General features: G+C 41.2%; 1 protein-coding gene across 1 annotated transcript; it reads right to left on the reverse strand.

The window, feature by feature from the left end:
• Nucleotides 1-1,463: 1,463 nt before the first annotated feature.
• On the reverse strand, nt 1,464-57,036 carry TFAP2D (transcription factor AP-2 delta). Its single transcript, XM_067755822.1, has 8 exons — nt 56,998-57,036; nt 55,501-55,998; nt 51,961-52,021; nt 41,451-41,616; nt 41,155-41,273; nt 27,188-27,329; nt 21,280-21,393; nt 1,464-2,100 (listed from the first exon to the last, which is right to left on the reverse strand). Exons 1-8 carry the CDS (start codon nt 57,034-57,036, stop codon nt 1,881-1,883), a joined length of 1,359 nt encoding a protein of 452 aa, XP_067611923.1. The 3' UTR covers nt 1,464-1,880.
• Nucleotides 57,037-72,089: the final 15,053 nt, after the last annotated feature.

Consider the following 72,089-nt stretch of genomic DNA (forward strand, 5'->3'; position numbering starts at 1 on the left):
ACTGCAGCAGAATCTCAGCTTTATTCTATTTTATTTCAAAAAAATTTAAAGCCATGAATAACGGTAAAATTTAAAAAATGGAACTAGATAAACTCATGAAGTCACAATTCATTACTTTTACATTTTCTTTATTTTAAATTCTTCTACTGTGTAACTATAAAACCCCTTTATTATAGAATTCCTTACTAGTGTGTTTTGTTAACTGAATTTAGTCTAGAAAATTTAGATATTCATTGATTATGTTCCTCTTTTCTGTGTAAGATTGAAGATAAAAGTCGAATGATTTTAAGAATTATTGTTAGGTAAAAATATTTTCTGTGATCTCTTGATGAAAATTCTTAAGCAATTTTCTCTCAATTAAAAAAATAATAACATTCCTCATCGGGTTATAGTGTGGCAGAGACATTCTGAAAGTAATTGATATATGTTAACGAGAGGAGAATATTTTCATGCTAAACGATGTCTGGAGTCCACATATTTTTTAAATGATTTTTTTCATAGACGATGACCTACATCTTTATTTGCTTAGAACTTTGAAAACTGTTAACAGTAGAAAGGTTAGTACTATGTGGTACCAGTCAGGTTTCTTGACACATTCAAGTTTTAATGGTCTGAACTTTCATTCAATTAGCCCTTGGCCTTTGCAGCCAGGAACCTCTTGTTTTCAGTATTATAACTACAGGACAATAAAGCTTAAGAACAAGCTATGAAAAAAGGAAGCATCTTAAAAGCAAAAGCCTTCTCTGATCATTCTGTTTTTGTTTTCTTTATTGAACACAGACCTGAATGCTTCTGTGCCTCTAACGGTTTAGAACACAGCTATCGGGCAGGTAGCAGAATCACAAAAGTAGAAAAAGAATAACGGCTGTCATTTTAACCATACAATCATTGGCCACTAACACTTTGAGGGGCCTCCACTAGTTCCCTGGGCTCTTCTTCTGTCTCTGAGGGGCAGGGCTTCCTGGAAAGATCGCTGTTCCTATTCCCTTGCTTTTCCAGGCAAGACAATACCACAGCTTTCCGTCAGGACCCCAAGTGGCAAAGCTACCCTTTCCTATATCCAGCCTGCCCTGACCCAGTATATGCAGTCTGTTTCCTTGAACAGTTAGGCTGGGGAAGTGAGGAGAATGGATAGGAGAGGTCATCTTTTTTCTCTTCAATATTCTGCTGAGTCTCTTCTTTAAAAAATGGACCTAGGGTGGGGTGGAATAGTCACACAAAGAGGGGACAGAGTTTTCTGGAATTTTTAAATACCACCAAGGCACTGGTAGTTAAGTGGGTTAGCGGTGACCGAAATTTTTAAATTGCTGTCAGTTCACAGGACAAAGATTCATGACTGCCCTTTTCAGTTCCCAGAGCATTTATTGATGGATTGATTGCCAGATTGGTCTATTTAATGGAAAGAGGCACTGTTTTGTTATAGGGAATTAAGTCAAGAAAGACTGGCGCTGTATGCGCTGGTGGTGGAGTCCAGTTTGGTCATGCTTTCTGATCCCTAACTACAGAGCTGGATAAGAAAGTGCAACAGTTAGATGTGAAAAAGCATGTGCTGCCTCTCCAAAGTCCAGAAGTGCTTAAAAACTGTGATGTATATAATTCGGAACAATAAATTACGTGCACAAAAGGAGTTTATCATAACATAAAATTAAAAAGGGACAATTTCATCACACAGTTACACTGCTCTTTTCCTTTTTTTTTGTCTTTTTTTTTTTTGGTTTTGTCCTTTTTTGTTTCATTTTTCATTTCCATTTTTGTTTTTTACGGAGGGTTGGGGGAGGGCAGAGATTTGGTCCACTGAAGATTAATCACCCTCAATGATATATATATTAGAAAAAATATCAGCAGCAAGACTCTCTGGAAATAGATTCTGTTTGATGTAGCTAGTCTGTCTTTTCTGTTTTGCCCTCTTTCACAGCAGCCTCTGAAGTTTTCCGCAGGGGGGCTTTCTCCGAGGTGCCATGGCCTTGGCCAGAATCCGCCGCTCCGCCATTTTTGTGAGTAGTGTGTTTTTCCAAGTAGTTTAGCATTTCACTGAGGACTGTTTGGAAAGTGCTTAGGGCTGCGCATATTGCTGGGGTCCCAAAGCCATGAGTGATCAAACTGGAAATGAGAAGCGGTAGGAAAAAGAGATGAGCAATTTGCAGTATGATACGGGGCAACAGATCCCCCCATTTAATCCAGAACAGTCCATTAAACAGGCATTTACTGTGATCCGAAACGGCGCCAAGCATTGGGGAAGGTAGACGCAAGTCAATGTATTGCTCTGAACAATAAGAAATTCAGGGACTATCTGGAAGAAAACGTCACTGATAGACTTGATAGGCACTAATTATTAGCAGCTCTGAGTGTTTAACGCACGACTTGACTCTGAGTCTCGATCTCATTAAGAAAGCCAGAAAATACAACTTTCTATTGTGTGGGAATCATCTCGTTTTTAAGAATGGCACGTATGCTTATATAAGCATATATCACCCGAGAAGAGATCAAAATTGGCTGAGTGTGCCTGGGGTTTAGCTGCTCCTCTAACTTCATTCTTCTCTTCTTCAAGGTTATGGAGTTCTATCTGGGCACAAGGCCATCCCGCTGGAGACAACATTCCCAAGCTTTCCTTGCCGCTAAGTTTAGACACAGAGCTAATCCTTCCACTATAGACCACAGCGGAAGTGATGTTTGCAATTCCCACCTGCTTAAAAGGAAAGGGTGTGCCTTCTATTTCCTCTCAAAATAGCTATGGAGCTGTGCAGCTGAGGACAAAACAAGACGGCAGGAACCTACTCACCTCCAGTCTCCTAAATGAGAGAAAAATAAAATTCTATCTAATGCAAGCCACTCTTTTTGGGGGTTTCCGCAGCTGACTAATTCATTAATAATCATAACTAGTGAGCCAGCATAGGGAGGGGTGGAGCAACTTCAGCGTCGGTAGCCCTTCCAACCACAACAAATAGCATCTCTAGCTGAACAAATACATAAGTGTAGATTCATTCTTTCTGTGAACAAAACCCACCCAGATGGTTCATTTGCGTCCATTGTTTCTGAAGTGACACTGCCAGGTTCTCCCCATAACTCATATCTTGTAAAATATAGAAAAACATGACTGACATATATCATGCATATATTATATCTATCTATAAATAGCATGGCATATATACTGTATATTCAATATATGAAGCCATTAATTGCTTACAAGCCCTAGGTTGTTCAGTTATTGTGATATTAGCAGTTTTTAAAATTAATTAATTAATTAATTTTTATTTATTTATTTTGGCTGCGTTGAGTCTTTGTTGCTGCGTGCGGGCTTTCTCTAGCTGTGGCAAGCAGGGGCTACTCTTTGTTGCGGTGCATGGGCTTCTCATTGTGGTGGCTTCTCTTGCTGTGGATCACGGGCTCTAGGCAAGCAGGCTTCAGTAGTTGTGGCACTTGGGTTCTAGGGGGAGTGGGCTCAGTAGTTGTGGCGCACAGGCTTAGTTGCTCCGCAGCATGTGGGATCTTCCCGGACCAGGGATCAAACCCGTGTTCCCTGCATTGGCAGGCAGATTCTTGACCACTGCGCCACCAGGAAAGTCCCAATAGCAGTTTTAAAATCAAATAGTACCATCCTTCACAATCTGTTAACTAGCTAATTATCCTTCTTAGGGTATGTAATCTTTTTTTTTTTTTTTTTGCGGTACGCAGGCCTCTCACTGTTGTGGCCTATCCCGTTGCGGAGCACAGGCTCCGGACACGCAGGCTCAGCGGCCATGGCTCACGGGCCCAGCCGCTCCGCGGCATGTGGGATCTTCCCGGACCGGGACATGAACCTGCGTCCCCTGCATTGGCAGGCAGACTCTCAACCATTGCGCCACCAGGGAAGCCCAGGGTATGTAATCTTTAGGGGCAAAAATTACAAGATCTTAAAATATTGCAGATGAGGGATTTAGGATCTCAGGCAGCCTATTGATATGCCTCAGTGGTGATAATAATAAGATTAGCACATGGAGTTGTTGCTCTGTTAATACACACATAAGACTCAAGACGATGTCAGACTTTTAGGAAGTGCTCCAATAAATGGTAGCTATTGTTGGCTGTGGAACGTTCACGCTGAGAGTAAACTTTTCTGCATGTCCTTTATATTTTATAGGTTGCCACCATCTTTCATCCAGACATTTTACAAAGCCTGCCCTATGCCTAAGTCATAATTAACATATGTTAAAAAGAAAAAAAGATTTCAGTCTCCAATTATTTAGAAAACAAGACTGGTCAATGTTTTGCCAACTAGGTATACCAAAGTTTGTAATATAAGGCATCATCATAGTTCAAGCGTATGCATACGTCACATTGCTGAGCAGGAAAACTGACTTCAGCTCTATTTCTCCAATGATATAAGTAGAGGGGAATCCAAATGTTTTAGGACTTAATCAGGGAGGAAGGACATAAATGGAATTAACTGAAGTGCTAGAAGAACTAATCATGGCGGCACTTGCAAAAAAGAACCAAATGAAGCCATCTATTAGTGTCTAGATGCTTGGCCCTGGGCAAAACCTGCCTCTTTTCTCTTGTTTTACTCCTGTTCAGGGCTCCTCGTACCATTAGATAATTTGTTTTTCCTCTCTATTGCCGTGTTCTCTCAGTTGTGACTCCCCTTTTCATCTAGGCTGAATATAGAGAATTTAGTTCCACTTGGGTAAACATTAAGGTTAATAGCCAATATTTGAGTCCTGACCACATGCCAGGCCCTGTTCTAACTGCTTTATTCTGTACCCCCTCACAAAATCCTGTCAACAACTGTAAGAAGTAAGTATTATTATTTCCATTTTACAGGTGAAGAAACTGATATCCAGAAATGTTAAATAATCTGCCTGAGAAATTCCGTACTGCCTCTGTGCTTATCTATGTTCCACTCAGGCTGTGGGTGCGTTTTACACCTTCTCTGTGAGAAATCGCATTCTGTTGGCAGTTTTAGCTCAGCTTCTCTAACTTAACTTTGTTCTATGGGCAGACTTGTAGACCTGGAAGATCATTCCTCCTCACTTTCCTGTCTAAGACCAGGGTTCTAAAAGGCCAGATACAAAGTAGATGTGTCTGTATAAATGTTTTACTTTTCCATGTTGAGAAGAGTGGTTGCCATAATGAAAAATTCTCAGGCTGGCATCCCTTCTTGACTGATGGCCTTCCTTACTTCTAAAATATGTACCTGGTCTTTAGTAAACTGCACTGTCACCTTTGCACTGGATTGAGACCTCCTTGCACAGAGTTCTTCACACTGCCTTCAACCTTGGGCACTGTGTGATTTGTGGGAAGTTATGTAGCCTTGTAAGACGACAACAGTCTGACGAAAACATCTGCAAGTTTCTTTCCAGCACTAAGCTTCAATTCACTGGTATAATGCTTAGGGCACACTTCTTAAAACCAAGGACATGACAGAAGGTTATAGATGTTGAAAAAGCACTTATCTCAACAGATAAGTCTCAAACTGTGAAACAGTCAACATAAGAAAAGTAAGGACTTGGGCTTCCCTGGTGGCGCAGTGGTTGAGAGTCCGCCTGCCGATGCAGGGGACACGGGTTCGTGCCCCGGTCCGGGAAGATCCCACGTGCCGCGGAGCGGCTGGGCCCGTGAGCCATGGCCGCTGAGCCTGCGCGTCCGGAGCCTGTGCTCCGCAACGGTAGAGACCACAACAGTGAGAGGCCCGCATACCGCAAAAAAAAAAAAAAAAAAAGTAAGGACTCGAAGTGTTATCATTCTGCATAAAAAAATTATGTAAATGTTGTTAATGTCCTTGATTTCACATTACCTGCACATCAAAATTATGCATGGAACACTACATAGGATGATGCTAAAAGCAAGGTATAGCCTCTGTTCTAGCAGTTTTCGGTAAGGTTTATGAATCTAAATAATTAATCTAATATTATATGAGAACAGCACAGAACAAAATGTGAAATCACAGAACGATTAAAAGAATTTCTGGGAACGTCATGTTTTTCTTTTAGCCCCAGCCCTTCCAGAAAAATAGGTATATATCTCATTCACAGTGACATACAAAAAGGAGAAAAGGGATAACGTAGAGTCTACAGAAAAATAAGAGAAAAACAGGAAGAAGATTTTCAGTCCTAGACAGAAAATAAACTAAGGTCATCTGTCTGTAAGGTAACACACTGTAGTCAAATCTCTAAAATCTTTGGCAAGGTCATTTTTTTGCCCTTAGAAAATATTTTTTAGCCACAGATTTAATCTTTAAGTTATATTTGGCATTTGCATCTATTTTCATCAGATTAATATCAGAGAGCATTTCACAAGTAAATATTACCTGGGCTAAACAGCAGCCATGATGGTTTGAAGTAGGTTGTCAAAATATGGAAGTCCTTCTAAATTTAACTTCATCTAAAAGTTTGTCCTCAAGTAGACAAGCCAGAGAGACAATCAGCATTGTTCTAGGTGTATCATCTTCATGCCACATTTAAAACATTTTGCTGAACAGTGGCAGACAATACAAATGTTGTATCAGATTTCTTAGTGTATTTGCATTTTCCAGCTCTCCTTCCTTCACCCTTTATAATCATATGTTCTATTATTTTATTTTTGAAAGGCTTATCTCTTCTCTATCCTCAAACCTACGATGGGCATTCCTGCTTGTGTACCTTTGTTTGTCCTCCCTCTTTTTTTTTTTTTCAGCCAATCTAAAAATCACTCAACCTTCAAAGTATCTTGGATGATACTGGAAAAAACAGAGTTAGTTTCCTGTTCCCTTGATTAAGATATTGAAAAAGATGTGCTCCTGCCAAAGGATAGAAACTTGCCAAAGTGATGAGAAAACTTAAATAGAATTCTGAGGAGAAAGGAGTAACATTCCCCACCAAAAGTGTAAAACTAGAGCCCAGAGAAGACAATGGGAAGAAAATAAGTGAGGGCAAGATCTCATCATCAAAGTGGGAGCTATATGCAGCCATGTCACTTAGAGCATAAGTGATCATCGAAGTATCCTAGATTTTAACATAAGTGGCAAATAAGATGTTATATGTATCTCCAACAATCTGTGGCTTGAGTTCTTACCATAAACTGGTAATCAAATGTAAGGGTCTTGGACTTCCCTGGTGGTGCAAAGGTTAAGAATCCGCCTGCCAATGCAGGGGACACGGGTTTGATCCCTGGTCTGGGAAGATCCCACATGCCATGGAGCAACTAAGCCCGTGCACCACAACTACTGAGCCCACGCACCCTAGAGCCCAAGTGCCACAACTACTGAGCCCGTGTGCTACAACTACTGAAGCCCGTGTGTCTGGAGCCCATGATCCACAACAAGAGAAGCCACCGCAGTGAGAAGCCGGCACACCGCATCAAAGAACAGCCCCCACTCGCCACAACTAGAGAAAAGCCCACGCGCAGCAACGAAGACCCAACACAGGCAAAAATAAAATATAAATAAATGAAATGAAATTTTAAAAGAAAGTTAGAGTCTAATCTTAAGAAAAGAAAAATACGAAGGGTTGTTACAAAATAAAACCAAACCACCAGGCAACAGCAACAACTAAAACAAACAGGACTGAGGTAGAGCGCTCCTATTGTCAACCTACACTCTACCTGACATCGTCTGCTGCCAGCATCTGGGCATTTATCATTTCCAGGAGGCAGCAGCCTTGAGGATGAAGAGGTGGGACTCCCGTGTATGGAATAATTGACTTAGCAAAGACTAAAGTTTCCTCGGTTTCATTCAGGAGACTCTGTTGCCCAGGCCTATAGGATTTAGTCTGAAGTTCTGTTCCAAGAATGAGGAAGAGGAACAATGCAGAGAGAGGCCTGGGGGAGAGAGTGCTACGTTAGCAAGTGAAAGATTCAATGGTAATTAAGAAACTTCGCTTTCTTTTCAAAGAGTTTAATCTTTAAAACTGGCAATGGTATTAATGGAACTGCAACTTTTTTTTTCAAGTATAGGAAACTCCTATTTCAGGATAAAGAAAACAGAGGCATGTGTTTCTGAAACACTTGAGTGGTTAGGTAACCTTTGAAAACTCATGGAAAATGGGGAGGAAGTAGTGAAATGGAACAGAGTAACGTGCCTTAATAATTAAAGCAGGAGAAAAGAGACAGATTTTAGAAATTCTAGGTTATTAAATTACATTTAATTAGTCCTTAACGAATTTCTTAAAATGGGATATATTAAAAAATCAGGTATACCGACTTTAAATTTACATACGATAATATTAGCCCTTTTAGGTATATAGTTCGTTGAATTTTGACAAACCCATACAGTTGTGTAATGACCACCATTACCCAAAACATTTTCTCGTGATCCCTTTCGGTCAATGCACTTTCCCCACCCCCAGATCTTGGGAATCAGTGTTCTAATTTCTATCTCTATAGTTTTTACTTTTTCCCCCGAATGTCGTATAAATTGAATCATGAAGTCTATAGACTTTTATGACGGTCTGTTTTCACTTTGCCTAATAATTTTGAGATTCATCCATGTTTTGGTGTTTATCAATAGATTATTTCTTTTTATTGCTGGTAGGTATTCCATTGAATGGGATTATTGCAATTTGTTCATGTAATGGGTTATTACTAATTTAAGGGCTAATATTTAAGAAATAGAAGTGATCGCTGAAATGCTGCATGGCTTCAGTAATAATTGAGTTAACAAGGGCTAAAGGGGCCTCAGTTTCCAGTGGAGTGCTGCAAGACTTTCCCATTAATCCCACTCTCCTCCCCATCTTAATTGACAACGTGATTGACAGCGTCATGGATTTGTAACTTAATGGCTGGTATTAAAACAGAGAGAAACATTCCTGCACTGGTTAGCAGAACCAAAGTGCTGAAATACCTTCACGTGGTAAAAAGCTTAGTTGGTGGGCTAAATCAATGATGTGAAATTTAGGAAAGATTAAGGAAAACATATCTGTTTGCAGTATGTTGAGAGAGGGAGAGAGTTGACTCAAGCAATTCTTAGGGAAAAGGCACACCAAATCAGTAAGTCTACACCATAAAGGGAGGATCAAAATGTGAGCTTCAGATCATAGCTAGTCAGGCTTAGAACTCCATTTACCTTGAACTATTCTCTCTCTGTCTAAGCAGATTCCAGCTCATTGATTTAATTTTCCTATTTCACCCTGAGGAGCAGGGTTCTGACAGACACCTGCTGAGAAAATCCAGACTGTTGAAGTTTACGCACCCGATGTTCTAGAAAATGTAACTTATATTTAACAGTCATCTTCTTAATTTTATTCGTGGTTTTAAAAACTCCTATTTTGCTAGACTTCCTAATTAACATTCTTCAGAGCATCTTTCTTCCACATAAACCATCTCTTCAAATTGCCTGTTTGCTGGATCCAGAGGTGAAGCTCTACTTTTGACTTTCCCCCTAAGTGTTAAAGTGTGTTCACATCTCAGCAGCTGGAGAGATACCACAGGGTAGAACCACCCTTTCTAGGGAGATGGTGTTTGTTTGAGTGTGCGTGCACATGTACATGTTGTTGACTTAACACTGTTTTTATTAACCTGGATACGTCCTATAGATATAGATTTTAACTTTTTAAAGGAAAATATACTGCAACAGTTCAAAATGTATTCTCTATCAGTGGGATTAAAAATGAAGAAATTGAGACAGAAATGAAACAGGAAATAGAGGATGGTAGAAAAGAGATTGCTATTTGAAAAAGAATAAATTATAATCCTTTCTCCTTTTTCCCTGTGTAATTTTGCTAATAAGGTGTTATTAACAACCCATCTTTAACTCCAGCAGTATTTATTTATTTATTTATTTATTTATTTATTTATTTATTTATTTATTTTTTGCGGTACGCAGGCCTCTCACTGTTGTGGCCTCTCCCGTTGCGGAGCACAGGCTCTGGACACGCAGGCCCAGCGGCCATGACTCACGGGCCCAGCTGCTCTGCAGCATGTGGGATCTTCCTGGACCGGGGCATGAACCCGTATCCCCTGCATCGGCAGGCGGACTCTCAACCACTGCGCCACCAGGGAAGCCCCTCTAACAGTATTTATACTTACAAACTATTTGACATTAATGATGAGGAATTATAATAGAAATTTCACAAACTCCCTGTGACCTCTGGCTAAATGAATTTCTTTTGCTTGTGGACAAGGCCTTACGTATTTATCTTTAGACTCTCCAAAGCTTCAGTGCTTACTTGGAATATAGGTTAATATAGGATTCTGAATGAACATATACCAGAGGAACAAGAGCTGCTTAACTTTCCTTAATCTAAGTAAATATGGTTTACATTTCACCAGCTCTCTTGTCCGCTAGAGACGTGGTACAAAGCTGTTTCCATATTGCTCTAATTGTCCTTTGGAAATGTTTTATCATTACTTTAATTGATTTGTCTAAACGAATTCAAATTAAACCACTCAGGCAATTTTCTAAAACATAGCCTAAAGCAAATTCCTATGGAATCTTCCCCTGAATTCTTCCTATCTTGGCAAGAGTTGGGCCTGGCACATGAAAAGATGCTCAACATTGCTAATTATTAGAGCAATTCAAATCAAAACAACAATGAGACATCACCCCACACCTGTCAGAATGGCTATCATCAAAAAGTCTGCAAATAACAAATGCTGGTGATGATGTGGAGAAAAGGAAACCCTTATACACTATTGATGGGAATGTAAATTGGTGGAAAACCATATGGAGGTTTCTCAAAAAACTAAAAATAGAGCTATCAGTATGATCCAGCAATTCCACTCCTGGGTATATATCCAGAAAAAAAAAAAATGAGAGCACTGGTGCAAAAAGATACATGTACCCCAATGTTCATAGCATCATTATTTATAATTGCCAACATATGGAAGCAACCCAACTGTCCATCAACAGACAAATGGACCAAGAAGATGTGGTATGTATTAGCCACACATACAAAATTAAAACCTCCCATTTGCAGCAATGTGGATGAACCTAGAGAATATCATGCTTAGTGAAATAAATTAGACAGAGAAAGACAAATACTGTATGAAATCACTTATATGTGGAATCTAAAAAATAATACAAACGGATGACTATAGCAAAACAGAAACAGACTCACAGATACAGAAAACAAACTAGTGGTTACCAGAGGGTACAGGGAAGGGGGGAGGGGCAAGTTAGGGTTATAGGATTAAGAGATAAAACTACTTTGTATAAAATAGATAAGCAACAAGGATATACTGTAGAGCACAGGGAATTACAGTCATTATCTTATAATAACATTTAATAAAGTATAATCTGTAAAAATACTGAATCACTGTGCTATACACGTGAAACTAATATAATATTGTTAGTCAACTGTACTTGAATTTAAAAAGAAGAGTTGGGCCTGGGCTCAAACACATCCTTTCCACCTACTAAGGGAACACTGATTTAACAGGATTAAAAGGAAAATAAAAGTCTCATTCCTATTTGCCACTGAGGACTGCCTCACTCAGTTGTGTCTGACAACTAAGGACGGATTCTTCTAGCTTTCTTTTGGGATACAAAAAGCTGGAAGTAGTAGATACTATTATACTACAAGCTAGAAGACTGAAAATCAAGAGAAAATACTCTACCATCATCATTTAGATAATTAAAGCAAAAGCTGATTTTTCTTTGTCAAATTTCAACTTTCTATCTGGAGAAGTTTTTGGTGTGTGTAAAGGTTGAAATAGTTTGGGCTATTGTTCCTATTATTTTGTTATGTTGCATCATTCCAGTGGGTGTTTGGTCTCACGTACCTTTGATTTTCCGAATAGCATAGAGATGCCACTGTTATCAACCTCAGTTCTGCTTTCCGGCCTCTGAGAGGCATGCAGGCAGCAAGATTTAAAGGGAAGACAAGCCTCCTTTTCCTTCTCTCCTGGATTATTCAGAGACTGCAGGTTTAGGTCCAACTGTAGCCTGAGGCTCAGTCTGTACTCCTCACTACTCTTTTAGGTGGCAGATGGAAAAATGCCTTCTTCCACTCATGAGAACAGCCATGAGGGCAGGAGGCTGGGAGACAGACCCTGGAGAACACCAGCAAAGGATTGTTGGGCTTCTCTGCAAAACCTTAGTTCTTTTCAGAACCATGAGGGGAAGATGCTTCATCTCTCTGAAGTGGCACAACTCCTGAATATAGGTCATGGGAAGAGACCTCCGCCTGAGGAAAGCAGCTGGGTCTTAAGCACCCAGAACTTGATGGCATCTATCCTTTCTAGCCAAACTGGTTGAGGAAGCAGAGAAAAAGGAAACTGACTGATTGCGCTTATTTCCTACATAAATTATATTATCCCCTAGCCCCCAGGGCTTTTAAAATGGAGTTTAATTGAGGTGCATAATTAAGGTATATGGTTCTCTGGTAGTGAGTAGCAACCCACTTGTTAGCAAGGCCTTGTCAGCACCCACAAATGTTCTATGGTTTCTTTAGCTGGTGGTTCTCAACCCTAGATACATGCAAGAATCACCCAGGGAGTTTATTTAAAAAAATGCCAACGTGCGGGTCCCACCCCGGAGATCCTGATTTAATTGGTTTGGGATGGGTCCAAAACATCAGTATTTTAGAAACAGTACTGAATAGTTTAAATGTAGCTAGGGAGTTAGGCATGTTCCCTTAGAGCCAAGAAATGACACCTAAATACCGGGTTGGCTAACCTCCCTGGGTAAAAGAGGAAGCTGAACTTTTCCAGCATTTCCCCCAAGAACTTCTGCAGAGCCTTAGTTCCATGGAATGTTAATAGGTATTCTGAGAAAAAAACAGTTTCTGTGATCAAGTTTTGGAGACAGGAAGCTAAGCATTCCTTCCACTCAAAAACAGTTTTGGGAGCTTATAATATGCCAACTGCGTTGGCGTACCTCTAGAGGAGTATGGTAGTCAGGGTTTCTTGAGCCCAAAAAAACACTTGACCATGACACACTTTCAAGGAGCAGCTCATGGGACTGTGAAACTCACTTTCGAGAAGTGCATTTATGACTGTCCTGAACCTCTGCCAGGTTGGGAGACGTGATTGCCTATCCATCACTCTAAGGTCACGTTTCTCCTGTTTTTCTCAGCCACTTACTCTGAGGTCCCAAAGGGATTGAGTCCTTGTGATTCCATTTTACTTCACTCCATCTCATTAGCAAAGGAAGCTAAGGGTATAATCATTGCACACACATTAGGAGAGACCAAAGTCAATCACATCCAAGTCAATTTTTTGAAGGTAAAGACATTTTTTTTGATATCTCCACCCTATTTTTTACATATGGAAATAGAGCTTTTGGGGATAAATTAACCATGTCCTTATATTTCTCCCTATCAGACAATTCGTATTTTCTTTGTAGAATAGGGGAAGGAAAATGCTAAGCTGAGGACTCGTGCTCTCTTAGATGAATTTAGTCAACTGTTGACTTCTGGGGAAATTTTTTTATTGAAGTAACCTTGGTTTATAACATTATGTAAGTTTCATGTGCACATAATATTTCTACTTCTGTATATACAACAGTGTGCTCACCACCAAATATATAGTTTCCATCAGCTGTTGACTTTTTTAAATGAACAAGTTGCTAAAACACATAGAGAGGAAGTGAGATCACATGGAAACACAGCATAAATGATTGACTGAGCAGTAAATGGAGAATGGAATAAAGAAGCTTAGAAGGAGCCTTCAAGATCATCCAGCTTAACTGTTGTCAATTTACAGATGAACCTGCAGAGGCCAGACTGGTAAATGTCTTCTCTAAATCCACACTTCCAGTCGGAAACCAAGAGGAGACTGAGCTAGACGCCCTGACATCCATTCTGAGTATTTCCCATGATTTCGTGCTGTCTCTCCCCCAACCCACAGATCAACAAAGATAGAAATTATTTAAATACAAATTTACCAAATTATTCACATGTAATTGTTAGGGGACAATGTTTGCAAATTTTTGTTAGAAACAGTTGCTTCTGGTTTCTCTTGTTTGAATTACCAGTCTCCTATGTGCTGAACCTAAAAATCCATTAAAATGTCATCAAATCACCTGCAATAGATGTTTTTATGTTCATATCGCCTGCAGCATTTGGTTTGGGGCCATGCACTTTGTGAAGGACAATAAATACTGGCAACTGATTTACACTTTAATTTCTTGCTTAACGTTACGTAAAGGTAAGTAATTTAATGTAGATTCATGCAAGAAGGGCATCATGGTCCCACTTACCTGCTAAGGAAGTGAAAACTGTTGCCTGTTTTTATAGTCTACATTTTTTTCTATTGAAAGTTTTACTTCAAGGGAAAGAGGTTTTTTTCTCTTATGTAAATACAGGCTGTCCTTTTTTATTTAAGTAGTGAATAAGACCACTTACAGGTATGTTTTTCTTTGAAGTGGAGAATGTAAGTGCATTTTTGGAGTCTAGGTTAAAGTTTTAAAGTTTAATTTCAGCCTTACATAAAGGAGCTTCAGTGTGGAAAACATAGGATTTTTTTTCCTTCACAATTCAGGCCTATTATTTCCAACATTCTTAAATAAAATGGTCTTCGAAGTCCCCTTGAACTGGCAGAACATCCTGAAGAGGTCAATAATTCTGTTTCTTAAATCTAAGCCTAGGTATGTAATTTATTTTACGATGTTTTCTTTTGGGATTAGAGATTTAATTGAAATTTCTTTATTTCTCTTCTGACACTAAAAATGCTTTCACAAGATTAATAAAATCCTCCACTCCTGGTTACCTTCCCCACCATTTTCCCATCCCAAGAAAATGAAAAAATAAAAACAAAAACCAAAAACTATACACATCTTAGGCTCCTTGGAGAAGACGTGTCCACATCTAAATAGAGACACACATACTATCTTCAGTGTGTTGTCAAGCACATAGCACTCAGAAGATTCTAGTTGAGTTGACTGGAATGCATGTCATACGTAGAACACAAAGAGAAGGGGGATGAACAGCCCAGGAAGAGAAAATTCAGAGAGACATGAGCGCTGCCTCTAGAAACTGGGAGGGAAACAGGATTAAACTGACTCTATAGGGCCCCCAAGGAGTGGGAATGTTAGGGAGACAGATCTTGGCCCAACGGAGGGAAGGCATTGCTAATAGAGTTGTCAGAGATAGAAGGGATGCCAAGGCACGAAAAGAGCGGGCTATCACTGGAAGTTATCGAGCCCGGGATGGGTGACAACTTGACAGGGATGTTGGAGGGAAGATTCAAATGTTGGAGGAGAGTGGGGAACTTAAGGGGCCTTCCAACACTGAGAATCAATGAGGAGAATTTAATCACCAGCAAACACAGACATCGGGGACAGCCTATGCATTTCTTATTTCCAAAGCGTTATGGGAGTTGTAGGAGGGTCTATTTCTAAGAAGATGTGATGTCAGTATACTTTGTGACTCAAATAGAAGAATTTAAGCACATTGAACATTTCACTTCCCCAGCCCATGGTCCAATGAAAACACCAAGGCCCTGGGAATGAACCAGAGGAGAATATATCCAAGACAAAACAGAGTTAGTATCGTATTCTACATTTAGTAACATATAGGTATTGGGCACATACTGTGTGCTAAGTACTGTGGATAGACAGAGGAAATCCTACAAGGACCTACTGTATAACACAGGGAACTATACTCAATATTTTGCAATAAGCTATAAGGGAAAAGAATCTGAAAAAAAAAAGATACATATGTATGTAAAACTGAATCACTGTGCTGTACACCTGAAACTGACACGGTATTGTAAATCAACTATATTTCAATAAAAAAATATTTACAGTAAAAAAAAAAGGGGGGGAATCCTTTCCCAATTATCCCAGGTAATTACCTGCACTCTACTTAACACTCTTATAATCTCTCTATGTTATATTTTAAGTCTTTGTATGTAACTGTCTTCCACTTCAGAAGTACTTAAAGATGGGACAATCCTTTGGCCATCTTTGTACCACCTGCCCTTCACACAGTAAAATACAAGAAACAGTAAAATATCATGCTCCCAAGGCGGGTGTTGAGAAAGAAAACAACCTCATTTTCCCAACAGGTTGTTTTCTCTGAACTGAGCATTAAAAATAGTCTAGCTTCCTCCCCTTACTTACGTTGTTCAACGTGCTTTTGCTTGACTTTAGATTCAAGGATATTAGGAGAACATAAGACACAAAGAAGGGCAAAGTTATTAAGATTTCTTGAGATCTCAAAGAAGGGAATTCCTAACATTTCAGAAAATTAGGGCTCTGGTTTCCTCTGAGCTGAGTCTGTTCTGTCCGTGAAGTCCCACGCCACCTTGGTCTAATTGTCATCACCATTCCGGGGAACTGTGTCTGTGGGGACTTCCGCAGATTTCAATCAATCGTCTTCCCCTTTCCAGTAGATGCTGTGGTGTCTGCTCTGGTCTCTAAAGCAATATACACTTTGGATGGTACTCAGTAAAGTATAAATAATGGATAAAACTGCCTCCTGTCATTTTGATAGAAACAAGCAGCTTTCCAGGCTGTGAGTCGATCACGAGAAGGGTCACTACTCTCCCCACAGTTTCCCAGAGCACCCTGATATGTCAGTTACCACAGAAAACTGGAAGTAGTTATCTGGGCTTTACAAGGCCAGATCATTCCCTAGCTCTACCTAGACATATTCAATCTGCTGAAAGTAAGCCATGGTTCTCCAGGTACCAAATCAGCCACCCTGGAAGATGTAATTCAAGTGGTTTGCACTGGGAAGGAGATTCTGACGAAATAAAATAGTAGCACAAGTTGATGCTACTAATCAGAGTCGTCTCTATGCTCATCCAGTCACACTCTCTCCTTACTTCTTTCCCAGACAGCACTCAGCAAAAACAGTGGAAAATCAGACTCTGCTAATGGACTGTTTTCAACATCAGATGTGATATGTTTCCTTTCTAACACATTTTTCTCTTGAGCTGATGCTTCTATCAAATTAAAGTTACCACCGTCAGTAGGAAATTATGAAAGAGACACCTTCCATGCTAACACATTGTTACCCAGCTTATTAGCAGGATAATAGATGTAGAATCTCTTTAATTCATTAGAGTATAAGACAGAACTTTACATAATTCTCAATGTCACTTTGAAAATGAATTAGAGGTTTCCCTGGTGGCGCAGTGGTTGAGAGTCCACCTGCGGATGCAGGGGACACGGGTTCGTGCCCTGGTCCGGGAAGATCCCACATGCCGCGGAGCGGCTAGGCCCGTGAGCCATGGCCGCTGAGCCTGCGCGTCCGGAGCCTGTGCTCCGCAACGGGAGAGGCCACAACACTGAGAGGCCCGCGTACCACAAAAAAAAAAAAAAAAAAAAAAGAATTAGAAATGTTTTTCTTCCAAGGGAAAAGAAGCTAATAGTCTTGGAATATCCTAGGACTGTGAGCTCTCTAGACTTAAAGCTGTCTAATTATCAGAATCAACTTCAGATTTTGCAAATTATACAGATGCCTGAGTCCAATCCTAGACTTGACCTATTGAATTAGATCTTTAAAAGTGTACTTCAGGCCTCAAGATTTTTTTTTTTGGCAACGCCATGCAGCTTGCAGGATCTTAGTCCCCCAACCAGGGATCGAACCCGTGTCCTCGGCAGTGAAATCACAGAATCCTAGCCACTGGACAGCCAGGGAATTCCCTTTTGTCTTCTTTTTTTGGCTTTTTTTTTGGCCTCAAGACTTTTAAAAAGCTCTAAGGGAAATTCCACTATGAACCCAGGTTTAAGAGCTACACTTCTAAAGTGTGAGGTATTTTTCCAAGGTCAGGCAACAAGCTGATTTTACAGTCCTATTAAGATATTTTATTGAGGCTACTTTTAATAAATACACAGTAAAAACCAAAAGAAACACACACTTAAATTCGGTTTACATCAGGAGACTTAAACTTGGATTTTAATTGGAAATGTCAACCATGTTTAAAACTTTTGTTTAAAAGAATATTGTTTAAGACATGCAAAAAAAATAAAGTTGGACACATCTTACACCATATACAAAAATTAACTCAAAATGGATCAAAGATCTAAACATAAGACCTAAAACTCTTAGAAGAAAACACAGTTGGGGGAAAGCTTCATGACACTAGATATGGCAAGGATTTCCTGGATATAACATCAAAAACACAGGCAACAAAAATAAAAATAGGCAAATTGAACTATATCAAAAACCTCTGTGCATCAAAGAACACAACAGAATAAAAAGTCAACCTACAGAGTGGGAGAAAATATTTACAAATTGTATATCTAATACGGGGTTAATATCCAGAATATATAAAGAACTCCTACAACTCAACAACAAAAAGCAAATAACCAGATTTACAAATGGGCAAAGGATGTGAATAAAGAGCTCTTCTAAGATGCCATAGAAATGGCCAACAAGCATATTAAAAGATGCTTAACATCATATTCATTAAGGAAATGCAAATCAAAACTTCAATGAGATATCACCTCACACTCATTAGGATAGCTACTATCTGCCCCGCAAATAAAATCACAACAGTAAATAACAAGAGGTAGAGGTATTAGAACCCTGTGCCCTGTTGGTGGGAATGTAAAATGGTGCAGGCACATTGGAAAACAATATGACATTTTCTCAAAAATTAAAAATAGAATGACCATAGACATAGTGATGCTACTTATGGACATATATCCAAAAAAATTGAAAGCAGGATCTTCAAAAGATATTTGCACACCCATGTTCAGAGCAGCACTATTCACAACAGCCAAGAGGTAGAAGCAACCCAAGTCTCCACTAATGGATGACTGGATAAGCGAAATGTGGTATACATGTACAATAGAATATTATTCAGTCTTAGAGGAAAGGAAATTTAGCATGTGCTACAACATAGATGAACCTTGAAAACATTATGCTAAGTGAAATAAGTCAATCACAAAAAGACAAATACTGTATGAGTTTACTTATTTGAAGTATTTAGTCAAATTCATAGTGACAGAAAGTAGAATGGTGGTTGCCAAGGGCTGGGGGGAAGGGGAAATTTGTTGTTTAATGGCTATAGAGTTTCAGATTTGCAAAACGAAAAAAATCCTGGAGACTGGTTGCCCAACCATGTGAATATACTTAACATTACCGAACTGTACACTTAGAAGTGATTAAGATGGTAAATGCTGTTGTGTTTTTTTAACCACAATTTTTAAAAAAGATATAATTAAGGAAATTTGCTGTAAAGTGAATTTTGGTTAAGTGATTTTTAACGTCATACTATCCGCCATTGTGAAATCCAGAAGATTTCATCTAAATAAATAATCAGAATGTAGTTAAAGCAAAATATATGAAAAAATCTGACAAACATTACAAAAGCATAATAAATGGGAGTCGTAACTTTCTGATAGCTAACTACTCAACACATCAATAATAATACCAAAGTTTTATAGGTGATACATTTATAAGTAGATATACCATGTAATGTTAAATGTGTTAAGATATGGCTGTACATTTCAAATTGTTGTGACTGAGAATCTGCAGGCATATATCTTCTCGAGAGCTTTATACCCAAAATGTAATCTCTCTTTTTTACGGAGAATGAGGAGGAACAATTTACCATATATTTAGCTTTTCTCTAGGAAACATCAGACTAGCTTCTCTGGGTAATCCTAGACTAGCTTGTTACTATATTTTGCATGGGGAGGAACCAAAGAGCATATAAAGCACATGTAGGAAACATTCAGCTCAAGTTTAGAAATGAAAGTTTTCTCTAAAGAGTTCTGTGGCATTAAGTTGGCAGATGACTCAGGTATCAACAAATTAGCAGATTGTGCATATGCTAAACAGACAAATAGTTTGCCTATTTATTTTACACTGTAGCTGATATCCAATTTACCCATTGATGCCGTAGTCTGTTTTGAGCCTTGAAAAAGGACAGCTCACTGTCCAATAAAGGCTATGACCTCTGTGATTGGAAATGACCTAGCAGACATGACAGAGAGCCCCAGTTCTCTGTATTCCAACAGTAAGTTCCTTCTTGGAGTAAATCTGTAACTCAACAAACCTCCTTAAATCCAGAATTGAACTTGTATAAAAATTATTAAGCTGTGAATTGAACTTCTGTAAAAACTATTAATCTCTTAAGTATGTATACAAATAAAAATGTGGAAAAAATTTGTACAGATATGATAGTAGAGCAGTTTGTACTTTTTAAACTTGGATCCGTGGTGCAGTAAACAGTATATCATTTATTGAATGCTTACTCTGTATTCATTTTCTCATTTTAGCTCACTACCACCATGTAATGGAGCAGTTCTTATTCCATTAAAAGCTAGGGAAAGAAAAGCTTGAGAAGAGTACATACATTACCCCAAATAACCCAGCTCAGATGTATTAAGGGTCTGGATTTGAAGACCATTCTCTTGACTCCAAAGCCTTTTGCTCTTAACTTTTAAGCACTACGCTTTCTCCCAGTTTTAGTACACTCACCTTCACTAACCCAATTGAATGGTAGAAGAAAAGTCCTGGGAACTTATCCTACATTTGGTGCATTTTTAGAAGACAAATCCTTTAATCTTCAGAGAGGTGTCTATTACACCTTGAGGAGTATTGTGACATGATGAAAAATTAAGTATTTTATTTAAAAGTCTCTGATGTTGCAGATAAAATTCCAACTTACTTAAATATCCATTATTTTGTATAACAGAATATCTTCCTCAAAAGCATTATAATCATTGAGAGGTATTGAAAGCATTTTGAAATTTAATTATGTTGGTCTTTCCTTAGCATTGATTTTTTAAACTAAATGATAATAATAAAAAGAGGATAAATAAAAATTTTTATTGATGAGAAATGTCATGTAGGCATTAGAATTCTAGAGTTTAACATTTGGAAGGCACCTGAAAAATTATCATGTTCGTTTCCACATTGCAACCAGGGCATAAATTAACCAAGAAAAATAGTCTATTCTCTTCCAAAGAATTTCAGAAAATGAAATTTAAGATATACTTTCAATAATACATCCTGGGTTCTTTAAAATATGCTTGTGTGGTCTAACTTAAGAACCATGCGCAGTTTCTAACTGCAGAGAAATCATTAGCGTACTCCTGGAAAATCAGTCTAGGATGTCCCATTAGTTTCTATCACATCGTCTGCCTGTTCAACGATTCACCTAATCAAGGTAAAGAACTGTTTAAAGGATTTCAGGATCCTGATCTAAAAGTGCTATTGTTTGAAATAATAGAGCTCACAGTCACAGGTTCTTTGAAATCACACAAAGTTATAAATTTTCTGATCCAAAGTGTTTCATGCTTTAGCTACTTTTACAATTTGATCTTAGGTGCTTGGAATTTCAAAAATTTCAGGCAGTCACCATATATATATATATATGTTTTATCTCTAAATGGAACTGTGATAGGACTACACACATGTCTGGGTTAATAAAGATGGTTTTAACAATTTAAAAGAGAGTCTGAACAAATTGAAAAACGATTCTTACCTGAAATGTGTTAAGTGTCTCTGGATCTCAAGGTCTAGAATTGGAGTGGGTCTGGAGGATCCCAGCGGTGATCTATCTTGGCTCAAGAGGTCTTGAAATTCTTTACAAATTTGTCTAAAATAAAAGATTCAAAATTAAAGTTGAACTCTTGAGACGGGGCTTTAATTTCATCCCATGATATTTTTCCAAAGGCTTGTTTTCTCTTTTAAAAGAGGACTAGATAAATATCATAAAGCAACCTCTGAAGTTCCATCTACAACATACAGATGAGGTTACAATGAGTTACAATAGCAACTATGCTCTCAAGTTGATCATGCTCTCAAGATGATCATGAAAACTTTCAAGTGAGTAACAGTCCAGGAACATTGACAAAACCAGTGTTCATTTTTAAGGTGAATATTCATAGATTAACCTCAGTATAAGGGAAAAATCTATAAAACAGGATCACAATTAATAATTCCTTTAAAAAAATTAAAATGTGATTCTGGGGGTGGGGTGTCATGTCTGTAAACAAGTTTAAATCAAGCTATAGGCTTATTTCAGAGCCATGATTCAAGTAGACTTTGGGAAATCCCTTTCCCCAATATTTCATTATAATTCAGACTCTTCTGGACTAAATTTGTGTTTTTAATATTTGAAGTAGACAATCACCCAAATTTAGTCTACTAGCCTCATTTTGTCTCAGAAAAATGATTACATTGTGCTCCACGTAAGATAGTTTCTTGCAAAAAAGTATCAGCAAGGGCATTTTTCTGCTGCTTTTCTTAATTTAAATGATTATGATTTCTGATCATTGGTTTCATATTACCATGATTGTTTGATAACAGTAAAGCCCTTGTGATACATAGTCCAAAAGATATAATTCTGAAGAAGCAAACATATGAAGGAACCGTGTGTGTGTGTTTTTTTTAACAACAAAACACTAGATTAATGCAGAAGCTGAAGAGTGAAGTAAAAGACTGCCGAGGAATTGCTCAAAAGAATCCATCAGCTAAGTGAAACCACTCCACATTCAAGGCATACTATGATAGTGAAGGTTTTTTGTCTGGATTTACAATGGGCAGTCACAAAATGTAATAATGTAGCCCTGACTATAATTACCTATGGAGCCAAAATCAAGTACAGAAGGGTCAAATTATTCCAAGTGAAAGCCACTGCGTGGGCCCAGCCACAAAGTCCTCTCCAAAGCATTTGTGTCATTAAGCAAAAAACTACTACAAAGTGACAAAATGTCTTGAAGCCCAAATAACGTACCATTGAGTTAAAATCAGAGGAGGCTTGTTTATTATAAGGTACCCCATATTTATCGAATTCTTCTGGAGATCATGTGAGACTTTTTTTTTTTTTTACAAGCAATGAGTCTCAGTTTTAATGCCAGTGTTCAAATATCATCATTTCACAGAATTTGCCTTACTCATTTTGAACAGAAGTGAAAGTAAAAGAGGGTCATAGGGAAAGGAAAAGCCAAACAACAAACAGATAAGTCTTTACCTGCTCTAAATCAAACAGGATCCTCCACACCACCTGTTAATGTTTGGTTGCGTCTCAGATGTAGCATCTAAACGCATGTTTTAACAGTGCATGTGTGTACTTCCACTGAAAATATTTTATCTGAACTTCTCACTTTTTCTGTTCTGAGTTAGACTCAGTTGGCTGACTTTCAGGTGTATTGCCTATTTTTAATTAACGAGTAGCAACTTAAATTAAATGTTGATATTATTTGTTGGCATCAAACAGTGACATTTGGTGGGGCATCGTTATCTGTTGCACTTTATGTTATTTAATAGTTATATTGTTATCTTTGTTTTTAGAAAATGTCTTACTAAATTTTAAAATACAGACTCTTGCTATCACTTTTCAGACTAGCAATGTGAATTACTACGTGGTAGGTCATCAGTATGATGCATTATTACAAAGGAATATTGGAGTTGTTTAACGACTGGTCTCTTAATTTTCTATCAGATTAAAATGTATTAAAAATTTAAGTGGAGGTTAAAACATTGCTTTAGTTCGTGTGTTATGATATGGGAATTTCTCGGATAATTGAATAAGCTAATTTAAAGTTGGCAGATCAACTTCTTTACTGTTTAAACAACAGAGCAAGTTACAATAAACTTAAAGTTGAGGAAGAAATGAGGAAAAGGCAAGTGTGGAAAAATTTAACTTATGCTAAGCAATTCAACTACTCCACATATGAAGCTGTATCAGGAGAAGTTTCAGAATTTTCAACCTTGATATTTGATTCTTCTGCTTAATTCACTGACTTTGGACAGCCTCCAGACTTAAAAACAGATGACAATTTTGTAGATTTCCTTTAGGCAATTATCATCATCACATTATGACAGTTACAGAGTTATTATTTTTATGCTTAGTTTTATTCTTATTTAAATTTTTATCTATGAAGCTACAGTAAGAAATACTCTTATTTCTCCAAACAAAATGTCACATTATGAATTACGTAACACAAGATGATCTTCGATGAATCATAAATTCTAACTTTATCACTTACGTCATTGTCCTTAAGGATTTAATTTTTTAGCTGATGTCTGAATTTAAAGTTCTGTTTCTCCTTTTGACTATTAATGTTATGGTAAAAATTAAAACTCGCTAACTATTCCTCTTTACCCTAATGCAGATCAAGTGTTAATCATATTTAGTTCTAAATTCAATGAAGAGGTTTAAATGTGTTTTTCATAAATCAAATAAATGTTTTGTCCAGTACATTTTTAGATTTCAAAAACTGTCTAACTCAGTTTCTATTACCCCCCTTAAATAATTATCTAATTACACGAAAATGTTTGGTTAATCAACAAAGCACTGGGAATAAAGAGGAATTAGGAGGGTAACGGCACTTAATCAATGAGCTTTTCTTACAATTGTATACTCGGCAATATAATTAAATACAACCGAATCTGTTATTCATAGAGGTAAAAAAGAAATATGTAAGCCATTGTGCCCATGTGGATCAGCAATTGGATCTCTCATCTAAAGAATTTTGAATTTTGTATATATTTTTGATACAATTGTCACAGTCCTGTGAACAAAGAAAGGTGAACTGATTAGAATGTAATGAATATCCAGGTAGATTACTTAATTTCAACACTGAGCATTTTAATCGAAAACAGCCAATGCTTTACCATTGGAAAATTTAGAAACTACTCAGAACACATGTTGGATCCATTAATATGTTGCAGAAAGGCATTTATTCCCACACACCCCTTAATTTATCTACTTATATTGATGACTACTTGTATTGAGTATGTTTGCTATGACTGCATAGTCTCCGATTCTTCAATTCTTGTTTCACATGATCTAATAAGAAGATGGAATGGATATAAATAACCACAAAAACAAAACATTTAGTCTGTCTCCTAATTTCTGGATGTTTATAGTCTATTTACTCTTACTTAAAGTAAGGTAATTGGAATTAGTGAATTCAATTCTTGCTTGACATTTAATGGTCTGCAAATGTCCAGCTACGGGAAGAGGGATCAAAGAGAATTACATGTTCTTGAAATATTTCATGAAATCAAAGTTCAAAATATCACCTAAAATAATATACATTACTTAGATCCCATGTAAAAGGGAAGTACTACTCCCTAGTTGAATCCACTACTATAAAATAGACGTCTCCATACAACTTTGACAAATATGAAAGTACTTCTCCCAAGTTCTTCTAACATTTACTTCTGTGAAAACAAAATCTCAACATCAGTTTGAATGCACTGACTCCCAAACACTTAGAGTGATGGGAATTCCCAAGAAAATGGGAGCTTGTGTTTGGAAATGTAATGGTGGCCTTGCTGTGGATGGTGGGAGTGAACAGTTCTAGAATCTGGAGGAAGGAAGACAAGAAGGATTTCTCTGGATCAGGGGGTGAAAGTCTTAGAAAATGCATGATAAAACCACAACCGAGTCATTTTGAGGTAGGAAACATGAAGGTGTTTTCTCTTGGATAATTAGTATTTGGGGATAATAGTATCATTCAGAGGTATCACATGGGTATGCATGTTGGGAAATTTGTAAAATCCTACCAGCTAGAATGATATGCTTTGGGAACACCTAGGAGATGCTACCTAACTTCTAGCACTGTCTATTTCTCCTGATCTGTAATAATTTGTTACAGTCTCCTGAGATTACATTAAGGATACAAACGAACGAACTACATGTACTTTCAGTTCCTTCTGGTAAAACTGAAATATGAAGACCCCTCTGGGTCAAAAACTGTTTGGAAGAGGGAAAAAGTAGAAGCAAAGTAGAAGGGAAGACCACCCCCCGCCCCCCCCTCCAGGGAGATAAACTGCACAAAAAATCTAGGTTTAGGTCTTTCTACTAGCAAGTGTTCAGCAGCTTCCCTAGCACAAAGCTCCTCTCAAAATTTTAAATCCAAGTGTTACATCCCTTATAATGTTCTTTCTCTAACTCTTAGTCTTACTTCTGTCTTTCTGCTATTCCTTTCCCCTTTATCTCCTTGTTTTGTCTTTTCTCTTCTTTTGCCACCACCTTTCATTTCCCTTTTCTTTGGGGCAAGGTGAGAGAATTATCTAGTACTCTCATAAGAGCAATGAATAAATATATCTGAAACCCAAACAGTGACAGCCACAAGCAGCACAAACCCCAAATAATGGACTTAACGTTTCCTGGGCAAAAGCCTGGTGGGTGGTAGGTATGCCACACAAAACCTTAAATTTGTAAGAAGATCCATGTTACTTTAGATGTAGTAGAAGGAGGAATATTTATTTTTGGTTTTGTGCATTTTGAGACATTTACATTTTAGCCAACATATCGTAAAGTCATTTTAAAAAATCAGTTTCTAAGAAGCAATGTTTCTAACACGATCTACCACATACTTTCTCTTTACAAGTTTTCCCCAAATAAGAAACTAATGTATAAATGATAATTTAACCACCTGGGACTCTTAGTTCTAAAATCTGAATATAGAGTTAGGAAATTAAATAAGATTATTAATGGTTTATCTGTAGCAATAACTTGTTTCAGTAAAGAGAAGAGAGCAAGAATTAGCTACCACTTGAAAGATTTTCATCTAAATTTTTTTTTGTCCATGCAGCGCAGCATGCGGGATCTTAGCTCCCCGACCAGGGATCGAACCCTCAACCCCTGCAGTGGAAGCATGGAGTCCCAACATGCACTGTTTTTAGAAGTCCTCTTCTAAAAATTTGAACGTGATTTGAGTAGTACTTAAGGTTCTGCTGGGTTTTCACACAGTAAATGATAGTTCTTTCATTAATTATCAAAGAACTTTCAAGTTTGAGGGAGTTTGAAGTTATCTTATGAAAGCTTCCCCTTTTCCACATCATTTCCCTCATTATTTTAATTCACATTTTAATTGAACTTTTTACAATTTTCAGGAGCTTTCTCACACATTCTATCTTTTCTTTTCGACAATATCACTACAGGGGCTGGGGCAGTTCTGGGATTATTTGCTTAATTATATACAAGAAAAAATGGGGGCACTGATGCCAATTCTTGATCCCAGAGGTCTCTCTGTTACCTCTCATGCATCTGGGTCCTCAATGTTTCACATTCTCTGAGAAGTTATAGTGTTTTAAGATCTTTCTCCTCATTTATTAAGGCACAGTGAGTGGCTTAGACCGAATTGCATAGCAACCAACCAGCATATTTGCCTGGAATCTACATCTGCTAAACATGTTAGGCATTCCTACTATTCCGAAGAGGTTTTCTAAGAACTTTTGTCAGTGTCGGTGCAAATCTTGCTATGGGTGCAATGTTGGGGAAGTCCTTGTTTAATACATCTAGCTGCTGGTGTGTGAGACCCCCCTTAGAGACCAGGTGCTTTCTAAACTTTCCCTCATTCAAAGAAAATGAAAAAAAAAAAAAAAAAACAAAACAGGATGAACGCACACAGAGTCTTCCCCATTCTGCTTACTTGGTCGCTAGGATCATCTTTTTTCTTGCTGTCTGTTCTTTCTGTTCCATATGTTGTCTGGCAAGATGTTCTCCTACTGCTTTGGCTGGAAACTCTGTTTCACAAGTGTAGCCAAAATCTCTAGCCAAGTGTAACGCCTCCCCTGTTGGCAGACAATAAAAGTCAGTTTCTCACTAATTTCCTTGGCAGACAATAAAAGTCAGTTTCTCACTAATGTCCAAATTCAACAAGAGGAACACCTTCTCTTTCCTCAAGCCTCATTCCTGGTTGTGGTCATGTGAATCATTTTTCCTATTCATTCTAAATAAACCAAGGAAAGGAGCTTTGGGGGTGGGGTGGGGTTAAGAAACATGGAGAAACAGAAGCTACTTACCCGGCAGGGGTATGTGGGAAATTGAGGGGGAAAATCAGAAGCACAGTCCAGGAGTTTGGATTCCCCTGGAGGCTCTGACCATTAGACCAGATGGACATCTGAGATCTTACACATGAATGCCCTGGGGGAAAAGCTCTATGGGCATGTCATTTTGTTGCTGCCCAACCTACAACCTATTCTCAATGTATCCTAAATATTCAGATATCTTTTCCAGGAGGCCTATCAAAACACTGGCAAAAGGTCCACATAAATTTTCAAAGAAGTGGGAACACTTTGGAAAGGGAAATAATTGAATTATATCAATTTCACAACATTATGTTGCTAAAGAGATTATACTGCCTAATTACAGTACTAGCGTTATCAGGCTTCATGGTGAGCCTCAGTACCTTTTAGTACTATGTATAGTACTTCTTCAGTACCTTATAAAAAATACAGTGCTTCCTAAGTACAGTATAATGATAAATAACTTTTGTTCTTTCACAAAATCTGAAAGACATGGGGTAAAAATGACTTATTGGCAAGGCAAGATTTGGCCATGGACTCCAGTTTGGAAAACAACAGTATTTTTAAAGCTCAATCAAGCCAATACTTACTTGACCATTAAAACTTTAAAAAAGCAAGCTCTCACTACCTATATATTGAGCACCTACTTCATTCAAGGCAAAGTGCTAGGGAGGAGTAAAGGCAGATATAAAAGGGCACCAAAGACTGTCCCTGTTTCTAGGAAGGTGACAGTCATATCAATGATAGTAGTCACAACAACAACAAATCCAGAAACACCTCAGTAGCACTTTATAAGTTATACTGCATCTACATAAGCATTATCTATAGTCTGTACGTGTTCACTGACATTATATTGATATTATATATCAATATATGTGTTGATATATAATATCAACACATATATGTGTGTATATATATACTTTTTCCCCTCTACTGTTTGTGCAATAGTAGGAGAAGTGAAACAGTGCAAACAGGAGGATGGCAGCGTGCCTCTTAAATTTTGTGTTAAAACCTGATTCTTGAGGATCTGGCCCATTTTAGGCAAACCTCTCACCGTGTGGTAGTTTTAAAAACAGTTTGAATGGAACAGCTGCTATTTACATTTACACTGACAGCCAGATCCTTCCTTCCCTTAGCTCTGTTTACTGCTTTCTCCTGCTTGCGACGTAACATTGTTACTGGATGTATAGCGATGCTACATCAAAAGAAGTGGCAAGTGAAGACACTCTGATGTGTGGTTAAAATGAGTAGACCGTGCCACAAGAGCTTTGTGTGCGAGGACCCAGGAATGAATTAATTAATGGATCCATGGATTAAAAGACACACGACATTCAGGAACAATGACAAATCTACAGTTCAATCCTGTACCACAGATATCTTAGAGTCAACGGGTTTAAGAAAAATAGAAAACTTTGGAGCAGAAAAGCATGTGAATAAGACTCTAGGGGATTTGACTGATTTGTGAAAATAAAGAACTACGAGCTTCTCTGTCTCTGTGGGGAGACGAAGTACCCACGTGAACAAGTAGGTGCAGTAATCTGGGGTGACAGAGTGATCCCTGGAGGGCTAGATCCCATAGAGCAAACATGGTAGCGGCTGTCTCATTTCTGTGCACGATGAGGTGGGGTGCCCCGTGGTGGTTGTTTTCCAGAGAGGATTTAAGCTCTTCCTTTATTTCAATGCACTGTGCCACCTGACAAACCAGGACCACCCCACCTCTGCTTCTTTACACCACTGAAGCAACACAGTAACTTTGGCAAATACGTCCATTGTACTTCATGTCATTCCAAAAATTACTGTTTTAGAAGTAGGATACATGCGGGATAGTTTGAGAGCTTGGACAGAATATTCTAAGTGCAAGGCTTTAGGCTCTCTATGCCAAGTAGTGACACCCCCCTTCCAAAAAAGGGGAAAACACTAAGCATTTTTCAATAGTAACAGCAGCAGTTAATGACTCATGTTGAGGACCTCTCTCTCAAAAAACCAACACAAGCAAAGTTACAGAATACGGGAAGAGCATAAAAAGAGACTTTGCTCTTTTTCAGGGCATCCATTTTTCACACTCAAAAGCAAAAGGTAAAAAACTAAAGGTAAATATTAGGAAACACTTACATGGCAATTACTGGTGAAGCCCAGAAATGGAAAGTTAGTGGAAAACATGTTTTCTGAGGAAAGTGGATTGATCATTTTACTGAGATCCCGGGTTCCCACATTATTTTACCTGAAACAGGTCTAAATGCATTTTTAAAATAGAAATGAACACACCTAATTTCAATATTTTATCCGGTCATTAAGGATTTTTTCTCCTTTTAGAATTATTGTATTTTAGAAGAAAATGTACTTTAGACAACTGTAAATCAATATCTAAAACTAATTTGTACTAAAGGATACTTTTACATAGTTATTCGCTAGACAATTCTCACCAACTGTCACTAAATTCATTGCCTTAGAAAGAATTCAGGTTTAACTTCTTATTGTAATACCCAATATTATTAAATGAAAGCAACAATTCATACGTGTTAAATTCCAGCCACATATCTGTGATTTCAATTTTAATTACATGTATGGAATAGCACATTCAAATCTATCTCTGGGATTACTCTGAGAAGCACCTATTAGATAGCAAATTTGAGAATATTTTCAAATCTGAATGAGATACTTAAAAAGTTATTAAAAAATGTCAAGCTTCAGTAAACGCTAGAGCTGAAGGACAGGTTTAATGTACCCGTTACAGGCTTCCAGAAAGATTCTAAAAGGAGTGCACTCTGTAACACTATGTATCATATAATCTACACTATAGGTAAGTGCCTTATAATGTGGTAGTTTCCCTATTTAACGAGGATTTTGTTTAAATATCAACACTTTGTTCCTCAAAGTGATAGTTTTGTTCCCCATTCCATACTCTGTGCTTAGTACAGTGCCCAATTCGTAATAGGTACTTAGTAAACATCTGTTAAATGGAAAAGCTTTCAAATATTTTATTGGTTAATTATAACAATAATCTTGCGAGGCACCCCTTCCAAAGAATATAAGTGAAAAACCAGAGCAAAAGAGAATTGCTAGAAAGAATGAAATACATAAAAAACCCGTTGAGTATATCATTGTATCAGTGGAGCCATTTAGTAAAATAGATTATGCTTGAAGACAGTGTTTTTCAATCCTTGCTATTCCCATAACCTGGGAGTTTGTTTAATATGTGTGTATACAAGCATGTGTACATACACACACACACACACACTCCCCCCCCCACACACACACACCAGGGTTTCACCCCCTGTCATTCAATCTCTGGAGCCAGGGCATCTGCATTTTTTGGAAGCTCCTGACCTCATCTCAAACCAGGGTTGTCCTAAGGTGAAGGGAAAGCATTATGTGGGGATGAAATATACACCTTCCCCCAAAACAAGGATTCTGTGGCTTATATCAATAAAAAAGAAAACAGGGCTTCCCTGGTGGCGCAGTGGTTGAGAGTTCGCCTGCCGATGCAGGGGACACGGGTTCGTGCCCCGGTCCGGGAAGATCCCACATGCCGCGGAGCGGCTGGGCCCGTGAGCCATGGCCGCTGAGCCTGCGCGTCCGGAGCCTGTGCTCCGCAATGGGAGAGGCCACAACAGTGAGAGGCCCGCGTACCGCAAAAAAAACCCAGTTACCATGGAGTTAATATTAAACTGTAAAGACCTCTGTCTATCTGGGTTCTTGCATACTGAGTTCTGCCTTATTTGGCTGATATAATACACACTCTAGAAACAAAAATGGCTATGTGGTGGGGTAAAGGAGAGACACTGTTAGGGGACCAAAGTCATCAGTCGATTAAAAAAGTATATTTGTTTAAGGAGATTTAGTGTAAGATGAAACTTGCTTTTCATAACAATAGGGGAAAATGGATTATCAATAAAAGATGTTGGGACAACTGGCTGGCCATCCGGGGAAAAAAAACAAGTAAAATTAGATCTATATCATACATCCAACAACAAAAAAAAGTCCAGATGGATCGAAGATTTAAACATAAAATATAGATCCACAAAGTAATTAGAAGGTAACATGGGAGAAATATTTTATAATCTTGGGATAAAAAAGGACTTTCAAAATATTACAATAAAAATGAAAGGCCATGGAATAAAATATATGAGAAATATGATTATATCAATATAAAAAAGTTCTGCATGACATAGATCTGAACAAATAAGCACCCAAACAAAAAACTCATAATAGTAAACAGACAAACCAGAGCCAGGGGTGGAGACGCTTTGCAACTCATATCAGAGGCACACAGCCCGTTTTCCTTATATACAATGAGCACTTACAAATGAATGAGAAAAATGTAAAACGTTACCCTATTGGTACAAAGTAAGTGAACAGACAAAAAAGCTCATAAAATTCTCCTAAGAATATACTCAACCTCCTTCATAATAGAGGTAGTTTATTTTTTTTTTTCCACTCAAATTAGCAAAGATCAAAAAATTGATAGCACCCTGCTCGGGCTAGAGTATAGGGAAGTACTAGCATATCGATGCTTCTTACCCCCATCACTGATAGAATTATAAATTTTCAACCACTGTAAAGAGCCATCTTCCAATAATCTTTTTTTTTTTTTAACATCTTTATTGGGGTATAATTGCTTTACAATGGTGTGTTAGTTTCTGCTTTATAACAAAGTGAATCAGTTATGCATATACATATGTTCCCATATCTCTTCCCTCCAATAATCTTTTAAAATTACAAATGCAAATATCTTTTGACCCTGCAACACATTCTTAGGAATTTATTGAACAGATACACTTGCATATCTGAAGAATTATTTATGTAAGTGTGAGGTTGCTTATTGTAGCATTATTAGTAATAGCCAAAGATTAAAAGCACCTATATGATATTTAGTAGGTCACTGGTTAAATAAATTACGATGCACTCAAACAACGGAATACTGTGCATGTTTAAAAGAATGAACAACTTGTAAAAACTGAAAATAAAACTAAGATAATGTGTGGGGCTTCCCTGGTGGCGCAGTGGTTGAGAGTCCGCCTGCCAGTGCAGGGGACGCGGGTTCGTGCCCCAGTCCGGGAGGATCCCACATGCCGCGGAGCGGCTGCGCCTGTGAGCCATGGCCGCTGAGCCTGCGCGTCCGGAGCCTGTGCTCCGCGACGGGAGAGGCCACAGCGGTGAGAGGCCCGCGTACCGCAAAAAAAAAAAAGATAATGTGTGAAAAAATGTGCAGAACAGTGTGTATAGAGTGCTATAATTTTTAAAATAAAAACCAAAACTATGCATACACATATATATCCTTGGAAGGAAACAGAGAAACCAGTAACATTTGTTTCTTCCAGGAGGGGATCTAAATTGGGAATAGAGTGAAAAGGAGACATTTCACTATATATCCTTTGTAACTTTTGAATTTTTACCATCTAACGAATTACCTACTTAAAATTATATTAATTAAAAAGCAAAACTGCTCTCTGACTCAGTTCTTAGAAAGATTTCATCTAAACTCAAATACTTGTTGTAAATTAAAACCTAAGCAATCCCAAAACTTTCATTACTATTCAGTAGGAGTTAGACATCATTAGGAATAATTACAATCTACCATTTTATTAGAACACCTATGCATTTTGACAAATGTAAACAATGGAGAAAAGCAGCAACTGAGTTTTGAGAAGCGCATTAGTTGGCATGAACTTTGAAAGAGAGCATAGTAGAAAAAAGAAAAAACCTAGGAAAGTAATGCAGAGACGTGCTTCTGAGGAAGCTTCGTGATTTGCAGGAGTGAGTAGCATGCTGGACCAAAGGGGCAAAGGCAGGACTGAGCCGAACAGGCTTGGATACATTTGTTTTTTTGTGCCAGAATAGGAGTAGGAATCCAAGCACACAGTCAGACACAAGGGCATATGTGCAATAGCCTATTTCCTCTACCCTCTACATGTAAACACGTTTCTCCCTGAAAATGAATGAAACCATAAGATACAGGTCAGGGGAGCACTATTAGGAAGTAAGCGAATGATTTAAGAATTTTCCTCTGAGATGATGTCTATTTATCCACAATATTGTAAGATACTGAGATCAATTATTGAAAATTCTGATAGACATGAGTTCTCAGATATTAGACAACAATATCGAATTGTTACCTAATGATCAATTATCAAAGCAGGGTCTCTCGATAGAAACCATTCCATGACTTAGAATAAGAAATTTACAGATAATACCTATAAGTCTGAAAAAAAAAGGCATTTTTCCAAGAAAGACCTTAAAATGACTAACATAGACTGCACTCGCATTTACTTATTGAGTCCAATTCCACTGGCAGCTCTGAAACGCAAAGCTGTGCCCGAGAAGACATTGTCAATGCTAGAGTGTTTGTGTGCAAAAGGGGACACCAGGGTCCCCTAGTGATTAGGCTCTTCCAGGTCATCGTGTGACTAAAGTGAGCACCAGTTAGAACTATTATAACAATATAACAAGGGGTCAATGTATTACCCTTTTAATATCACATACAGTTTTAGAAGAAAGCTGGAAACCTTTATCCCAGAGGAGGGACTTAGGTGGAAATGTGATATCTGGAATGGCTGGTGAAGGAGTTATGTTGGGACGATGGTCCTTTCAGACCTACAGCCATGCTGTGCGTCCTCAGAGATTAGCCCTAAGCTCCACACACCCAGAGAAACCCACTCTGGTACCTGTGTGAAGACAAGGGGAATAGCACCTTTGTCCTAAATTCCGTGAGAAGAGCAAATAATGCTGAGTGTGCCCTGTGCGTGTATTATCACTGATACTTGGCAAAAGGATTTTGGCGTTTGAATCCTACAAGCCTCAAGTAGCGAACAATACCTCTTCCTAAATTAAAAAGCCATGGACTAATCGTACGAAGAAAACTTGCTCCCTAATATCTCGTTTATAGGAAAGCATTCATTGTCAAGTTGATCGTTCTTTTCCCTGGTTTCTTGGAAATGCAATCATATAGGCTCAGGATTAAAGACAAAGGGGAAATAGCACCAAGTGATAACATTCCTGTCTCCTACCTTAGGTTGATTTGGCTGAAGTGGAAGGAAAAGGTTTTGTAGGATAGTCTCCTAACTAACTAACTAGATTGGCACCCTTTTGAAAGTACAAGAGACACTATTGATAATTATTCCAGAAAAACAGAAAGAACCAAGATTTAATGTCATCCTAACTTTGGGGGATTAAGTGGCAGCAGATGGTGCATCAGGATGTTAAAAACAGCTTGTACTATTGGATGCAAAAAAGCCCCACAAGCTTGCCCAGGATTCCTAGCAGCACGGATGTCCAATCCATGGTGAAAAACAGGCTCAGGAATTGATAACTCTTTCTATTCCTTAGTTATATTGTTATAACTGTTGTAACTCTAACTATAAATATATAGTTAAATTCAGAAGTAGTTTAGCAATGCAACTGTTCAGAATCCATGCCACTAACATAAATCCGAGTGGAAAACACATGGTGATGTTGCAAACCAGAAGACCTGGGTTCTCCTCCTTGCTGCTCCCGTGATCCTGTGCAAAATGGTTAATCTCACTGTACCTTAGTTTTCTCATTTGAGAATAAAGATAACTAAAATTTATCGACACCAACTTTTTGCTGGGCACCCTGTGAACTGCTTTATAAACATTCTGATTTCGCTCCGGCAACAACCTTATGAGGAGGGTACTATTATTAACACCCCTTTATAGGTAAGGACACTGATGCTCAGAGAGGTTGTGAGTCTTTCCCTAGAGCACACAGCTAGTAAGTGGTAGAAGTGGGTTCAAACAAGGTTATTTGGCTCCAGAAGCATACTCTTTAACCACGTGCGCTATGTCCCACTGCCTTAGACTACTCAATCTTCCATTTCCCTCCAGGGTTAAAGTTTTATGATCCTGAGTAAATTCTGCTATTAAGTAACACTATTGTTTAGGGAGAAAGAGACAAGAGAACAGGTACTAATTTTTATTAAGTGTCTCTTTGCCCCACTGTGTCAAGTGTTTAACGTAGCGAATGTATTTAATTCTACAAAAGACACACAAGGCAGATGTGGCAGAAATGGGAGCTGGACCGTCCAAGATTTGTCCTTTCTTTTATACTACAGAGTTGTTGCTGAGAAGATTCTGCCCAGCTAGACACTACATTTTCTGGTATATCTCATGCCTCTGGAATTAGGCATAGCCATGGGACTAGTTGTCATGGAATGTATACGGTAGCAACGTGGGCCAATTCCTGGCCAAGTGGATTGGAAGCTGTGTCCTTTCACCATCGTGTCTTTCCTTATTGTGAGCTGAATGCCTAGGGCTCTCAGGACCTAGAGGAGGGCATAGCTAGAGGTGGAAGTACTCTGGTCCCTGAATGAGACTAAGAGGAAGGAAGGGCCCGGGGGAGAAACACTCACGTCATCTGTGAAGAGTGAGAAATAAGCTTCTATTGTGTTAAGCCACTGAAAATTTGGAAATTAACTGTTATAACAGCTAGCATTACCCTAAACATCACAGATAGTGTGATCCTTATCTGTAAGTTAGGAAAATGAAGCTCAGTCAGGTTAAGCAACCTGCCCAAAGTCAGCCAAATGTCAAAAGTATTATTACTGGGGGCAGAGGTGGAGGTACTAGGCCAAGGGATGAGGTGAGGTGTGCAGGACAGGGGCTGGGAGCTTACTTTAAAAAGAAAGGAAAGAAAGAAGGAAGGAAGGAAGGAAGGAAGGAAGGAAGAAAGGAAGGAAGGAAGGAAGGAAGGAAGGAAGGAAGGAAGGAAGGAAGGAAGAAGGGAGGGAAAACTAAAGAAGGAGGCAAAAGGGACTAAAGGTTTAGATTTGAAAAGAGTGAATAGATACCACACACAATATGTGTAAATGGTCCCCTTTCTTTTGCTGATGCATATTTATACCCTTCACTGCCCCATACTGTTTTTTAAATATATATATAAACAGAACTTGATATCTGGTCATGACAAACTGAAAGCCAAGGCATTTATGTTTAAGGACTTAACTATGCTTTTGGAACTCCTGGTGCTGCCTGAGAATGCTCTATGAGCCTTTGCAAGTCCCAGGAAAGCACCCCACTCAAGGGAACAAAACTTCCCTCCAGCAGCACTCCATAACTTTGGCCATCTTGGAAAACCTCAAGTGAGGTGGGAGAGATAGACGGGAATGACTCCTCATTCCTGCCATAATTGACCCCTTATACTTGTTTTAACAACCACCAATGTTGCAAAGATTGTTCTGGAATAAAATATAGAGGAAGCAGCTAATTGGTGATTCATAAATAATAAATATATAGCAAGAGTGTTAGAACTAGAACAATAATATTGGCCAAACTCTTTGAATGTTTTCCAGATATAGAATTTCTCCCACTCTGGAAGAGTCTGGGATTATCCCAAGATCTCAGGAAGATCAGCGAATCGGGTTAAGCAATTCTAATCCCCTGAATTTTCTGGAAAATGACAACTCTCTAATGTTATAGATACCAGAGTGGACAAAGGAGAAGTCATAGCAATGTGATTAACAAGGGAAAATAAAAAGAACTCCAGGCTTATGATAAAGTGGGTACAAGAAGTTGTACCAACCATTAGTTATATATCTAAACCCCATTAAATGAAGACATATGAGTAAAAAAGGAATATGATCCAGTATTACATTCAGTGGACTCTGAATTCAAATACTCATATCTCATTGTAGGTCAAATATATCTGTGCTACGTGGACCGAAAAAAAATCCCCACTCTAAATATGTGCCTTACTAAAATGTTCACTTTCCAAACAACTTTATCTGGTGAAAAAAGTTAGTCAGTCTCGAGTTCTTCATCCCACTGATTATTAGGCGCAATGCTATTTGTAACAGAAATGTTGTGAATAATTTAAATATTATAAATTTGCATGAAATAGCCCTCTCATAAATTCCTAAAATAGTCCCTAAAATAATGACTCTAAGATGTTGATTTGACAACGATGCTAGAATGGCACTATTAGTAGAGTGACTCCATTTAAAAGAAATACAGGGGGGGCTTCCCTGGTGGCGCAGTGGTTGAGAATCTGCCTGCCAATGCAGAGGACACAGGTTCGAGCCCTGGTCTGGGAGGATCCCACAACTAGCCCCGTGAGCCACAATTACTGAGCCTGCGAGTCTGGAGCCTGTGCTCCGCAACAAGAGAGGCCGCAATAGTGAGAGGTCGGCGCACCGCGATGAAGAGTGGCCCCCGCTTGCCGCAACTAGAGAAAGCCCTCGCACAGAAACGAAGAACCAATACGGCCATAAATAAATAAATAAATAAAAATTTAAAATAAAAAAGGCAAAATTCCTTAAAAAAAAAAAAGAAAGAAAGAAATACAGGGGGAAATGATTATAAAATAATTTAAAACAAAATGATTGAAAACCCAAGGCAAGTGTGGAAACCTAGGAATATCACGATGAAACCACTGTGAGGTTAGTGACAAGGGTAGTTTTTGAAAACCATACCTTCATTTGCTAATTTCATTCCCTGTTATAAGGTACCTTACTGTTCACTGACTGAATCTTGACAAAGGGTAAATCATGTCTGCATGGAGAGTCTAGCAGGGTCCCCATACACTACTCTTTCTTTGGGATTTTTATCAAAACAGCATCAATGGCAAGGCTGTATTCAAAGCATCCCCACAAAGGGGCCGAGACAAGTACTAAAAAGTCGCAGAAGGTCGACCTTAAGGAGATTTATTTCCAAGTGTGGTCGAGGAGGAATAAAGCCAGTCAGAATTATCTTGTTCTCAAGTGCTGTACCAAAATGGGGAAGGATTGAACCATTGCTGGACTGAACCCCAGCAATGTCTTGGGCCATCAGGAAGGTAAAAAGTTTCTAAATGATGAAACCAATTAGTATTCTTTCCTACAGAACCTTAGGTCTATAAGAAAGCTGATGGACCATTTTTGACAGTTGGAAATCTCATTTTAGAATTTCTGGAAAAAACTAATCTAAAATGTCACTGGCTCCCGCAAAAATGTTTGATTGAGGGGCAAAAATATTACCAAAGACATGGTCGATTCAAGGTCTATGAATACCAATCAGTAACCATGGTAAAGTTTTAATTTACCAGCTAAAATGGTATAAGCAAAACAAGCTTGAAATAACTGAATTAAATCCATGTTAGCACAAAGAGGACAAAGGTCACACATATTAGGTTCTCCTCTTGTCCTAAGACCACTATGTACCATGTGTCATGACCCATGACTCAACAATGAGTCTTGAAATAAATTTAGTGGGCTTACACTCAGCATTTAAAAGTAGTGGGTTTACAATCAGCATTTTAAAAGAATACAAAAATATGAAATAGAATAAAAATACCATAGAACATAGTACATAGTAGTGAAACTTAAGACGCGTGTGTGTGTGTGAGAGAGAGAGAATGCACACATTTGAGGGTCATAATGTAACATGTGGGGAGTTGAGGAATGTAAAAGGTCCCTTTGCCCCTAAATCTCATTTCCTCAGTTCCATCAGAATGCCTGGAATTCAACAATAAAATATTTATTTCTCTACACCATGAATATTTGGGGGATTTCAAAAGCATCCAGTTAAAGTGAGATGTATCTGAGAAGGATACAGTCTTAAGTTCCATCAGCCAAGGCTGATGTGACACCTCTGTGAGCAGAGGTGAACACAAGCGAAGCACTTTTGTGATAGGAGAGTTTTGCTGGAAGAGTAGATGGCAAGACCACGAGATTGTCCTAGGATTTCACGTTTTAACCTGTATCCTTTCTGTGAGCGTCCATCAATGATTCCCACACAGGGTGCTCTGGTGTTGTGGGCTAACATAAAAATCAATAAGAAGAATTCTGAATATACCCTTTTAGGGTTCTTCAGGTTTTACTGGATAGACATTCACAGACACCTTGGATAAAGGTCTCTCTTAGGGCCTTTACTTTTCACACCAGTTACATGAAAAGTATCTCAAGGAACATTTAAGTCAATGATCCTTAAGCCTCATTATACATCAGGGGGTGTTTTTGAAAATGTAGATACCTATGCCGTACCCCCGGAGACTGCATTTCAAGTGGTTTGGGAATGGGGCCCAGGCCCATGATTTTACTGTGGAATTGGGTTTGAGAACCAATCATGTTCTACGATTCATATGATTCTTGAATCCACTCATATTTTGAACAGATTTTGTTCTTTTGTTAGATAGCTATAATTTTCATGATGTTTTCACTTAAACTAAGCGGGAATCTGTCTCTCTTTAGAATCAATCCATGAGTCATTTTTTTCTACTTTGCTCTTCCTTGAGTACGCCCAGCCCCCATGGATGGATTATGGGTCAACTCCCTTTACCATATGCCAGCTCTTAGTATTAGTATACACAGCAAACAGCACAAGATATATAACATAGTAACAGTTAACACTTATTAAATGTTCATGACCAATAATACTATTGTGGTTGTTATCATTATTACAATTAGGGAGTAAAGCAAAGATACCTGTTAATAGCAAAATCAGGGACTTCCCTGGTGGCCCAGTGGGTAAGACTCTGCACCCCCAATGCAGAGGGCCCGGGTTTGATCCCTGGTCAGGGAACTAGGTCCCACATACATGCCGCAACTAAAGATCCCATGTGTCACAACTAAAATCTGGTGCAGCCTAAATAAATAAATAAATATTTTTAAAAAAAATACCAAAATCACCAAAGCAATTTTGCCAAGACCAAGGTCAAGAACACACTACTTCACAGAGTTGTTCAGTAAGTAGTGTGTGTTGATAATCTGGAAAAAGGCAAGATGTTTGTTTGTATGTTTCACTTACCTTTTACTTCCTACAGTGTCTTATGGTCAAGTGAGAAACCAATGCAAGAAAAGTGTCATAGGTGTGCTCAGATAAGGCTTGGCAAAAAGGCTTCTTCGTTCATATTTAAGGCAATAGCATTCTAGGTTATGGAAGAACTCTCCTTTGAATTCAAAAGCTCCTCCACAAAGTTTAAAAGGTCTCCAATAATACCTCTTCTTAGAAGACTGAATGAGAATATGTAAAGTTTAGTTCTTACAGAAGAAACACAAGGGAAAAGGTAAATTGGAAAACAAAAACTTCTGGGAGTATGTTTCCACGTCTGTGTCTACCCCACTGGCGAACCTTAACCTTTCTGTGAGTCAGCTTACCCACACATAAAGCCGTGGAACTTCACTGTACTTTAAGAGATGTCTATCGGATTAATACAGTGTGCTCTCAGGCTTGGTGCCATGTCTTGAGTCCTGTGAACTCTCTATAAAGGATTATTATTTATCCTGTAGATCATGTTGCACTGAATAACAATGAGTTAAACCAGATTTATCTGAACGCTAAAATAAACAATAATAAAAATCACAATTGCAGAGTTTTTTTGTTGCTGTTATGTGGGGAATACTTGTCTAAGTACCTAAATCTTCTATTGTTATCTTCTTTCCTATTACTGCCAAGATTAGTAAATCAGATGATAGTTTATGAATCAATATCTAAGCCTTATATTAAGTCTAATTTAATCTTCATTATCATGATTAGTTGGGAAATTCACCTGTAACTATCGTAACAGTATAGACAAAAATGAAACAGCATAATCAAACAAACGTGAATTTCAAAGAATTGCTAACCTTCCATCATTACCTTGTGGAGCTAAAAAGTCATACCTTCAACTAAGGAAGTGAGGAGGGTAACGTTGGCTGCTTTCCGTCTTCCGGCTGGCAAGTTCAGGCCAAGCCTATCCAGTTTCTCCCTCAGGCAGCGACCCCCATTCTTGGATTTTGCTCTGTCCGAAAACAAACAAAAGCTAGGTTTTGAAGGTTGACATTCGGAGTAAAATGATGAGAAGACTTGACCACATGGGGTATTCAACATGGGACAGAAAATGTAAGGGCTGAGGGTTGGGGAGCGTGGTACCAGTACAGTTAGAAGACCGCAGTGCCAGAAAACACCTTTTTCTTACCTTCTCAAAATGCCTCCCAAGAGTGAAGCATTGAGGCATTCAGGTGGTGAGAGGCGTCTCTTCACCTCAGCAATGGTCACCTTGTATTTGGAAGTAGAACTGAGAAGGGACAAACGACCAGGGACAGAGCAAAACAAGTCTGTGGGGTTGACCACGCAGGTGCCACCTTTGGAGGGAAATATATATTATATATTAGTGACTGTGTGAGCAGATAACAACATAAAACACATGTGATAAACTTACTATCACAACACTACATAGGATTTGGAAACACCTGGCACAATTTTCCTTATACATATATCACCTGGATCATCTCAGACAGCTGCTCTGAAGATGTCCTTTCAAATAACACTCAAGGTTTGTCTTTCAAATATCACACAGAAAATATTTGTGAGGGTATAAAAATTAAAATATTTTAGCCAAAATTAGCATCCTATGGAGTGTTGGCTGGCCCACCAAATTTAATTTTGACATCATCCACAACAAGAAACACTTCAATTAGGTAAATACCCACAAAGGGTAGATATTATATATCCATGGCTCTGTGTGTGTGTGTTTTTGTATGTGCACGCATAAACACAATGGATAGGGTTTTTTTTTAATCCATGACTTACTATATAGACAAAAGTTTTGAAGCTCTTTTCTAAAATGTTTGAGAAGCGCCATCTCTCTCCCCTCGATCATCTAACAACTATAGGCACCAGAGTCATTCAATCCCCAGGTACCACTAAAACTCATGTGCCCATTGCCAGAAACTCCCAACCCATGTGAGTGGATAATTGGTCAAATTTCTCTACATATGTCAGCCGTCAGGATCAGCACACACAATCAAACACAGCACCAGACTTAGAACATAGTAACAGTAACACATTAAATGTTAATGGCCAATAATGTTACTGTATTTGTTATTATCGTTATTACTAGTAGAGAACAAAGCAAAGTTAACTGCTGTTAGCAAAATCACTAAAGCAATTTCGCCCTGCTGGGGCTCCTGGAGCAGAAGCCTTCTGTCTCCAAGGTCCAGAAAGCCCCCTGGAGCTTTTCTCTCCTCCAGGAATAACAGAGAACATCCCCTAACCTCAGGCAGCTGAAGTAGACTTGAGGACGCAAAGTGATCATCAGTGGGGAGGGTTTCCTACTGCCGGATCCTCCCTTAACGCAAAAATCCTGAGCCAGTGTCCACGCTGCTAATGCAGTGGCTGTACAGCCTCAGGATCCAAGGCTCCTCCCTGTGCCCTGAATAATCTGAGGGCAGAGCTTTGGAGGTTCCGTGGCAAGTTCAAATTCAAAGGTTGCTTTTCTGAGCATACATTGTATTTCTTCAGTTATGGGTAATCTTAAGACCCATCTCCAGAAAACGGTCAAGTTCTATGAGGGAAATGAGGAAAAAGTAGGTGGAGGAAGAAAAATGGGCAAGAGAGTGTTGTCCAATATTTTTACTCAAAGGGTAGTTCTCAGCTGGCAGCATTGGCATCTCCTTGGCAGCGTGTTAGAAATGCAGAATCTCAGGCCCAACCACAGACCTTCTGAGTCAGAGTCTGCATTTGAACGAGTCCCTCAGGTGATTCATGTGCTCGTTACTTTTTTTTTTAACATCTTTATTGGAGTATAATTGCTTTACAATGGTGTGTTAGTTTCTGCTTTACAACAAAATGAATCAGTTATATATATACATACGTTCCCATATCTCTTCCCTCTTGCATCTCCCTCCCTCCCACCCTCCCTATCCCACCCCTCCAGGCTGTCACAAAGCACCGAGCTGATCTGCCTGTGCTATGCGGCTGCTTCCCACTAGCTATCTACCTTACGTTTGGTAGTGTATATATGCCCATGCCTCTCTCTCGCCTTGTCACAGCTTACCCTCCCTCCTCCCCATATCCTCTAGTTCATTCTCTAGCAGGTCTGTGTCTTTATTCCTGTCTTACCCCTAGGTTCTTCATGACATTTTTTTTCTTAAATTCCATATATATGTGTTAGCATACGGTATTTGTCTCTCTCTTTCTGACTTACTTCACTCTGTATGACAGACTCTAGGTCTATCCACCTCATTACAAATAGCTCAATTTCGTTTCTTTTTATGGCTGAGTAATATTCCATTGTATATATGTGCCACATCTTCTTTATCCATTCATCCGAGGATGGACACTTAGGTTGTTTCCATCTCCGGGCTATTGTAAATAGAGCAGCAATGAACATTTTGGTACATGGCTCTTTTTGAATTATGGTTTTCTCAGGGTATATGCCCAGTAGTGGGATTGCTGGGTCGTATGGTAGTTCTATTTGTAGTTTTGCTCATTACACTTTGAGAAGCACTGGTGTAGGAGTCACCACCTGCCTTCCCTTCCTTGAGTGAGCAGCTCAGATGGAATGTTATGTCCATCAGGTCTGTGGCATTCAGATTCAGGTGTGTTTTCTAGGCACCAGGGCTAAGGAATCTGGGAGGATGTTTAAAAGGACAAAGGGGCCCTGGACCTGGGTGCAGAGAACAGGTTAACTTTGCCCCACTCTTAAAGTGTTTCTACCCCTGTGCTTTCTGGAATTCCTCCTGCTGTCCTACAGTTATCCAAGATTCCCCTGAAAGTGCTAGGACCCGGGTCTTTCTCCCTAAGCATTCCGAGGCTGGAGATCACCCTGAATGCCCCCTACTCCAAAACACAGGACCGGATATTGAGAACATCCAAGCAGCCAGCTCTCTACAGGCTGGAAGACGAGTCCTGTACACTTGGCTAAATTCCCAATGCTGGTGTCTGGAAACCTGCCCTCAGTTTGAAGCCTGAAAGGTCATAGTCTCAATGATCGAATTGAAATTCTTCTTGGCAGTTAAACTTGTGGCCAACATAGTGAAAAAATATACAAATGCCTGCCTCAGGAGCTGGAAAAACAAATTCAACTGTGCTTCCCCACCTCACCATCTCAGAGAGAATTTTTAAACAAATAATAATAATTTCTGCAGATTTCTGGTCTAGAAACTACCACTATACTTTCACTGATACTCTCACTTTTTACCTCTAGATGCAAAATGTATTTTAAAAGTAAACTCAAGTGACCTGTCAAAAGTTGAGATGAACAGGAAAGTAAGCTAGATATCAGTGAATCTGGGTTTTATTGTTGTGTTGTAAGAATCATGACCCTGTTAGCTTTAGGACTTAGGCAATAGTGAGGTCATCTGAAGCAAAAATATTAAGAAAATAAGGGAGTTCCCTGGTGATCTAGTGGTTAGGACTCTGAGTTTCCACTGCTGGGGGCCTGGCTTCAACTCCTGGTCAGGGAACTAAGTTCCTACAAGCCGCACGCACAGCCGGAGGAAAAAAAAAAAAAAGAAAGAAAGAAAGAAAAGAAAAAGAAAGGAAATAAATAATAATGTTTTTACTCAAAATTCACACATTTTCTCCTGAAAATGGGCTTTCAACTATGGTCACTATGAATCATCAGCAAATTTATATTCTTACATAAATCTTCCTCTCTTGCATGCTAGCCAGTACACACACAGTGCAGAACACAAGAATCTCACCCAACCGGTCTCAAGTTCATTATCAGTGTACGTGTTGTTTTCCAGGAAAGGAAAGGGCACAATTTTAGAACTTTCCTATCTTTGTTAATCTGCAGTAGGTTAAAAATCAAATACAGGGAGTTGCAGAAGATTATAATTTTTGTAAAAGAAGGAGTTATATTGGGCTTTCTCCAACTGGAAAACTGCCCCCTTTGGGCAAAGTGAACCCCCTGTGCTGAAAGCCAGCTGTTCTCAGGGAAGTCACTGAGTCTGCCAGCTAGCCAAGAGAGAACTCTCTGGGCCCTGGGTCTTCTCTCCTGCATCCAGGTTAGCCTTCTGGCTTATGCTCACATAAGCACTTATTAGGTAAGTCACACAGGCTGCATATTAAGAATATGCTTTATGCACACACAAATCGCCTGGAGGATTTATTTTGTATTCAGGATTAGCCATCAACTCTAGAGTCTTTTATTTTTTATGTCACAGCATCTTTAAAGGGAATTTCTGTTACTTTGATACTTGGCATTGCTGCAGCCTTGGGGAACTCTCTTGTCCTGGTTAAAGATTTGGCAACTTGTAGAGTTTACAGCAGCATGTGGGGAACCTGATGTCTTTCTTCCCAGTGGTTAATTTTTTAAGGAGAAAGAAAAGAGTAATAGGTCAACATAACCAGCGTTTTGCATTTGGAATGAAGGTGGGACGTCTCTAAGGGGCTCCAGACTACAGATGGCAATGATGAGATTTCAGAAAAGGAAAGTCATGAAAGGGTCAACTACGTCAAGCCATTTAGAGTGTTCCTCCCGGGTGTCACTAGCTGAAGTTCCTCTTGGTGCCTGTGTTGCATGTCAGCTCTTATTGAAATTATGCAATATCCATTCTAGACCCAGCACTTTCTCTGGGGTGTCTCTGGTGCCATAGCTAGGGTTCTCATGCCAAACTTCTCTAGAGTACACCCCTTTTCCATTCATAGTGCACAGAGGCAATACTTCCATGGGATTTACTATTTTAAAAATCGACATTTGGAGATAGAGCTTCCTACTTCCAGTGATGCTGCAAACTCAGATGGGTAGCTATAGTAACAGCATAAGAAATCATCTACTCAAGGTCACTTGTTAGGACGTGGCTATCATAAAAGGGATAACTTTGCCACAACTACAGTGAAAAGTCAACCAAAGCCTGTGTGGGGAACAAAACCAGCACAAAATACAGAGATGCAGATCCTCCAGCGGCCAAACTTTGTCAGATCCCGTGAGGCCAAAAAAGCACGGGGATGGGGCTGCACCCGCCTTGGCGTGCTGGGGACGGTGTGGGGGAGGGAAAGAGGTAAAAGGTTGGCCAACTAGTGACCCATGCGACCTTAGGCGGGTAATTCTGGGCCTCCGTCTGCCCATCTCAAAAATGGGGATGCTCACACCTGCTCCATTTATTTCCCTTATTTATTGTGAGGAGGTACAACGGAAAACGGACGCACGCGTGCTCGTTAACCCGAGTTAAGGCCACTCAACCTTACCATTGTGTTGAACAACCGCCGCGGCGCTGGGCGCAAGCTGCAGAGCGCGACAAGACCCGCCCACTTTTTACGCAGCTACGGAATCGGAAAGCCAGGCGCCTCTGCCTGGGTCCGCTTTTCCTCTTCTCCTTCCAGGCAATTAGGGCAGAGGTAAGAATCCGGGCCTTCTCCCAGGAACTGCGGCTCCCCTGGAACCCCTAAAGCTGCCTCTAAGCTACTCTTCCCCTCCGGGTGCCTTCCCGCCTCGGAGCAGAGCTGAGGACGGCTAGAGGCCCCGCACGCTACGCAGGTGCGATCAATACTTCCCGCGGGCTTCCGGGCGCGGGCCCGTGCGCGCAGCCTCTCCAAAGCCGCAGCGCCGCCCCACTCGCCGCCGCCTCGGTGTTGACATCATTAGACCAAATCTGGAGAGCAAAATAAATGCTCTGTTCGCCTTACAGCCAAACAGATGTTTACAATTCAAATGAAAGAAATACAAATGGCAGGGATTTTTCTTCTCCCCTTCTTCATCTCCAGTGATCGCTCGTTTTTTTCTGACACATTAAAAAATGTGTAAGTGATTACAGGAGTTTCCTGTCCCTGTTTGTTCTGCGGCTGCATTTCTGTGAGGTGCGCGTGTAAACGGGGTAGGGTAGGAGCATTCTCGGCTGCTTTCTCTCTAGCCTCTCGCCCTTCTCAGTCCCAATTACCCACCCCTCGCCCCACGTAATCCCCTCCCTCCACGCAAAGCAGATGTTAATTGTAATCAAACAGTAAAGGGATAAGGGGCCTAACTGCAATCAAATAGGCCTCGGATGCCGCATCCTCAGCTAGTTGCACTGTTTGGGGGAAGGATAGGTCGTTACAGGTATTACTGGGTTACCAAGTCTGAATGCGCTTATCCAGGTCGAGATTCCACGCAGAACAAAAGAAAGGGAGGTCTGCACGGAGAGACCTTCTGGTTTAAGGTAGTGGTCGGTGTGTAACGTGTGTGCAGAGAGTGCTTTGGCTTTTGGTGATGTCCAAAGCAATAAAGAAATTAGAGAGACATCAGTAGGCTATGGAAAAGTAGCTCCCCTGCCCCTAAAATAGATTTCCAACAAACCATGCCTCTAGATCCTTCGGTACATGAATTTTATACTTCATATAAAGGAGACTGAATTCTGCATCTGCAGCATCTGTGTTTGGGCACTAAGACGGCAGGCGAAGCCCCAGGTGTATTTCTGACAGTATTTTCACAGTGAATGAGCCACAGTGATGAGTTTTGGTGATTTAAGTAAACAGAGATTCCAGGGGCTCTGACAAAAGAAAAGGAATAGGGCTTCTCACTCCCCGCCCCCCTTTAATCTTACTCCTTTCAGGAGCTGCTGAAAGAGTCAAAGTCTCTCTCTAACTCCAGTTCCAAAGCCCAGGGCCCTCGCGAAACCCGAAAATACAAAGGAAATCTCATCCTTCTGCTCAAGCCGCCTGTGGGCAGCCGTGAAGGCTGCAGACGGGAAGAGTGGTCGGGTCCATCCACCCGGTTAATGGCAGACTGGGCGACTGATGGTAAGCCCCCTTTCACGGAAGCTTTTTTTTTTTTTAAATTAAATCAGATCTGACAGTGTTTGCACCGCAGCGTAAATGCCTCCGCTGGTGTGCCAGTCACCTCTAAGCGATCTGACGCACTCCAGCTCTCTTAAAACGTGCAGAGTTCAGATCATATTAATTCCCCCAAAATGTTTTGATTCAAAGTAGTTTGTATTTTGTGTAGCCACGGGCAATCCAGTAAGCGCTCCTTCCTTCCCGTGGCCGGGTCCGCTCCCTCTCCGCGTGGCCCAGAGGCTATGGCGGTATTTAAGCTTCTGAAATTAGCCTGGGGCTGCAAGGCAGAGTGATCACAAAGCGAAACAAGGGCGCTTCCCCTCTTCACTTTTTTCTTTTTTTTTTCTTCCTTTTTTTTTTTTTTTTTTGAGTTTGCCATCCCGATTTCACAAAAAAAAAGACCAGGGCCAAAATGTCCCTTTCCACCCAAATATGAAAAAGCTGGGTCTTCTCATCTCATCTCCATCCTCTTCTGAAAGCCATGGGCCAACTGAACCCCTACTCCTGCATTTCCAATCTGAATCCTCTCACTATTAGTTTCATCATCATCATCGTCGTCGTCATCAACATTGTTGTCCTACTATTAAATTCTCAGAGCGAGAAATGAAAGGGATGAGCATCTGACAAAGGGGAAGGGGCCATAAGGGAGCCTCGGAAGATTCAAGGGGAAAAGAAGAGTGGGTTTTCCTTTCTTTTTCTTCTTCTTCTCCTTTTTTTTTTTTTAATGATTAAAAACACAGACGACTCCTGTAAATAGAAGCCTCATTTCTTCAAGAGATGCCTTTTGAAACCCAGTATCTGAATATTCAACGAAGGCAAAGCTCCACTCTGTACGTACAACATTAATATGATCTCTGCAGAATTTGCTACTCAGAAATATTAACATATCAAAGCCAGTGCCGGAGGCGAGAGAAGCTATCGATACGCGAGCACAGGGTAAAGTAAAGATTATTGGTTCTGATGGTTGGAGTGGCGGAGCTGCGGGCAAAATCGCGCACACCATTAACAGAGAGTGAGCGCTCGGGGAGCTGCACCTCCGACGCGGTGGCAAATATTTTATCTAGGTGGTAATTACCTCGCCGCTGACCCTCTTCCGCGTTCTTTGGCTATAGGGCTTCATTATAGGCAAAGACAGTGTAACTGCCACTGACCAGAGTGAGTCAGGGAAATGATATTTTGTTCTTTGCAAACAGAAGTGGCCAAATTTAAAGAACTGAGACACACACCTCCCCCCGACAAGCACACGTACCACACTGCAAACAGGACAGCCTCTCCCTGATGAATTCGTGTAGGGCATTTAGGGCACTGTCCTTTTTTCTAAAAGAGCATCCAGGGGTCTTGAGAAGTGAAATCTATTTTTTTCCTCCCACAGTAAATTCTGGAAATCATTAGAAATGTAAGTTCATCCGAGAGCTCAGCAGGAGAGGAAAAATGGCAAAAAGTTTTGCTTTTCAAGAAATCATGTTTCATATGGTAAGTCACCTGTAAAGCATGGATTAGAAGAGAAACAGACTTTTCCATCTGAGCTATTGCACAATATGGCGACATAGCAGAGCGCTTGAGTTAAAGCCCTCCCGATTTTTGATGAACAAAGGTGACTCGAGCTATTGATGTTAGAATCCTGTGTGCTACCAGTGACAATAGAGAGAAGGGACTTCCTTAGCGTTTCTTCAAAAACGGGGAGTCCTGAGATGAAAGAGCTGGGCAGGCGGCAGGACAAACATCACCTTTTAATGCAAGACTTCCTTGCTATCCATTTGCAAATTGTCCTGAACATTGATCCTTTCAGAGTAAACAGACACACAGAGACACACACCCTGGTCTCCGAGGCTCAACTAAATTAATTGGCCTTTCTCTAAGACACGTGGAAATGGAATAAACTCAGCAGCTAAATTCTGAATGCCTTTGCATGGAGGGGGGAAGGATTAGGCTTTAGTCAAACAATACAGTCGTAAACCCCAAGTTACCTCCCCTCTCTCCTTGGAGCCACGCCGTTCTTCTAAAAGATCAATGTTTGGTTTAAAATAAATTCGGCTCCTATTTTTAGGTGAATGACACCGAATTCTACAAGAGCAATCAAACGTTACCTAAGGAAGCCCATTTCCATGGCCCTGAGAGGACAGGCACGCAGTTTCCATCTTGTAGTGACTGGAGAGCTTTGGCCTTTCCTGGGCGGGTGGTGAGGGCTATCCCCTAAATCTCTTAACGAAAATTCAACGGATTGCACAGCCGCCTCCCTTCCAGCTCTCCGCCTCGGCCTCATAATTCTCATCCCTTGCCAGCTATTGTACGATCGGATGTAATTGCCAAGCATTTGAGAAGGTGATGTTGGAGCCACTGCGGAACTGAACGCAAAAACGCAGTAGCGCGAGCCGGGCTCTGGGAGGAGACAGCTCCGGGCTCTAATTAGTGGCGCTGTCCTTCAGCACCACCGACATCTCCGGGAGCCCTGAGTACTTGGCCTCACCTTTAGTGTGAGCACCCCAACGGACCCGGATCAGCACGTCACCTGGTCCCTCTTTCACTGTGTATTTTAATCCCTCTCTCCAATAATATGTATATTTTATTTCAATTTTCACTAGTCTGGGCCTATTTCATGTCATTTCAAAATGGCTGAGTATTGGCCTGTCTGACAAGCTTAATACGGCTCATTTTTTAAAATCTCTGTGGAGCAACAGTAGTAGTTTAAAAAATAATAATTTTCAAATCGCCATGGGGTGAAACAAAAGATTTAAATAGCCATTTAATGGAAGTTCCAAATATCCACTCTGACAATAGTTAGTTTCCCAAAGGAAAACTCTGTTTTCTTCCCACCTCAATTTAAACGGAGTTTCACATTGGACATTGGGTTGTAAAACCTGCAGTTTAAACATGGAATAATCCGTTGCTTCCTATAGATGCATTTTTTTCTTTGGAAAAACACTGGAGTCTTTTAACAAGCTTTGAAAGGGGTGGAGAGGGACTGAAGGACATTTATTTGGTGCCATCAGAAATGACTCAGTTTTTAGTGGTTCGGTTACTAGAGACAACTGCGGCCCTGGAGCTGGAATTAGTCCTAGTGAATAGGCCACATCTTATTAATTCGTATGAAGTTGGGGTAACAGCTGGTCCGCCTTGCCTCGTGTGCTCCTCGGGTTACTCAGCTTGCTAGGAAAATAAGCTTCAGAGGCTCTGGGTACAGTGAAGTGGGGAAGCCAGCAAAATTGGCACTGCCTTGAGGCCCTTAAAATGTCATAGTTCAAAACCTTTTGTCAAAATGGAATATTTGAGATGCAGCTCCCATCAGCGTCTGAGCCAAAATCAACAGCTCTCCACTCTTGCCTACCCCCCACCTTCCAATTCCATGGGTAACTCTGGATTCAGATGTTTCCCTCAACAGATGGGAACAAGAAAGCTTTATCCGGTACAGTTAACACCACCTCCTCCTCTCACCCTCCCTTAAAGAAAGAAATGTTCTGGACACTTAGAAAAATGAGGGCAGCTACAATATTGGTGTTTCATTAGCCTTCCCTGAAGCCCAATGAATTTAACCTCTCAAAGCCTCAAGCTAACATCATTACCTCAAACACCCAGGCTGTGGCTGGCACATTTAGGGGTAAAAGAGACCAGAAATTCTGCTCGAGGATGTGGTGATGGGAAAAGGGAGTGTGAGAAGGATTTTTTCCCTTTTTTTTTTTTTGCCTCTAACTTTGGTTCTGTCACTGCTCCATTGAGGAAGAGCAAATCTCTTCTATCACAGCCTTTTGGACACAGGCTGGTTCAAGCCTCAGTAGAGGAAGGGAAACTTTTTAATGTGGGTATGCCTGTGTGGGACAAGAGTAATTGACCAAGAGTCATTGTTTCCTCTATCATCAGATGGGGATCTGATGTTTAAAAGCATCACTGGACTTTGAAGGCAAAGTAACAGATGAGAGAAGAATGTTTAGTTTTAATATGTTGTTACTTACCTCTTCTTATCACTCCACCTTGGCCATTGAGAACGAGCCCACACTGGGCTTCCACAGAGCCCTTAATAAAAGAAAAAGAAAGAAAATCACTCATATAGATACTAATAGATACATTAGTTAAGTCTTTCAACCTGTCCCACCCCGAACCCCATCTCCCCATAACCCCAAAGTAGACATTTAAATGCAACCACTGAGCTGAAGCAAGTTTGGAAGCACACACAATTTTAAGGGGAAAAAGTGTCAGAAAAACCACAATCTAAAAGTTGTATAAATTTTAAGGTATGCGTTTTACAGCACCATACAATATTACACTTCAAAGCACAGGAGTGCCTTTTATCTTGGCATAAGAGAATGAGAAACGCTTTGAGTCTCCATCAAGGCACACAGCATATATATAGACAGTTTCCACGGCATTTTCTGCGTGGAGCAAATGACACCAGAAGCGTCAAGTCTGGCACTGTGGGTTTCTTGGGAGCTCATAGGAGCTATTTCAAGTGCAGGATTCAGGAGATCTTAGGAGGGTTCTGTTTTACCCCAGATGTAGGAGCATCCTATCATGCTACCCAAAGTGTGTCTTATGGAGGAAACACCTTCAGTGTCACTCACTGTAGACCTTCAGCCTCCTAATGGATTGAGGGATCATTTGAGCTGGGAAGGAGGAAAAGGTCTGCTGATTTTTGATTAAGAAAAATAAAAATTTCTCTCTCTCTGTCTTCTTTCTTTTTTCTGAGTCGAAATGTGTTAAAGGCTCATTTTCCTTTACAAACAAACGAGGTATTGGACTTGAAAGAGGCCTTGAAGGGTGTTAACCTACCCAACAGCCCGTGAAGAGTTAAGTAAATGCGGAGAGAGTCGGTGCATAATAAAAACCCACTTTACAAAACAACCTTTACAGCCCTGGCTCCCTTTCGCTTCCCCATTTTCACCATATTGAGGCAGGCCTGTAAGACCCCCCTTTTCAACCTACTCACGAGTTCTTTCTTATTTTAACTGTTCTGCCTTAAAGTGATTATCAAATCAATATGAAAAAAAAAAGTTGGAGACTGAGCATAAATTAAAGCGGTGATGGGAAAAGGTGTGACAGTTTCCTTTGTTGGCCATAGCAAATCTTTTTAGGGGACTCAAAGATGGAACTGAAGCCACAAGACTGTTTGCATCTGTTAGGCAGACTTAGACCGCCCTCCAAACCATTGGACTTTCACTTAAAATTCTGTGCAGGGAAAAGTATATTTACATTTGTTGCATTTGAAATGAGGCATATGCTGATGAATGTTTTAAAAAGGAAGAAATAAAAGGAGAGAGACGGGTTTCTCCCACACATCCCCTCCCCATTTCTCTTTTTAAAAGTAGCTATGACTTTTTTTCTTTTTCATTCTGACAACTAAGTCCAGGAGGGGTGGAAGAAAATAACTTGCCAAACTTACAACTTGCTTCTATATCTGTATCAAAAATGTATATACACCCTTCTGTAGATATAGATGCATAAATATATACCATTCTCCTCTATTTCTTCTAGTGTCTTGGAGTGTTTCTCTCATGATGAATTTTCCCTCACTATGAGCAAAAAATGGCAAAAAGGAGGTTAAGAATGTTAAAAGACATAGGATGAAAGTAAAGTTTTCAAAATGTCTGAAATGGAAAAGGTAGAGGCCAGAAGTTCTCCAAGGAAGTGAATCACTTTCCCTCCCTGTCTGTGGCGCACCGTTAAGATGTTTATTTTCTTAGAGGAAATGAATCTTTGTCTCTTCACTTAACAAACTTTTCCCCCTCATAAGTAAAACATGTTGTTTGGTCGGATGACATTGCATAAATGACCAGTTGAATGGCACTAAGTCGAAAATTGGATAAACTACGGTGTTCTTTTGCACGGGATTCGCTCTTTGTCTCGTGCTTGCAAATGTTCTAATCCCCTCTTTTGAAAAATGCCCGGCTTTGTGCCTAGCACAGGAAAAAAATTTGTACAGATACAAAAAAATCAGCGGCAGACGTGGCTATTAAAAGGAGTAAATAGGTTTTAGTTGAGCTAAGCATTGAATGGCAGATTTTTTTCCTCTTGAGACATAAGGAGATCCTTGTGAAAAATGTAAAAATGCCCTGAGCGTATAAAATTATTTCGTGAATGTAAATGTAGAAAGCAAGGTTTATGGAGCCAAACCTTTTCTCTCGTGCGCGGATTTTGTGGCTTGGGCTCTTTGTTGGGACCGTAAGGGCTTTCGCTTTAATTTTTAAATAATCCCTTGCTCAGAGGTAAGTGAGGGGGAAAGATTTTCTGTGCGCAACGAGGGATCTCTTATGTCTCCGACTCGTGCTCTTCCAGTATCTCTCCTTTCATTGTGGGGACCTTGGAGAAAGTGGCCACCTTCGTGTGGACTCGCAGGCAGAGCTGTACTTTCAGCCAAAAGAATGCACAAACTCGTGTCTTCTGGGTTCTGTTTGGGACATGTGTGGACTTATTTGTTTGAAATGTGGCTGTGACAGTATGTCTGCATAATCATATATTCTATTGATGGCAAACAATGTGCAAAAATACATTAAGAGAGAAAGTAGGAGAGATCATTTGATTGAGTCATGGCCTTCACCATATCTGAATTCCTTCCTTCCTTCCTTCCTTCCTTCCTTCCTTCCTTCCTTCCTCTCTTTCTCCCTTTATTACTTTCTCCCTCGCTCCCTCCCTACCTTTTCTCCTTTCTTCCTCCCTTCCTATTCATTTTCTCTCCCCCTCTCTCTTCCCTTGTTTCCTTTCCTTCTTTCTAAGGAGTTGCATCTTTGTAAAAATTAATGGCTTGGAGAGTGAAAACAAAGTTGTGACTCGTTCAGCCAGGTGACGGGATTGGGTGCTCCTCGGGCAGCGAGAATCAGGCTCAAGCCCACACCCCGGCCAATTGCATTGTGCAGAGCCTTTCATTGGGGTAAATTTTTGAGGCTTACATTTGCGATTCTTTACTGTCCACAACGATCTAGGATATTTGGTGAAATTTTAGCTGGCGCTCAGGGTCCCCCAAATGTTCTGAGAACAAACCAGCCCCCCCAATTCATAGTACGCGCCCCACAAGCTCAGTCTGGGACAAATGCCTGGGACACGCGGGTAGACGCAGCAAAGCTCCGAGACTGAGGGTACGATTGGTCATCAACTCATCGGGTCTTACGCTGAGTCCAGTTGGCTCAACCCCAGCCTACGTGATCTCCCCCACCCCATGCCTCAGGGACAGAAATGTGGATTCACAAAAGACCTCAGTGCAGAACGCCGGAAAGTGGGGGGGCCCGCAGCTAGCTGGACTCCCGAGCGTCCAGGTGGAATGCCTGCTCCAATGAGAGGGACAGAGTGGCACACGCCTCCTTTAATTGTTTTGATAACTTTCCCTAAGTGGTGTGTATGTGTGCGTGTGTGTGAGTGAGTGTGTGGTGTGTGTGTGAGAGAGAGAGAGAGAGAGAGAGAGAGAGAGAGGTGGCGCGGGGAGACGGCTTACAGTCGGATTATTAACGGCGCGGGAGGGGGAGGGAGAGGAGGGGAGGGCGCAAATTCGCCGCATGCTTATTTACCTGCAAGTCGTCGGCTCCCGCGGCGGCCAGCCCCAGGCTGGGCCCTGGCAGGAGTCTTTGATCTGGGTGCATTCCATACTGAGAGCCATGGCTCATGAGGGACAGGTCATGGCGGCGGTAGGCATCGAGACAGCCCAGCTCCCGCCTCTGCTCGTCCAGGCAGGACGACTTGAGCGCCCGCGCATTGTGCAGGTTAATAAAGTCGGTGGGCTCCCCGTGGTGGATCTGCTGGTAGTACTGTTGCGAGTGGTGGAGCGAGTTCAGAGAGTAGGCGTCGGGAGTGACGGCCGGGTGGCTGTGCTGAAACTCGTAATGGAAGGACTGGTGGTGGAGCGGGGTGTACTGGTGGTTAGTGGAGAAGTAGGGGGACGCAAACTCGGTGCCGGTGGTGGAGTAAGTTAGAGGGGAAGAGGAGGAATAGGCGACAGTGGAATTGGCTACGGACTCCAGACAGCCAAGCTGCATCAAACGGTAGCTGTTTGATCCGTCGTGACGTATCTGGAAGGAAGAGGGGGAAAAGGGAGAGCAGAAAAACTTGAGGTTTGTCATTTTGCAACCGAGGCGCGGCTGTCCCGGAGCCGGGAGCTTTTCTCCGGCTCTCCGAGGGGCGCGAGCGCGCAGGGCTCGTGCCGAGCCGCAGCCGGGCTGCGCGCCTTCGCCGGGGAGCCTGTGCGAGCAGGCGGACTGGGGGTGGGCGGCCTCGTCCTCACAGTCGAGAGCTCGGAAAAATATCCCCCACCCTATATAGGTGCGGGTGACACACACACGCGCGCGCGCGCACACACACACACACACACACACACACACACGCACAGCCCCTGCCCAACTTGCACAGGGAGCCGGACCCGGGAGCCAGATTTGCCACTGACTCCGGGGCTGCGGGCAGCAGAACGAGAGCGTCCACAGGCGCAGCGCCTCGCCACTCCAACCCGCTGCCAACGACGAGATGCCGCGGCTGTGCACGCTGGGATGTTCTGCCAGAGCTGCTCAAAATCTTTTATCTATATATTAAAAAAAAATCCAGTCTGTGCAAATCGCCCAACTTGCTCATTTTCTTAACCATTTGGGGCAGGGAATCCGACTCCCCCCTTTCTGCTTTAGTCTCCTAGAATAAGCCCATTCCAAAAGGGGTGCGTGTTCCCCACCCCCTTGTCCACCTACCGCCCCCCACCCCATCAATCTCTTTGCCTTTCTGAGTATCTTTTTCCCATCTCTATCTCTCTTCTCACCCCCTCCTCCCTTTCTTTATTATTAGGATTATGTTTTTCCCCTCATTATGCCAAATGTTTCTTAACGTGGCAGAGAGTTGCCCTTCCTGGCGACAGATGTCATAACGAACTTTCTCCCTTTTCCTTCCTTAACTTCCCCCGAAAGCCAGATTATAATTAAACGTAACGGTCCGATATAAATTAGAGACAGGGGAAGCTGCCACCGCCGCCGCCACGCCGCCGCCGCCACACACACGCGCGCTCAAAAAAAAAAAAAAAGTAATAATACCTCGGCATCGTGGACTAGTCCCGGAAAGGTAGTTGACATGTTGGGTTTCTCCGAAAGCTTACGATGCAATTTCCCCCTCCAAAAAAAGAATCGGGAAAAAAATCCAAACTTCTTGTATTTTCCAATTTTTTTTAAGGAAAAAAAATGTTCTATAGATAGAGATCTAAATTGTAATGGCTTTGCCCAGATCAGATAGCTCCTTGCCTCGTACCCACTTAAAAACCTGTAGGAACAAAATTTTCCCTCTGCACAAAAGCAGCTCCCTGGAACAGATTTTGTACTTGCTGAGTATTTCTTTGGCTGATGTCGTAGGTCCCTTGGTAATATAGAAGTTTTGAAAATTAAGCATCAGCACTGAGAACTGGGCGGACAATAGGCAGAAGAGATTTATCCCAGGAGACAAGGAATAAATATTGTATCTTCGCCTAATAAGGAACTGGAGGTTCTTTCAACATTTTTATCCATTTTTTCCAACCTTTATCATGCTTTTCTATACCGACTGAGGTGGGGACTCATCTCTGCAGAGAGCATTTGCACACATTTTATTGTGAAGATAAAGATCTAGCCCCGATGTGTGTATATTAGAGATAGAAATATATATTAATTAAAACTTCCTTTTACACAAGTAAGTGTTCATGCCTATTGGTTCCACTCCCTGGATGCTGAAAGCTGCTTTTTCCAACGAGTACCCAAATCAATTTCACCCAGACTTGGGGGTATCTGCCTTTGACCAAGTGGGAACAATACTCCTCTTTCCATATTTACATGAATTTGGGTTCTTTTCCCTTTTTTGAAAGGCAACACCTGGCAGTAGCTTACACTTTCAGCAGCTTTAAAACAAATAACCATGATGGACAGTCCCAAGTTTCCATCATAAAGAAAGTGTAACTGGCCATATATTTAAGAAAAATATAAGAGAATAAAGACTTGTGACAAGAGTCTACATTTAGGTGAAACGTTGTCTTCCACTCCTCAACCCAACCTATTTTCCCCCTCTTTTTGTGTTTTACTACTTCTTTTTCGAAAAGACTGCTGGATGTTGTGTGGACCATTTAGCAGGGGCACCAGGTATTTTGAATACCGCTACCCCCCCCAGACCCTTAAATGTTTGAAAGTAATATTTTACAAAGAGAGGGCATGAAGGAGGCAGTGCACACTTATCTCTGTCTCCTCGGTGGATTTCTCGACTTCCAAACAGTATTTGAGTTTCACTTCATTCAAAATTCATCTTCCCGCATCAAGTGGTCTAGCGCCTAGAGCGGGTAGCAGTGGCTACAGGCCCGCAATACTGAGGCTCTGCTGAGTCCGCTCACCAGCCCTGCCTGCCTCCTAAGAACCGGCTGGCCCCAGACTCATCTCAGAGATAGAAGGGGTAATTTCGTCTTAATTGCCATTGCATTTGGTTGGCTTTTGAGTGTTTAAGCTGAGAAGGTGTCTTAATAACAAGCCGCAGGCAAACAGGCAGGCATGTGGCTTTTTTTTTTCTTTTTCTTTTTTTTTAGGTCGGGGTTTGGGAGGGTTTATTAGGATCTGCTCATGCAGGCTAACTGGGGCTGTCACTCAGCACTCTTTGCTTTATATAAATGGACAAAGCCACACGACAAGAATTGAAATGCACTGTCTGAGATGGAGATCCGCGGTGCTTCAGTCCTGCGCAGGGATCAGCTGCCAGCACTTGCTCCCCTTTTCAGGGTGCGCAAGTGCCCCCCTCCCAACTTCTCGAAATTCCATATTTTGGTCTAATGAAGTCAGCTCAACAAAGATGAAAAGGAAGGATGACCAACTTGATCTTTAAGTAGGAGGGGTGAGATAAAGGCCGTTGCCACTGAGAGGCTGACTCCCAAAATGCTTGCAGTGGAATCTTTTGTTTGCCAGGACGGAGAGAGGCCTCTATATTCCACCCACAGACAAAATACGCGTCCGTGGCAGCCGGGGCCTGCCCCCAACACCTTACCCCAGGAGCGCCCGCCCCTGCGGAGGTACAAACCTCCCCCCAGAAGAATGTGCAGGTTATCTAGAGAATGGCCAGACGCGCTTTTCCTGGTGGCTCTTGTTGGTTTCCCAGTACATCCCAGCTCAAATGGGAAAGGACGGCCCCTTCTCAGACAAGCCGCAAACCCCTCCCTCAACTCCCCTACTGTCAGATACATCTTCATTGAAGGCGAAGGGACCTTCTTTGCCCGGCTTAGGTCCAGGCAGCAGACGCAAAACCCTCTCCCTCGGGAACGACTAGGAGGCTCAGGACGTCTTGGCCGCCTGCTCTGACTGCTGTCCCAGCGCATTTGGCCTCTGCGTTTGGCCCTGTTGGGGCGAAGGTCCACACGCGGCCCCCGCACTTCTGGTACTCCCGGTAATGAGCTCTGGCCTGGAGCTGAGTGCATCCACAGAATGACCTCCATTTGTCCCGGCCATCTGAACCCTTCTGGACATCACCGAAGAACTGACAAACGTACCTCTCCCTTCCATTCCCTAACCCCACCCAGTTTTCCTGAGTGACTTCTAGGTACCAAGACAAAAGGCGTCCAGGCTTCATTTACTGTGCTTCTTGACCGCCCCCCCCCCCCACGCCGTGGTATCAGAGGAAAGTAAAGATCACGAGGGATGAGAAAAAAAACTTGTATTTAAAGGAGATGAAGCGGGGAGGGTAAACAGCATCTCCTTTAGCTTAGGAGTCTACTTTGCCAGGGCCTATGGCTTCTTTGGAAAGCTCTCCTCCCATCCCAGTGCCCCAGCTTCCCACACCAGCGTCTAAACTGTAGGGAAACCCCATTTGGCCAACTGCTCCCTCTCGCCTCATCCCAACTTTAAAAAAAAAAGAAAGAAAGAAAGAAAAAGAAAAAAAGCTGTTTGTCCGTGAAAGAGAAGATGGGGAAATCATCAGCGCCATATGTACATACTGGTCAGCAGCTCCCTTCCATCTGCTCTGGGGTTGCTTGGCGCGCCCCTTTTCTAAAGAAACTCATTGAGGCAGGTGTGTGCTGTGCTTGGTGTCTGTGTGTGTGTGTGATGAGCGCGCGCGGGGTTTGTTTCTGTCAGACAGTCCCCCCCACCACCTTCCCTTCCCATCCAATTAATAGTCTTGAGCAATTAATAAGTGCCATCCTGCTTGACCCAAAGGCTGGGCTTTTCAGCAAAGCTAATTCCCCTTTCTCTGCTTTGGCCCTTTCCGGGAGAGCGACTGGCCACACATTCTCCAGCGGGAGGTGTAATTGAATTAACTGGCCACGATGAGTTGGAGACACAGTGACAATCGCCTGGGGCTCCCTCCCTGGGGAAACCGGTAGTGAGCATCCCAGCCTGAGCCGAAGCCGGACCCGCTCCGGTGCACTCAAGATAGCTCATAAAAGCACAGAGCAACCCTGCCAGCCCGGCACCCTAGAAGCTGGAGAGGGTCTCTCTTAGCACCCAGCGCTTCTGCTCTGCCTTCTGAGTCCACGCTCCACTCCAGGAGGGATTGTTCCACCGCAGCCACTTTAGGAATCAGCAGAGAAATCTTTATATCTAACGGGTTTGTTTTGGTTAGGATCCAGAGCTAGAGAAGAGAGTTTCTGAATGGTTTCCTACAGTTCAGACTCTGGTGTAGAAAGCTCAGGTCCCTTCCTGAGCTTCTAGGCTGGTACCGTACTGGTCACCCCAGTTTTCATCCAGTCCCAAACATCTCCATAGAAAGGATCTGCCACTCAGTGCGTGTTTGAGTTTTGTGGACAAGTAACAACAAGCAAGTGCCTATCCCTAGTTATTAAACACGTGTTTCTTCTCCTCCTTTTTCTTCTTATTCCTACTTGGGATTTCTTTTGCTCTTCCAAATGGATTTTCTATGGACTTTGTTCTCCTGTTGCTTGAACAGACTTTTCCTACAGAATTGCTTGCATAATTCTAAGTGAAGTAGAGTGGTTAAGGACTGTAATTATTTGGGCATTTTCAACCAAAAATACTTCCTTGGATATACACATACATCAACCACAGTATCTTCTTTCCCTCCCTCTGTTCTTCCTCATTTCTTTTGTTTCTTCCTTCCTCTTTAGAGGAAGGTAGAGATGAGATTGAATCCATTAAACTTATGCCTTAAGGGAGCATGTGTGTACATTGTCTAAGAATGACATTTAGTGTGTTCTGCTCCAGCGGGGCACACAGTTCCAGAGCCCAGACATGAGCTAGCACAATAGGAGACAATTTTCATGATCGCGAAGACCCTGGCTTCGGAAGGGTACTTGTACAGGAGGACAGTGGAACACTGAAAAATCCACTATGTTCTTTCCACAAAGTGACCAAGAAGTGTAGATCTGTTCATCAGTACTTCTCCTAACCCTTCCAAGCCTCCAAGCCCCTTTCACTCCTTATTCTGGATGCACATAAAGAGCAGAGGTGACTTTAGAGATTCAAAAAAAAAAAAAAAGTAAACAACTGCTGTGTCCTATCTTAGTGGTGTTTATTCTGGTTCTATCTGCCCTCACTTCTTTGTGAATCTCCATGAGCACTTCCACCCTGGTTAGTCTTCTAAGACAAACTCAGCCTGGGGTTTCCAAGAGCCAACCTCACAGGGAGCCCTCGGGGGCCCTCGCTCAAGAAGCCCCAGTTTCACAGTTACTCAAGCTTTTAATGACCTGGCAACCTCTTCTTATTCAAGGACCTACTCTGGTGTGATTCTCCTAGCATCTACCAGTAGTAACCGTGGGAGAGTGGGTGGGTGGTGTCAATCCTTCAGGTGGTGGAAAGGGAAACATGCTGGGTCCACCAGGCAGTATCCTAATCCCTCGTTCATTCAGTTTTCCTGATTAGCCAAGGGGGACAGAGAAGAGTGCTCCCAATCAGGCAGATTCTGGGCAGGAGGCAGAAATCGAAAACTTGACCCAGTTACAGGACCAGGATATTAAGGGAGAAAAGTCATGGCAACGTGGGTATGTAGGTGCTCGGGGTCAGACTCCGTCTCCCCCCCCAGCCAAAAATGAATAACTTGCCTTTCTTACTTCAGTTAGCCTCAGCTGGTGCCAACTCTGGGTGTCTTTCTAAAGGTCCCTCCCCTTTCCTTTCCAGTTAGGCTTTGCTAACTCTTCTTCCTCTTGGTATTCCCCACCCGCATCCCCATTCTTCCTTCAACAACAGAAGGGTCACTTTTTGAAAAACGTTACCTTAATTGCAAATGAGAAATGGCAGACCAGTCTTAAAAAGAGCTGTGGGATATTTAGGGGAAATTAACATTTCTGATAGACTCCCCAGTCATTTCCGTTTAAGAGTTGTCATTGATTTTTTTAAACTCCGTTTTCTTTTTCTTTCTTTCTTGTTTCTTTTTCCCCCTCGGTAAAACCTCCTCCGGCAGGACCCTACCGCCCCGCCCTCTGGGCTGATCGTCAAAAGCCTAATGCGGATCTGTATTCCGCCTTAGCCTTGCAGCCCACAGGCAACATGGATTCCGTAATCGTACAGAGAAAATGCATTTGCAAGCAATTAAAACGCCTCGCGAACGTATTAGTCGAAAATTAAACAGAAGAACTCTCCCGTCTGAAGTCTTCCCTTTGATAACAGTGAAACTTGGAGCGGAGGCCCTCATCCGAGAGGGCGGACTCCTCGCCCTTCTGCAGCAGCTGCCTGGTTGGACCGGGGCTCCCACCCTCTCCCGGCAGCGCAGCCGGGGCGCCTGTAGCGCCTGCCTTGTCGTCCCCGCGTGGTCTGGGGGCGCTCAACCCCAGGCAGCGGGGCGAGCCCGGGAGGGCGCGGCGCCTGGAGACCTCTGGGCTGGCTGTGCTCTTTGTGACAGGAAGCTGAGGCCTAGCTCTCCCAAGGGAAACTTGCCTCTTTTAGCTAAGAAATGCATGAGTTCGGAAAGGACCGCGCTGCGTGCTCTCTCCTCCCTCGGTGGTTTAGCCTTGCAGCGCACTAGGGGTTTTGGGAAGTCGGCCGGCGGCCGTTTCAGTAAATGGAACCTTCGTTTACTAAGCACTTTTACAAGTGTTGACTCCTCTGATGCCGAGTACACTCCCTCTCCCCATTACTTTCTTTTTATAGAGCAAAGAATAACAGTAAAGTGACAGCAACAGCTAACACTGAGCACTTAAACGTGTCAGATCCGTTCCGAGCTCTTTACGAGCATGGTGTCATTGTATCCTTACAGCATACCTAGGAGTTAAGTATTCTGGGGTAGGTAGAGTGTGTATTAGTGTCAGTATGAGGTAGGTATGAGTGCAAACGGGGACCCTGAAGCCCTGGACCCTCCCTCGCCCAGCAGGTAAGCAAGCAGTGAAAGTGGGGGTCAAAGAGGTTTCAGTGATAGCCTGGGTCACACGAGCTTTTAACTCAGTGATTTTTGGCATCAAATCCAGACTTTTTTTCCCCCCTACTACATCTTCTGGCTTCTACTGCATCTAAACTTTTCCAGGTTTTAATTTCCTCCTTTTATCCCACATCTCCATTCCTTTCTAGGTGCCTAACAAAACATACCCACATTGAGGCCCGGCCCAGGTTTCTTTTGCAGTAAGGGAGGGTCATCTTGACGCCTCTGGCTGCAAATCCAGGCTCCTTGATCTGACTCCTCAGTTTCCTGGTGACGGACTGCGTGTGGGGCTTCCAGAGGCTGCCCGCCCTACCCAGGCAGGTCGGGTTCTGGCTCTATCCCCGGTAGGCAGGGGCAGAGGCCAGCCGGCTCCGCACGGATGCTCTGAGGCTGCGGCGCACACCCGGAGCCAGGCCACAGGGGCGGCCGGCGGTACCCGCCAGGCTCCTCTTATACGCGCTTCCCAGTCCCACGGAGGCTGTGGCTTTGTGGATCCACTGCTGGCCTCCGGGACCCCCTCGTAACCGAGATGCAGCAATAGGACTGTTGGATTTGGAACCACAGAACCTGAGCTTCAATCCTGAGTTCTACCTGAGCAAGTCACTTAATTTTCTCACTTGTAAAATGGAAAAAAAAAAAAAGTTACTAACACTTAGCTCCTCTGGCTGTTGTGAGGCTTAAGTGGAAAAATTGCCTATCTATTATCTATTATCTATCTATCTATCATCTCTGTGATTAGCCTGGACTGAGGGGAGCATTTAATAAATGTTGGATATTATTATTTGGAAGGAGGGGATTGTTAAGAAGGCCCCAGAAGAGAGCCTTTATTAGTAGGACATCCTTGCTTCCCTAGGGTCCATTTTTGCAGACCTTGGACAGATGGCACCAAAGAAAACCCGGCTGGGAGGGACTTCAGAGGTCACAGGATCTTACCCTTTGCTGACATATGATGTATAAAGTCACAAAACTAAGCGAGCGACAAGGCCAGAGCCAGAGCTAGAACTCAGACGCTTGCATCCACTCAGTCCAAAGCCCCTCATTCAGGATCCAGGGAATGGACCACTCGCTACCCGCACCCTCCCGCTTCTTTTATGGCTAATTTGTATTTCCTCCTGACTTAATTAACATTTTGGTCTTTAAATTTTTTTTTGAATTTTGTTTCTTCTCTTTCTTCTCACTTTCTCTCTCCCCCCTCTTCATCCCCCCTTCCTCCCCCTCTCCCCCCACTTTTGCCCCAGGGTCCCCATATGCCTTCCTGGGATTCTGCTGTTTTAGCTCCCTCCCCGCTAATCCTCAAAGGCTTCTGTCTCACCTTTGGCTCAATATCCTGGGCATCTTCTCAGTGACATGGTTGAGGGAGGGGGAGCGTGTGTGCTTCTCCATCTGCAATACTTTGAGTCCTGGTCACCCTAGCACATGTCACATCACCTACCTTCTAACCAACCCCTGTGGGTCTGCCTGGTTGCTGACCCAAGCCCCTGCCTCTGCTTCTTCTCCCTCCTAGTGGCCTTGGGGAGCTTTGAGGCAATCAGGCAACCAAAGCCTCCTCTTTTTTTTTTTTTTTAAAAAACTAAAAGAGCTTTGTCTTCCTCTTCTGTCAATTACCCCAGCAGCCTCTCAGAGGTCCCATTTATTTTTCCATTGACCTTTTCTTCCTTACCTACTGGAACAATGCCTTATTATTTTATTTATCTTAATCTCTGGTGCAATCGCCCTTTTATTCTTCAAGTTGGCTGCGCTAGTGTTTGCTTTTACACTTTCTCGACTTCATTATGTAATCTCGCCGAATCTCCACGCTCTGTGCATGCTGTTTAAACCTCATGTCTGTCTTTTACTTACCCTTGAATAGTTCTGTTTTGAAACTCCAGGTCCACCCATATTTACCGTATTCCTTTTTTTCCCAACTATCTGTCTGCTGCCTGGAATGCCCAGAGATATTGTCCAGAAATGTGTACCAGTTCTGCTTTACTGCACATCTTACCCAACAAGACGTTCTGTTAAAAAAATTTTTTTTTCTACTTGGGCCCTGCCATTTTTGGTGGCCTGTGGTAACGCCCCTTCCTCCAAAGTCTTTTCTGGTTACAGGGTTCATGTGGTCCTTGGAGAACTGTTAAGATACATTTCTCTCTTTTGATTTCCCTTTGAGCAAGTAGAGGATGATGAAGAATACGTAGATCGTGCCACCGGTTAGCTCTGTGGCTTCAGAAAAGTTACTTAACCATTTAGCTCTCTCTCACAACCAGGTTACATTAAATGCGGTACGTGTATATGGAACCACGTCATAACTGATAGTGTGCTTTAAAATGATTGGTTATGATTTATTTCTGCAAATAACCTTCTTGCTGGTAGGTCAAGTTGCCTCATTAGGTTTGTATCAACCTTAATCGTGATGAGCAGTACTGTGTCTCTTCCACGACCATCCTTTCCAACACTGAATTCTGGTTTGTCTGTCTTCACAGAAATGTCTACATTGCTACTAATTTCCATGTCAGAGACTGTGTTCTAGAAGTCTAGAATCAGAAGGGGACACTTCTCCATTCTGGATTCACAGAAAGCCTTGAGGGAACCTATAGACACACTCTATTTATTTATTTATTTATTTTTTGCGGTACGCGGGCCTCTCACTGTTGTGGCCTCTCCTGTCGCGGAGCAGAGGCTCCGGACGCGCAGGACTCTCGACCACTGCGCCACCAGGGAAGCCCTATAGACACACTAAATCTCCTCTGTCTCTTAATGTTTTCTGCAAAGGATGGAGATTGCCGTCCCAGAAACAGCCTATCGCCATTCCTGCCCTTTGGTAATCCTCTCTCCATCAATTTCCTTTTCTTCTCTCAACCACTCACTCCCTTTCTCTCTCTCTGTCTTCAGGTAGAGAGTCTTAACTGAAGGAAGAAATAAGCACAGAAAAGAAGACAGCCCACTTGGAGCTTTTTCCCCTGAGGGATATCCTGCTAACCTGGCTGGGAGTAGATCATGTCACGGAATGTCCACTTTAAGAAGTTCAGTGAAGTGGGACAGTATGGTTTAATGTTTTGTGATCTTCAGATGTGAAAATGACACCTCTCAAGCCTTCCCTTTTGGAGGAATTAGAGATTAAACCTAGCACTGAGATTTCTCTCTGGTACAAGACCCTGGAAACACGTATAGACTGTGATGTATTAAATATGTGTCATATATTAGAAATATCTGTAATGAATGCAGACATTCTGATAAATAATACAGTGTACGGTTCTTTGTATGATTGAACACTATCTACTTCTCATATATTTATGTGCCAGCCGTTAAAGAGAACAGGTTTCTTTCCCTAGTTAAATACGTTGAAACAGCATTAGTCTTTCAGGAGTGTGTTCCAATTTGAATGCTAAGATTTAGATGGTGACAAAACTAAGCACATGTAGTTTCTCTGCTTTGGTACATTCAGTTTTGACTTAGAGGAAGAAGCTCTTCCATTAATTATCTGGACTCTGGTGGTAGAGGAGGTGTAGTAATGCAGGATGTTAGAGAGACATCATTTCAATGGACTTTTCATTGACGAGGTCCAGTGTATCTCAGATACAGCTGGCAGCAAAATTCAAAATTCTTGAGATGAAGAAATTGTACACCTTGACCATGTGCTTGTTTACCGCTGTTGTATAGATTATGGTGACCAAAATAACCCAAGTTTTAAAGAAGTCTAGGATTTCAAATTATTCACACTAACATTTTTTTCTCCCTTTACAAAATTAGCAAACCAAAGATAACTCCAAAATCTGTGTTTTTCCCAGAGAACATGGAACCTAACTCATACTTCCACAGATAAGTAAGACTACTGGCTTAGTAGGAAATAAGTGTAGAAAGGTAATCTTATCTCTTCCCAAGATGGTATATCAAACATGAGACTGAGGCTGTGTTATGACTCTTACTTGGTTGGAAAGAATGTCAGTAGGGTGACTTGAAATGACAGAGTTAGTGTTTTATGACACCATAAAATCTATTTTTAAGAAGTGATTCATTGACTGGGCATTAAGAAATGCTAAAAAGCAGAAAGATGTTTCACCCATTTTATTTACCTCATGCAACTCCACACCAATGCAGAAAATTGGGCCATCTTCACACCTGATTACAGAACTCTACCATGAAGTCAGTACATTACATTATAGGGGAAAGAAACATAAAGAAAAAGAAAGACCAAAGAAAATCCAGAGCTCCATTACTAGCAGTGAAATTTGCAAAATCTTTTGGATTCTCCTGGGAAATATCTCCAGTCAGTGTGACTCTAGCAAATAGATTCAATTTCAGATTGTCTGAAATAATTGTGCTGTCTTATGCAGTAATAACTAGGCACATGTGGCTATTGTGCACTGTTATGGACTGAATTGTGTCCCCAGAATTCATATATTGAAGACTTAACCCCCGATGTGACTATATTTGAAGATGGCCCCTTTAAGGAGGTAATTAAGGTTGGGATTTCCCTGGTGGTCCAGTGGTTAAGACGCTGAGTTTCTGCTGTCGGGGGCCCTGGGTTCAATCCCTGGTCAGGGAACTAGATCCCATATGCCGCAACTAAGACCCGGCACAGCCAAGTAAGTAAATAAATATTTAAAAAAAAAAAAAAGGTTAAATGAGGTCATAAGAATGGAGCCCTAATCCAATATGACTCATGTCCTTATAAGAAGAGGGAGAGACACCAGAAATGTGTACCTGCAAAGAAAAGGCCGTGTAAGGACATGATAAGAACTCAGCCATCTGTATGCCAAAGAGAGAGGCTCCTGGAGAAACCAAACCTGCTGACACCTTGATCTTGGACTTCCAGCCTCCAGAACTGTAAGAAAATTAATTTCTGTTCTTTAAGCCACTCAGTCACTGACATTTTGTTGTGGCAGACTTTGCAGACTAACACAGGCACTCTGAGAATAAAAAAACAAAAAACAAACTGACCCTCCCCCCCCTCCCCCTACCCCCCCCCACCCCGGCCCAATGTCCAAGAGTTGGACTAGTATTATCAGTTAGGCCCTGGTGTTGCTACAGGCTGGCCTGACACTCACAGTCAGATCTTGGTGTTTGGTTGAACACAAACCATCTCACAGAACATCAACATCAGACAGGGCCACTCTGTGACCATGATGGATCAAGACAGAAACAAGACTACTCTATAAGCGTGTCCAAACACAGAACACAAAAGTGCTCAACATACACCTCTCTCTTTTTTTTTTTTTTTTTTCTGTATGCGGGCCTCTCACTGTTGTGGCCTCTCCCGTTGCAGAGCACAGGCTCCAGACACGCAGGCTCAGCGGCCATGGCTCACGGGCCCAGCCGCGGCACGTGGGATCTGTGGCATGTGGGATCTTCCCAGACCGGGGCACGAACCCGTGTCCCCTGCATCGGCAGGCGGACTCCCAACCACTGCGCCACCAGGGAAGCCCACCTCTCTTGGTTAATATTGGTGACTGCTGCTTCTTCACCAATACAGCTTTATCTTCAGTTTTTCCTCTCTATAAAAAGTTTACTGATATACCCAATCATAAAGTTCTCCCTCTTTCTGAGAGCACTTAATCTAGTGTGAACATTTGCTCCCTTGGACCATCCCTGAAATCACCCAACCAAGACCCAGATCCTATCAGTTCTTTCTAACACACTTCATTGGGTGTTCCGTGATTCCTCATGATGTGTGTCCTCCCTTATTACAACATGTTATAAACCCAGTTTCTTCAGCTACAGACATGTGTTTGGTGGTTTTTGACTAGAAGGCACTGGCGATTGGAAATGAAGCTAGTCCAAGTTGAGATGTGCTGTAAGTGTAAAATACACACCTGATTTTCAAATACTTAGTATGAAAAAGATAATGTAAAATATCTCAATTTTTGTACTAATTATAAAGATAATATTTTGGATATATTGATAAATATATTATTAACAGTAAGTTTACTTGTTTCTTTTAAAAATGTGGCTACTAAATATTTAAAATTACTTATGTGTCTTGCATTTTATTTCTTTTGAAGAGCGTTGGTTTATAATGTCCCAAGAAATGTCAATCATTGACAATTCTGACCATGGGCAGCTTACTGTTGTTTTTTTTTTTCTTTTAAAGGAGTTTATTAGTCAAATTACAACATGCTTCAATGTGGTAACAAACAAGTCCAAAATCTCTGGTTTAACACAACAAAAGTTTATTTCTCTCAAGCACACAATCCATTGTGGGTTTGGAGACCTCGCCAGGGCGGCTATCCTCCATTTCCATAGCCTCAGGGATCTAGTGAGATCTTTATCTCTGCATTATCAGGAGGTGAAGGTTGGGGAGGGCTCTGCAGGTTCTGGTACAAGTAAATTACCCTTTGTTCCAGAAATATGTTGGCCAGATCAGTCATGTGGCTCTGGTTAACTACAGGGCAGGGAGAGTGTAATCTCCCTATTTGCCCAGAAGAAGGGGAGAATTGAAAATGAGAAACAATAGTCATTAATATCTGCCATAAGGGGAGAAATGTAAATAGGAATACAAGTTCTAGGTCTTAGTTTAACACAAACTTGTGACATAGTTGATATATACTTAAAGTATTTTATTTAGGAGACCTAGACTCAGAGGACATCAGCAATGATGTTGAACACACAGTCAGAAAAATCCTTAAATTTTCCAACTCACATTTCTGTGATAACATTTTAATGTTTCAAGGCCCTTAAATGAACACAGCATGTGGTTACCAATAGCTCACAGTTCCTTACATCTTTTTTCTTATAACTGGATGAGCCTTATATATCTATTTTTTCTAGATGAACCTTAAAACAAAGTTCAAACTTTGAAAGCAGTGTACAATTGAATTAAATTAAAAAGGAGAAGTTTTTCAAGATCATTGATATTTTTAAGTTCCTGGATTAGGCTCTGTGTCTGTATCTATCTATATTTATATCTACTCTATTTCCCTGTCTCTCTATATACTTACAGATATATACACACACACTCATGTATATACACATGTATTCACACACACACTCCACTCGCATGTATTACTTTATTCAACAAGGTTTCATAACATTAAAAACAAATGTGATCCTGGAGATTTCAGTAGTTAGAATCTTCCCATCTGCAGGAGGGATTCCTAAAATGCAGGCGAACTTGCCTTTCTTATCTTCAAAGGTCTCCTCCCAGCATTAGAAAAGTTGTTTGTAGTAAGCCCAGGGGAGGGAGGAGGGTCTAACAAGCTTTCTCCTCCTCTTTTGTGGATGAACTGAGCAGGCTTCTAGTATGACTGATTTTACCAATATACATCAGTAGGTTAATTTCCAGAGGAGGCAAGCCTATGGCTGTGTGGAGCGTGGGCGGGGGGAGTCAGCACTCGATCTCACTCTCCCGCCCCTTCGTCCTCTTCTCTCTCCTGGGTCTGCCACTGCCCGCCTACACTGCTAGCCCCCAGCACACAGCCTAAGAGAAAGGAGCTGTCCGTTCAGTACCAGGGCCACGTGCAACCTGCCCGCCAAAACACAAAGAACTGAAATATTAATTAAAAAAAGCCAATCTGCTCAATCCTCCGCCCGCAGGCAGGCTCTAACGGAAAACCGCATATGCTTTCCCTTTCTCCTCAATAAATCTTCATCTGGGCATTAAAATACCTAAAAGGATTAGTCATTAAATGCTTGTACATTTGGCTTAATTCACAAGAAACTGTGTGTCACAGGGTTACATCAGAACTGCAGTTTAATCTAATTTGCAGTATTTGTGTAAATGCTTTATTTCTTCTGCTGATTGTTACAGAGGATAATATTAATATCCCAAGTGTCCAGAGGGAGAAGGTTAACACACCGGCACGGAAATGAGCTGGATGCTGACTGATGTATAAAAATATCAAAGCTTCTTTTAAGGTAAAACACAAAAAAGAATAAATGGGAGTGTGGCTTTTCCTCCTCAAGCTGCATTTATTATTATTATTTATTATTTGATCCTCAGGTAATAAGGAAAAGGCGTTTTTTGAAAACGAGTTTTGCACTTCAGTTGGGTATGCTGTCCTACAATAACGCGTTCAAAAGCTGTCTGTATGGAAACAGTGAAACAACTCTTCAAAGGATGTAATTGCAGAATCATTCTTATTTTTTTCTGAGGAGTTTCTGCTATAACAACAACATCCAGTCCAGTTATGTGAGTCATCCTTTCCTCCCACCCCCGCCAAGCATTTCTCTGTCCACTGAACTACTGGAGCATGTATTGTCTGTTTTATGCATCTACATCTGGCCCTGATAATTTACTTTCTGGTGCTCTTACTTATTTTTGTACAAGGTTTTTACAATTTTTCTGGACAGTAAGTCCACAGGCAAAAAGGGATAAAGCTCTATCACTAGCTAGAAGAAAATAGTCTTATTTATTAAGTGCATATTTACTGATTACCGACTCTGTGTGAGTACTCTGATGATTTTTACTTATGATATATTTTCCAAATATATCATATCTTTTTTATTTTATTAGTTTTTTAATTTAATTTTTTATTTTTTGACATCTTTATTGGAGTATAATTGCTTTACAAAACATTGTATTCGTTTCTGCTGTATAAAAAGTGAATCAGCTATACCTATACATATGTCCTCATATCCCCTCCCTCTTGCGTCTCCCTCCCACCCTCCCTCTAGCTGGTCACAAAGCACAGAACTGATCTCCCAGTGCGATGCAGCTGCTTCCCACTAGCTATCTATTTTACATTTGGTAGTGTATATATGTCAATGCTACTCTTTCACTTTGTCCCAGCTTACCCTTCCACCTCCCCGTGTCTTCAAGTCCCTTCTCTATGTCTGTGTCTTTATTCCTGTCCTGCCCCTAGGTTCATCAGAACCATTTTTTCTTTTATAGATTCCATGTATATGTGTA

The sequence above is a fragment of the Pseudorca crassidens genome, chromosome 10 (assembly GCF_039906515.1).
Source record: "Pseudorca crassidens isolate mPseCra1 chromosome 10, mPseCra1.hap1, whole genome shotgun sequence".
Lineage (NCBI taxonomy): Eukaryota > Metazoa > Chordata > Mammalia > Artiodactyla > Delphinidae > Pseudorca > Pseudorca crassidens.

Bases quoted from the DNA above. Each gene is read 5' to 3' on its own strand.
- TFAP2D (XM_067755822.1), bottom strand. From the start codon at position 57,036: ATGTCAACTACCTTTCCGGGACTAGTCCACGATGCCGAG. The intron at 52,022-55,500 runs GTAAATAAGCAT...TCTTTTATTAAG, and splicing joins CGGGAGCCGACGACTTGCAG to GGCTCTGTGGAAGCCCAGTG. The intron at 41,617-51,960 runs GTAAGTAACAAC...TTCCCTCCAAAG, and splicing joins AGGTGGAGTGATAAGAAGAG to GTGGCACCTGCGTGGTCAAC.